A 72,089-nucleotide genomic window follows, 5' to 3' on the forward strand; every position below is an offset into this window, starting at 1 on the left:
CTCATAAAAGTAAGCCTTCATGTTTATGTCTTCTATTTAAAAAATTGACAAAAGCCAGAGTTGCATTTCTTTTGCTGTTCTGTATACAGTCAAACCCCGTTTACTCAGACCCCCACATATCCAGAAACCAGGCCTTCCGGACGGTTTTTATGTGAAATGAAACTTATTTTCATTAATTGTACTCGCTTAACTGGACCCCGACTGTATGTCAGTTACTGTTTCTAATAATGACGACATATGTATACGTAAACCAAACCCCCACACACCCACACCTGGTCCTACCTCTCAACCAATCTGAAATATGAACAGCAGCACTAGAAATAGAACATTTGCAAATCATTTTTACAAATATTTTTTAAAGACCATAATGGACATATGACTGTCTTTTGTGCTGGATTTAGCAAAAGAGAAGCATGGAATCCCTATAAAGAGAATGTGATCTGTCTTAATTGGAATCGGATTCAATATCTGACTAAACTTACAATGGATGTAGCATTTTTGACTCATCGGGAATCTCACCTTTAGTTTTAGCCTGATGTGCCATCACTTCCACCACCTGGTGTGTAAGCTGTATCAGTAGACACATCAACCACCTGGTGTTCATGCTGCATCATTAGCCTGATGTGCCAACACTTCCACCACCTGGTGTCTAATCTGTATCAGTGGCCACATGTACCATCACTTCCACCACCTGGCATTTATGCTGCATCATTAGCCTGATGTGCCAACACTTCCACCACCTGGTGTCTAATCTGTATCAGTGGCCACATGTACCATCACTTCAACCACCTGGTGTTTATGCTGCATCATTAGCCTGATGTGCCAACACTTCCACCACCTGGTGTCTAATCTGTATCAGTGGCCACATGTACCATCACTTCCACCACCTGGCATTTATGCTGCATCATTAGCCTGATGTGCCAACACTTCCACCACCTGGTGTCTAATCTGTATCAGTGGCCACATGTACCATCACTTCCACCACCTGGCATTTATGCTGCATCATTAGCCTGATGTGCCAACACTTCCACCACCTGGTGTCTAATCTGTATCAGTGGCCACATGTACCATCACTTCCACCACCTGGCATTTATGCTGCATCATTAGCCTGATGTGCCAACACTTCCACCACCTGGTGTCTAATCTGTATCAGTGGCCACATGTACCATCACTTCCACCACCTGGCATTTATGCTGCATCATTAGCCTGATGTGCCAACACTTCCACCACCTGGTGTCTAATCTGTATCAGTGGCCACATGTACCATCACTTCAACCACCTGGTGTTTATGCTGCATCATTAGCCTGATGTGCCAACACTTCCACCACCTGGTGTCTAATCTGTATCAGTGGCCACATGTACCATCACTTCCACCACCTGGCATTTATGCTGCATCATTAGCCTGATGTGCCAACACTTCCACCACCTGGTGTCTAATCTGTATCAGTGGCCACATGTACCATCACTTCAACCACCTGGTGTTTATGCTGCATCATTAGCCTGATGTGCCAACACTTCCACCACCTGGTGTCTAATCTGTATAAGTAACCACACGTACCATCACTTCAGCCACCTGGTGTTTATGCTGCATCATTAGCCTGATGTGCCAACGCTTCCACCACCTGGTGTCTAAGCTGTATCATCAGCCCATGTTGCAGCAGCTGATATTCTATTAAGGTAGAACAACAACTTATAAACTGTAAATTCTGGATACACATAACACTCTCATGAAGTGAAATAAGGTCATCTCAACCTGCTGCTACTCTTGGAATGCTGTCAGGTTTTTAACTTTCCGTGACATGGAGTATTATTTGCTTGAGCAGGCAGGTGCTTGAGTCTGTCATGGTTTCACTGGCTGCCATGGAGGCAGTTACCTGGCACTGGTACCTGTACTCTGCACGTGTTTCCAAAGCTAAGGCTGTGTGTGGTACTGATCCATGCAGTGGAAGCAAGATCTGCATTTGATATGCTGTAACCAAAGGCAAGGAAGTGGACAGCCATCTTTCTATTTCGGGTTTGAAATCAAAGTTAAGCAGTGAATGGAATATGTTAACAGCATGGTGGATGCACTAGTTGATAAAATATGTTTTGCTGTAAAGTATGAAATAATATTCTTCCTTTGACATTTGAAGCCAGTCATTTTGGATTTACTAAATCCATTTACACATGAATGATTTGAAAAATGTCATAAACACATTATTAAATATATGCCAGAAAGCATATCAATGCTGTCCAAACCAATTTCATAGGCTATACTAATGAGTCTTCTAATAAATGATGTGAGTTTTGGGGTTTTTTTGTTTTGTGAGAAAGTAATGTGAAAAGTGACATTTGAATTTACAGGCTACGTATCATGAAGCCACTCCTGTTTTGTTGGTTGTTACTTTTTTTGGGTGGGGGTGGGGGGACCCTTGCCAGTAAGTCGGAAAGGTTTTGATAAAATACATTGTACATTGATTTGTATTGGGAGATAGTAAAATTATCCTTGACTGGTGTCTAGTAATGTTTTGTTATTTATGTCTAATCTGACTATTAATGATTCATTTTTAGAAAAAACTTTTCTGTCATGTAAAGGGCCTTTGGATTATTTTCATTGTCTTAAAAGATCATTACTACAAAGATCAATATGCAAAAGGCCTGTTATTCTGATTTTTCCCCTTCTTCTCAATGTTACATTGCTTAGATCTGCAAATCTGTAAGAAACTGTAAGAGGCCTTCATCAATAATTACACTGACATTTTTATTAAAATGACAGCGAAAGTTTGGGTAGTGAGTAATTAAGAATGAAAGGAAGACAAAATCAGATCATTGTATACTTCTTCCATCAACCTCATGTGCTCTCTTTTATCAAGATTTCATGTCAAGTATGTATCATTCTACTGACAAAGTTTCCCCTTGATGTAACAGGATGAAGTCTACTGAAACAAAACCTTTTTTATCATCAATTATGTTCTTCACTTTTGCGTCCCATTTGTAGGAAATAATTAATTTCAAACAAGCAATTAGAATTGGGAGACACGCTATTCGAAATTGCAAACTATGAGGTATCTTTCGTATAGACAAACACTTAGTCCCTGAATATATAAAATTTTGATAGTAACAAATAATCCCATTTGAACTGAAAAGGAGCTCCTTTTAGTGCTTTAACATTGCAGGGAAGGCTAGGCAGTAGGTGAAATGTTGTTAGGGACTATTTTTTCAAAAGAAAAATGTGTCGAATCGTTCAAGTAAAATGGTCATTCCTACTGAACTTCTGAGCTGTGCTGTTTGAATAAACAGCTGAAATGTACCAATCTATAATGTCTCAGTTCATGATGAGAAGCAATGATCAATTTTAAGAAATGAAATAAATCAATTTATTGATAAATTTTGAGTTTTCAAAAGCATTTCTTTGAAAGAATTGAAATTCATATTTTCAGTGAAAATGTTATCTTCAGTGTAGAATCAAGGACACTAAATTTGCCTTTGTTTGATCTTGATTTGACTAAACTTTTAGTGGAAGAGGTCTGGAATACAGTACAGTACAGTACAAGAATGTCTAGGAAGTGGGTGGGTCTAGACACATAACATGAGGCTGCTTAACCAACACCGCCTGTGTCCTGTCAACAAACAGCCAGCCAGCTGTTTCCCCAACAGTGGATTCCACTTCCATAACATGGCCCACCATCTTTGTATCTGACGTCCCTTGATGAGTGACTGAGTCCCAGCATGGTGTCCAATATCACTTGTACACATCACTAAGATAAAATAATGTCTAGACTAGACCTGTGTTTTGACCTTCACCTTCAGCAACATACAATATAATAGTGAGACCTAAGCGATCATGAGTTTGCCCAAACTGGCTGTTGACCTGACATGAACCACTTTCAAGTTACCAGGTATGATGTGAACTAGCTTTGCTCCAAGTCTCCAACTATGTACTGAATGTTAAATCCATGGAAGGTCACTTTTTGCCTATGAGCAAGGACATGTAGAGGATACCAGTTTATTATAGTGACAACAGTGAGTGAGTGAGTTTAGTTTTATGCTGATTTTAGCAATATTCCAGCGATATCATAGCGGGGGACACCAAAAATGGGCTTCAGACACTGTATCCATGTGGAGATTTAAACCTGGGTTTTCAGCATGACATGGGAATGCTTTAGCTGTTAGGCTACCCCACAACCCTTTATAGTGACAAAATATTCCAGTTATGTCTGGTGTCTATTATTGTGAGTTTGATGTAGAGGAGCATCATCACCAGGACTGGTGCAAGCCTGAAAGGTTATCACTTCGACATGGTGATGACAGATTTAGGCAAGCCAGGATCTGAACACATGACCATTGGATTCTGGCTCTTCTAAGCGAAATAACTCTGCACAGCATTTTGCTGTTTGTTAGATGCCATACGTGCACCATTGCTGTTGGATCACAAACTCTTTGAAATATTTGTAGAGTAAACGAAAATGTTTTAGAAATACAGTTTGCATGATTTCCTTTTCCTTTTTCACTTATATATACATAACTAAAAATATGATTATTTATAACATTCCAAAACTATTTCTGATAATTATTCCAATACTTGTCTTTCAAGTATAGTTTACTGATTAACTTTGGATGATTGTAGTTATCTAATGTTATCATTTCATGATTAGTTCTGCAACAGAAACTGCAGAATAGAAATGAATTGGCTCTGAATACATGTGATTATCTATCAAAGTGTGACTTTTTACAGGGACTGCACATGTTGAAAATGACCGATTACTGAATGATATTACTGATAGGCACAGCTTTATTTCTTGCTTTACAGATGGGACATACAGATGCAAAATTGAACCAAAATATATGGTAAAAGATTACTCAAAATCTGTTGGTATTGTCTGCTGGTACTTCAGGATTACAAAATAATCTGAATATTCTTTTATTTTTATTTTGTTTATTAACATCCAGAAAATCTTGAAAACAACAAAGAGAAAGCTGCACTATACCTGACACCCAACACATCACCAGGGTGTCCATGACACCTGCGACCACAATCTCCAAAGCTGCACTATACCTGACACCCAACACATCACCAGGGTGTCCATGATAATTGAACAAATGAGCAATATCATGGCTGGGGACACTAGCCATGTGGGTAATCAAACTCGACTCTTTGGCATGATAAGCAAACACCTTATCCACAAGCTATACCATAACACCTGAGACTGGAATCCCTACATACCTGACACCCGAACTCTAAAATTTCAGTAACCACATTTCTTGCTTTCAGAACAGATGCATATCAGCTAGTCTCTGTCTCATTCATTTATTTCAGCATGTGCATAACGTTTGTTTAATCTAACATGATATTTCCTTGACAGATTGATCAGTGAAGTCTTGAGTCTGTGGACTGATGATTGAGCCTCCATGCTGTGAGAGAGCAACCTTTGAGGTAGGTCGGTATCTTCGTCCCAATCCATGCTTTCAGTGATACAATAAAATCATTGTTATACCTGTCACCACTGACAGATGATGTTTGTGTGCCACTATTTGTCTGTACGTCATTAATGACAAGTTTAAGAAGTGTTAATCAAACAGATCTTATCTGAGAAGGACTCTCCATCACGCACACTCAATATATACAGTTGTCCATGTGATTGCTGTGGGTCTTCTACCAAAATGTACATGGCACGGGTTTAGATAAAGAGTGACAGTAAAGCGCTGAATGTAGATGATCAAAATCATCATTGTCATCATCATCGTTGTTGTCATCATCATCATCACTTTCAAGATAAATAATAATAGGTAGTGGTGGTGATGATGACGACAATGACGATGGCGATGATGATGAAGCTGGGTATTAATGCCTGGTGTCAGTCACATCCCAGCACTGGCAACATCTATTTCAATAACAGTAGTCTTATTAGAAGAACTTCTGTGTGTTATTACGATATGCACTATATAAATTTACTGTATCTACATATCTATCTATCTCATCTCACAAAGCAAGGTAGAATATTTTCTTCATTCAGAGAAATGAACATGATATTCGGCTAGACAGTATGAATATTTTCTCTGTAGTCCAAGATAGTCCATAAACTATCTTGTTTCATGTGGGAGCTATACAGACATATTTGCAACAAATTCTCATCATTGTTACAACTTTAAGCTTCATAAATCTTATGTACAAGGATGCATGCACAAGACAGTATAGTTATATGTGGGATTAAATGACAGTTTAGGGTCAATTTTCACTGTACGTCTCCCGAGTCTGTCTTCGACTTTCATTATCTTGTTCTGCATCTACCTCCATGCTGCTGCAACATCATCGACGGTGTTATAGCTGGGAAAGATACACACTAATCTGATTCTGAGGCAAGGGCATTTAGAGTATGAATTGTATGGTACAACCTTTGTGAGTAGTGCACAGACAGGTATAGATCAGCGGTCTGATGGATGTCTGGATGTCTACTGCTTTTTTAAGATTGTTTTGTGAAGGAGGTTTCAGACATTGTATGAATCATGTGAAATCAATGGTTTTATCTTCATAAAAGTTCTTCCCTGATAAGTGAAAGTCAGTAAATGTTTTACATATCTTTATATGGGCATTTACAGCAACAATGTCACTGTTACTATTTTCACTAAAGTACTGGCAAATCACATGAGAAAACATAATAGTTGTTTTATTAGTAAATTAAACATGGTGCCCCCAGTATAATGACAGATAAATATTCATGTAGTGAAATCCTTTATGCCAAAACATACACTTTTATGGACTGTTTATTTGCTCGAGCTTGAACTTGAGCTATTGTTCTGAATATGTTATATCCTGAAACCTTTATCCCTGATGCATCAATGTCTATGAATGTTCATCTTTGCCCTATGATATAGTTAATCTACTCATGTTTTATCACATTGGGGGTGACAGTGTATGATATATTATTTGTATCCAGTGAACATTTTTCATGAGAAAAGCATCAATTCACATGTGAAAATGTGTGAGGGTTTAATGGCTATTTTGTGACTACATTAATTATTACGCACCCAGCACAATGAGATATAAACATTTATATATATTTCTTGCGATCATTTATCGCAGAACTTTTTTTATGGAACAAGTTTCTGCCTGATAAGACTTAGCTTTGTACACAACATAGCTAAGCCCTGACACCTCCCTCCTGGTGAAGGCGGTGAGATTTTAGTTACAGGCATCTGGTTCACCAAACATTAGTACAACCATGTTGGAAGAAAGGATGTGTGAAGCTTATTTGCCTTTCAATACATGTTCTTGCTTTCTTTGATTTTGATTGTGATTGGTCAGTCAGTGGGGTTCATCACTTCACCATCTTTTACAACAATGGAACATGACATCATCAGTTGCATATGAAATGATAAACTGAAACTATATTATCATTTGAACAATGCATTTTGAAGGGTGATATCTAAGTTTGTGTATTTTCTTGGTGTATATATTGACTTGTAAGGCTGTATTTATAGTTTAGTGAATAGAGGGTCTGCTCGGAAAGTTGGATTTCTGTGGTTGAATTCTGTCTTTGTCAAACTTAAAGATGGTATGTGTTGTTTCCTTGTCTCCAGTGAGGCATTAGGGGGCAAAAACAGGGACTGTCTGGGACCAGGATGTTGAGACTAAGGGGCATACATGTTTCTCTGCAGCATGGTATAATAGACTAGTTCTATGAAATGACCATTAGTCATTAGCAAGCAGACTCATACGCATGCATACCAATAAGTGCAATAAACATAGTATAACATGGTCGCTAATATAATATCCTCTCATATATCCTGTATACCTGTTAGTACTCACCTGAGACCCGTGAAGGTCCCGGGGTAGAATAGGCCTTCAGCAACCCATGCTTGCCATAAAAGGCGACTCAGCTTGTCGTAAGAGGCGACTAACGGGATCGGGTGGTCAGGCTCGCTGACTTGGTTGACGCATGTCATCAGTTCCCAGTTGCGCAGATCGATGCTCATGTTGTTGATCACTGGATTGTCTGGTCCAGACTCGATTATTTACAGACCGCCGCCATATAGCTGGAATATTGCTGAGTGCGGCGTAAAACTAAACTCACTCACTCACTCACTAGTACTGACAAAGTGGCTAGGAAAAGCCCAGACACGTTGTGTATACAATAAGGAAGAAGCTGACAGCCAACATATTTTGTCTTATACCAGGAACTCATACTCATGCTCAGGAACCATACTCAGCATAAAAAATACCATCCACATCAAGTCACTTGGAACCATCATGTGAATTGGTATCTTTAGTACTATTTTCCTCAATTCTGTGCTTTTATATTTAATATTTAAACTGAAACTTTCTGTCATATATTTTGAGTCAACTTGAACAGGGGTTCCTTTCATGAAGCACACTTTACTAAGGTTAACCTTAACTCCCATTCTTTAACATTGCACCAAGGCTACCTAAGGGACTTATGATCACTCTACTGAATTGTGAAAGGAAGGTCTGGTTTTTGTGTTATATTTTGCAGTTCAACTGCAGTACCACAGCAAAGGACGTGAAAAATGGGTTTTAAATTCTTGCCGTTTTATGGAACACAACAGTAATCAGTTTGATGAGTGAACACGTGCACCACTGGGCTATCTTAGCACCCATCTAATTACATGAAGCATTATTCTATAAAACAAGAGTGTTCTTCTCATCTTCTTGAATTATTTGAACATATTGACATTAGTTGTGAGGCAAATAGGATTAATGGCAAACAAGGTTGCAATATTTACATATATTTGACATGAGAGTTGATCCCTTCATCACCTAATCAAATGTAAGGGCTGTATTTCCATCTTATCATTGCACAAGTTTGATTCAGGAATCAATGTTTGGAGATGGCATCAGTTTGGCATTGAATGACTGGATTTGATGTCTACAAGCCTCCGCATCGACGGAAGTCATCCTCTGTCAACAAGGGTTCCACAATGTGATTACTGAAGCTGATTGTCTGGATATGATAGCTTACACTGTTAATGGTAAATCCTTCAAGGAGAAAAGCAGGATATGTACCACTCTGTTTTTGTTTAGGATAATCTGATCTGTCCAAAACATTTAAATTTGCACTTGACATATGAGAATAACTTTTTTTTGGAAAAATAATTTTTTCAGATATCCCCATCAAAAGCGGCATCATGTAGCTCAGCAGGCATAGATCCCAACATTAGAATCATGCATCTCACTTCAGATTTTCTTTCTTCATTCCCAGAGTTTGTATTTCATCCTGCTTGAACAACACAAATAAATCTACTAAGTCTACATTTGTTGTTATAAAGAACTGGCTCAGAATGACTGCTCCCAAACACTTGTGGTCTAATGAACGTCTAATGGATTCTCGCTTGTACTCAGCTCAATTTCAGGCTGCTGGACTGGCAGAAATCAGTTATAAAACATCACAACCAACATAAACAAAATTGTGCTGTGGGTCTGCTATCTAAATGTAGATGACACGGGTTTAGATAAAGAGTGACAGTAAAGCGCTGAATGTAGATGATCAAAATCATCATTGTCATCATCATCGTTGTTGTCATCATCATCATCATCACTTTCAAGATAAATAATAATAGGTAGTGGTGGTGATGGTGACGACGATGACGATGGCGATGATGATGAAGCTGGGTATTGATACCTGGTGTCAGTCACATCTCAGCACTGGCAACATCCATTTCAATAACAGTAGTCTTATTAGAAGAACTTCTGTGTGTTATTACGATATGCACTATATAAATTTACTGTATCTACATATCTATCTATCTGATCTCACAAAGCAAAGTAGAATATTTTCTTCATTCAGAGAAATGAACATGATATTCGGCTAGACAGTATGAATATTTTCTGTGTAGTCCAAGATAGTCCATAAACTATCTTGTTTCATGTGGGAGCTATACAGACATATTTGCAACAAATTCTCATCATTGTTACAACTTTAAGCTTCATAAATCTTATGTACAAGGATGCATGCACAAGACAGTATAGTTATATGTGGGATTAAATGACAGTTTAGGGTCAATTTTCACTGTACGTCTCCCGAGTCTGTCTTCGACTTTCATTATCTTGTTCTGCATCTACCTCCAAGCTGCTGCAACATCATCGACGGTGTTATAGCTGGGAAAGATACACACTACTCTGATTCTGAGGCAAGGGCATTTAGAGTATGAATTGTATGGTACAACCTTTGTGAGTAGTGCACAGACATGTGTAGATCAGCGGTCTGATGGATGTCTGGATGTCTACTGCTTTTTTAAGATTGTTTTGTAAAGGAGGTTTCAGACATTGTATGAATCATGTGAAATCAATGGTTTTATCTTCATAAAAGTTCTTCCCTGATAAGTGAAAGTCAGTAAATGTTTTACATATCTTTATATGGGCATTTACAGCAACAATGTCACTGTTACTATTTTCACTAAAGTACTGGCAAATCACATGAGAAAACATAATAGTTGTTTTATTAGTAAATTAAACATGGTGCCCCCAGTATAATGACAGATAAATATTCATGTAGTGAAATCCTTTATGCCAAAACATACACTTTTATGGACTGTTTATTTGCTCGAGCTTGAACTTGAGCTATTGTTCTGAATATGTTATATCCTGAAACCTTTATCCCTGATGCATCAATGTCAATGAATGTTCATCTTTGCCCTATGATATAGTTAATCTACTCGTGTTTTATCACATTGGGGGTGACAGTGTATGATATATTATTTGTATCCAGTGAACATTTTTCATGAGAAAAGCATCAATTCACATGTGAAAATGTGTGAGGGTTTAATGGCTATTTTGTGACTACATTAATTATTATGCACCCAGCACAATGAGAGATAAACATTAATATATATTTCTTGTGATCATTTATCGCAGAACTTTTTTTATGGAACAAGTTTCTGCCTGATAAGACTTAGCTTTGTACACAACATAGCTAAGCCCTGACACCTCCCTCCTGGTGAAGGCGGTGAGATTTTAGTTACAGGCATCTGGTTCACCAAACATTAGTACAACCATGTTGGAAGAAAGGATGTGTGAAGCTTATTTGCCTTTCAATACATGTTCTTGCTTTCTTTGATTTTGATTGTGATTGGTCAGTCAGTGGGGTTCATCACTTCACCATCTTTTACAACAATGGAACATGACATCATCAGTTGCATATGAAATGATAAACTGAAACTATATTATCATTTGAACAATGCATTTTGAAGGGTGATATCTAAGTTTGTGTATTTTCTTGGTGTATATATTGACTTGTAAGGCTGTATTTATAGTTTAGTGAATAGAGGGTCTGCTCGGAAAGTTGGATTTCTGTGGTTGAATTCTGTCTTTGTCAAACTTAAAGATGGTATGTGTTGTTTCCTTGTCTCCAGTGAGGCATTAGGGGGCAAAAACAGGGACTGTCTGGGACCAGGATGTTGAGACTAAGGGGCATACATGTTTCTCTGCAGCATGGTATAATAGACTAGTTCTATGAAATGACCATTAGTCATTAGCAAGCAGACTCATACGCATGCATACCAATAAGTGCAATAAACATAGTATAACATGGTCGCTAATATAATATCCTCTCATATATCCTGTATACCTGTTAGTACTCACCTGAGACCCGTGAAGGTCCCGGGGTAGAATAGGCCTTCAGCAACCCATGCTTGCCATAAAAGGCGACTCAGCTTGTCGTAAGAGGCGACTAACGGGATCGGGTGGTCAGGCTCGCTGACTTGGTTGACGCATGTCATCAGTTCCCAGTTGCGCAGATCGATGCTCATGTTGTTGATCACTGGATTGTCTGGTCCAGACTCGATTATTTACAGACCGCCGCCATATAGCTGGAATATTGCTGAGTGCGGCGTAAAACTAAACTCACTCACTCACTCACTAGTACTGACAAAGTGGCTAGGAAAAGCCCAGACACGTTGTGTATACAATAAGGAAGAAGCTGACAGCCAACATATTTTGTCTTATACCAGGAACTCATACTCATGCTCAGGAACCATACTCAGCATAAAAAATACCATCCACATCAAGTCACTTGGAACCATCATGTGAATTGGTATCTTTAGTACTATTTTCCTCAATTCTGTGCTTTTATATTTAATATTTAAACTGAAACTTTCTGTCATATATTTTGAGTCAACTTGAACAGGGGTTCCTTTCATGAAGCACACTTTACTAAGGTTAACCTTAACTCCCATTCTTTAACATTGCACCAAGGCTACCTAAGGGACTTATGATCACTCTACTGAATTGTGAAAGGAAGGTCTGGTTTTTGTGTTATATTTTGCAGTTCAACTGCAGTACCACAGCAAAGGACGTGAAAAATGGGTTTTAAATTCTTGCCGTTTTATGGAACACAACAGTAATCAGTTTGATGAGTGAACACGTGCACCACTGGGCTATCTTAGCACCCATCTAATTACATGAAGCATTATTCTATAAAACAAGAGTGTTCTTCTCATCTTCTTGAATTATTTGAACATATTGACATTAGTTGTGAGGCAAATAGGATTAATGGCAAACAAGGTTGCAATATTTACATATATTTGACATGAGAGTTGATCCCTTCATCACCTAATCAAATGTAAGGGCTGTATTTCCATCTTATCATTGCACAAGTTTGATTCAGGAATCAATGTTTGGAGATGGCATCAGTTTGGCATTGAATGACTGGATTTGATGTCTACAAGCCTCCGCATCGACGGAAGTCATCCTCTGTCAACAAGGGTTCCACAATGTGATTACTGAAGCTGATTGTCTGGATATGATAGCTTACACTGTTAATGGTAAATCCTTCAAGGAGAAAAGCAGGATATGTACCACTCTGTTTTTGTTTAGGATAATCTGATCTGTCCAAAACATTTAAATTTGCACTTGACATATGAGAATAACTTTTTTTTGGAAAAATAATTTTTTCAGATATCCCCATCAAAAGCGGCATCATGTAGCTCAGCAGGCATAGATCCCAACATTAGAATCATGCATCTCACTTCAGATTTTCTTTCTTCATTCCCAGAGTTTGTATTTCATCCTGCTTGAACAACACAAATAAATCTACTAAGTCTACATTTGTTGTTATAAAGAACTGGCTCAGAATGACTGCTCCCAAACACTTGTGGTCTAATGAACGTCTAATGGATTCTCGCTTGTACTCAGCTCAATTTCAGGCTGCTGGACTGGCAGAAATCAGTTATAAAACATCACAACCAACATAAACAAAATTGTGCTGTGGGTCTGCTATCTAAATGTAGATGACACGGGTTTAGATAAAGAGTGACAGTAAAGCGCTGAATGTAGATGATCAAAATCATCATTGTCATCATCATCGTTGTTGTCATCATCATCATCATCACTTTCAAGATAAATAATAATAGGTAGTGGTGGTGATGGTGACGACGATGACGATGGCGATGATGATGAAGCTGGGTATTGATACCTGGTGTCAGTCACATCTCAGCACTGGCAACATCCATTTCAATAACAGTAGTCTTATTAGAAGAACTTCTGTGTGTTATTACGATATGCACTATATAAATTTACTGTATCTACATATCTATCTATCTGATCTCACAAAGCAAAGTAGAATATTTTCTTCATTCAGAGAAATGAACATGATATTCGGCTAGACAGTATGAATATTTTCTGTGTAGTCCAAGATAGTCCATAAACTATCTTGTTTCATGTGGGAGCTATACAGACATATTTGCAACAAATTCTCATCATTGTTACAACTTTAAGCTTCATAAATCTTATGTACAAGGATGCATGCACAAGACAGTATAGTTATATGTGGGATTAAATGACAGTTTAGGGTCAATTTTCACTGTACGTCTCCCGAGTCTGTCTTCGACTTTCATTATCTTGTTCTGCATCTACCTCCAAGCTGCTGCAACATCATCGACGGTGTTATAGCTGGGAAAGATACACACTACTCTGATTCTGAGGCAAGGGCATTTAGAGTATGAATTGCATGGTACAACCTTTGTGAGTAGTGCACAGACATGTGTAGATCAGCGGTCTGATGGATGTCTGGATGTCTACTGCTTTTTTAAGATTGTTTTGTAAAGGAGGTTTCAGACATTGTATGAATCATGTGAAATCAATGGTTTTATCTTCATAAAAGTTCTTCCCTGATAAGTGAAAGTCAGTAAATGTTTTACATATCTTTATATGGGCATTTACAGCAACAATGTCACTGTTACTATTTTCACTAAAGTACTGGCAAATCACATGAGAAAACATAATAGTTGTTTTATTAGTAAATTAAACATGGTGCCCCCAGTATAATGACAGATAAATATTCATGTAGTGAAATCCTTTATGCCAAAACATACACTTTTATGGACTGTTTATTTGCTCGAGCTTGAACTTGAGCTATTGTTCTGAATATGTTATATCCTGAAACCTTTATCCCTGATGCATCAATGTCAATGAATGTTCATCTTTGCCCTATGATATAGTTAATCTACTCGTGTTTTATCACATTGGGGGTGACAGTGTATGATATATTATTTGTATCCAGTGAACATTTTTCATGAGAAAAGCATCAATTCACATGTGAAAATGTGTGAGGGTTTAATGGTTATTTTGTGACTACATTAATTATTATGCACCCAGCACAATGAGAGATAAACATTAATATATATTTCTTGTGATCATTTATCGCAGAACTTTTTTTATGGAACAAGTTTCTGCCTGATAAGACTTAGCTTTGTACACAACATAGCTAAGCCCTGACACCTCCCTCCTGGTGAAGGCGGTGAGATTTTAGTTACAGGCATCTGGTTCACCAAACATTAGTACAACCATGTTGGAAGAAAGAATGTGTGAAGCTTATTTGCCTTTCAATACATGTTCTTGCTTTCTTTGATTTTGATTGTGATTGGTCAGTCAGTGGGGTTCATCACTTCACCATCTTTTACAACAATGGAACATGACATCATCAGTTGCATATGAAATGATAAACTGATACTATGTTATCATTTGAACAATGCATTTTGAAGGGTGATATCTAAGTTTGTGTATTTTCTTGGTGTATATATTGACTTGTAAGGCTGTATTTATAGTTTAGTGAATAGAGGGTCTGCTCGGAAAGTTGGAATTCTGTGGTTGAATTCTGTCTTTGTCAAACTTAAAGATGGTATGTGTTGTTTCCTTGTCTCCAGTGAGACATTAGGGGGCAAAAACAGGGACTGTCTGAGACCAGGATGTTGAGACTAAGGGGCATACATGTTTCTCTGCAGCATGGTATAATAGACTAGTTCTATGAAATGACCATTAGTCATTAGCAAGCAGACTCATACGCATGCATACCAATAAGTGCAATAAACATAGTATGACATGGTCGCTAATATAATATCCTCTCATATATCCTGTATACCTGTTAGTACTCACCTGAGACCCGTGAAGGTCCCGGGGTAGAATAGGCCTTCAGCAACCCATGCTTGCCATAAAAGGCGACTCAGCTTGTCGTAAGAGGCGACTAACGGGATCGGGTGGTCAGGCTCGCTGACTTGGTTGACGCATGTCATCAGTTCCCAGTTGCGCAGATCGATGCTCATGTTGTTGATCACTGGATTGTCTGGTCCAGACTCGATTATTTACAGACCGCCGCCATATAGCTGGAATATTGCTGAGTGCGGCGTAAAACTAAACTCACTCACTCACTCACTAGTACTGACAAAGTGGCTAGGAAAAGCCCAGACACGTTGTGTATACAATAAGGAAGAAGCTGACAGCCAACATATTTTGTCTTATACCAGGAACTCATACTCATGCTCAGGAACCATACTCAGCATAAAAAATACCATCCACATCAAAAGTCACTTGGAACCATCATGTGAATTGGTATCTTTAGTACTATTTTCCTCAATTCTGTGCTTTTATATTTAATATTTAAACTGAAACTTTCTGTCATATATTTTGAGTCAAATTGAACAGGGGTTCCTTTCATGAAGCACACTTTACTAAGGTTAACCTTAACTCCCATTCTTTAACATTGCACCAAGGCTACCTAAGGGACTTATGATCACTCTACTGAATTGTGAAAGGAAGGTCTGGCTTTTGTGTTATATTTTGCAGTTCGACTGCAGTACCACAGCAAAGGACGTGAAAAATGGGTTTTAAATTCTTGCCATTTTATGGAACACAACAGTAATCAGTTTGATGAGTGAACACGTGCACCACTGGGCTATCTTAGCACCCATCTAATTACGTGAAGCATTATTCTATAAAACAAGAGTGTTCTTCTCATCTTCCTGAATTATTTGAACATATTGACATTAGTTGTGAGGCAAATAGGATTAATGGCAAACAAGGTTGCAATATTTACATATATTTGACATGAGAGTTGATCCCTTCATCACCTAATCAAATGTAAGGGCTGTATTTCCATCTTATCATTGCACAAGTTTGATTCAGGAATCAATGTTTGGAGATGGTATCAGTTTGGCATTGAATGACTGGATTTGATGTCTACAAGCCTCCGCATGGACAGAAGTCATCCTCTGTCAACAAGGGTTCCACAATGTGATTACTGAAGCTGATTGTCTGGATATGATAGCTTACACTGTTAATGGTAAATCCTTCAAGGAGAAAAGCAGGATATGTACCACTCTGTTTTTGTTTGGGATAATCTGATCTGTCCAAAACATTTAAATTTGCACTTGACATATGAGAATAACTTTTTTTTGGAAAAATAATTTTTTCAGATATCCCCATCAAAAGCGGCATCATGTAGCTCAGCAGGCATAGATCCCAACATTAGAATCATGCATCTCACTTCAGATTTTCTTTCTTCATTCCCAGAGTTTGTATTTCATCCTGCTTGAACAACACAAATAAATCTACTAAGTCTACATTTGTTGTTATAAAGAACTGGCTCAGAATGACTGCTCCCAAACACTTGTGGTCTAATGAACTTCTAATGGATTCTCACTTGTACTCAGCTCAATTTCAGGCTGCTGGACTGGCAGAAATCAGTTATAAAACATCACAACCAACATAAACAAAATTGTGCTGTGGGTCTGCTATCTAAATGTAGATGGCACGGGTTTAGATAAAGAGTGACAGTAAAGCGCTGAATGTAGATGATCAAAATCATCATTGTCATCATCATCGTTGTTGTCATCATCATCATCACTTTCAAGATAAATAATAATAGGTAGTGGTGGTGATGATGACGACAATGACGACGATGACGGTGATGATGATGATGATGATGATGAAGCTGGGTATTGATACCTGGTGTCAGTCACATCCCGGCATTGGCAACATCTATTTCAATAACAGTAGTCTTATTAGAAGAACTTCTGTGTGTTATTACGATATGCACTATATAAATTTACTGTATCTATAGAGTTCTTGTTCTATTTCTCAAAAATCCAATTGAAATAAATGTCAATTCCTCTAATTTATTCTTCAAAATTGCTGAAGTCTGAAGATTGACATTTTGTTTGACCTCCACATCCATCCAATCTAGTGTGAGACACTCTCACTGCCCAACTCTCTCAACCATGTGCCTCTCAGTCACCGATGTGCTTCCCAGATACCCATCAAAAGTTACCCGACTTATCTTAGCCAAGGTAACTGAATCACCTCATAAGTCCCTCTCTCTATCACTTCATAAATCAATCAGTCAATCTCTCTTTCTCTGTGTGTGATATTGTCACATGGCTATAACCAAACATTCTCATTCTTACTTTATAACTCCTATGCACATTTTTATACATACATTAACTCACACTTTCATTATTTGATACTAACACTCAAAAACCTACACACTTAGCATACAAACTTAGTACACGTATCATTTGCACTCAATACACTCACTCATGCTACCTAAATGCAACCACTCTAGACATTCATACCAACTTATACACAAACAAAATTAACCTGTTACCTGCACACTACATCCCAGCCCCTAATTGTATCAATGACAATAGAGACAATTACAAATCAAATCTAATCAATACAATATTTAATATTTCAACTTCAGAATAGTTTGGTTATTTTTTCTCTTTTTTTTTTCTTAACCAGTTCACTGAGTGTAACAGTCTTGAAATTATCCAGAAATCAGTTATCACATTCAAGGATCAAGCAAAGTTTATCAATAGGTCGCACCAACTCTGTGAATTCTGTCTTTACTTTTACCACTCTGGTCATTCCTTTCCAGTCTGGAAACAGTTCTATGATCCTTGCTAAGGACCATGAGTTCCGAGGTGAATTGTCTACTACCAGTACGATATCTCCAATCTGGACATTCTTCCGAGGTGACAGCCAGCGTTGTCGCTCCTGCAGCTGGGGGAGATACTCACGGATCCACCTCTTCCAAAACACATCCGTCAAATACTGCACCTAGCGCCATCGTCTCTTCATGTAGCAGTCTGTTTTGTTGAACATACCTGGCGGTGTCTTCTCTCCACCCTTGTTGAGGAGGAGGTGGTTTGGTGTAAGGGGAGCCAAGTCATGAGGGTCATTTGGTGAAGTTGTAATGATAGACTCTACTTCACAGAATAGAGTGACTAGACACTCATCGTCTAGTCTGATTACCTGTTGATGTAGTAAAGAGTACAACACTTTCCTTACAGTTCTGATGACTCTCTCCCACACTCCTCCATGGTGCGAGCCTGCTGGGGGGTTGAAGTTCCATGATACATTTTTCTGCATTAGATGTTTGTTGATCTGAGCATGATTCCAGTTCTCCATCTCTTCACATAGTTCTCTCTCACAGGCTACCAGATTTGTTCCGTTGTCTGATCTTATTGACTTTACAGGACCTCTCCTCGCAATGAACCTTTTCACTGCATTTATACAAGAGTCGGTGTCCAGTGAACATGCAACTTCCAGATGCACTGCTCTTATCGCCAAGCATGTGAATACAACTCCATATCTCTTTACTGTACCTCTGCCCCTCTTTACAATTATTGGTCCAAAGTAGTCCATTCCTACACTGGTGAAGGGGGGCTCACCTGGAGTAACTCGGTCAAGTGGAAGATCTGACATCTTCTGCTCTATGACTCTTGCCTGATATTTTCGGCAGATGACACATTTGGCCACTAGGCTCTTGATCAGTGTACTTGCATGTAGAATCCAGTATTTCTGACAAAGAATTGCAAGCATGACATTTTTTCCAAGATGGCCAACCTGGTTATGGATGTCTCGTATTATAAGTGTTGTCACGTGAGATTCCTTTGGCAGAATGATTGGGTGTTTCGCGTCAAGAGAGATTTCAGCCTGAGAGAGGCGGCCACCAACTCTCAGTATTCCTTCTACCACAACAGGATCCAACTTTCTGAGTCTCGTGGAAACATTTTTCCTGGACTCAGTACGTTTCATTTCTTCCGGAAAGTGTTGGCGCTGGACATGTTTGATTATGGCAACTTCTGCTCTGTCTAGTATTTCTGATGATAGAAACTTGTTCACAGGTTCAGCTGTTTCTTCCTTCATGACGAAGTGTCGAAAACCATTAAGATCCATCCTACAGCTCTTTTGAGTTTCCACCAGTCAGAGAAGTAAAGCAGTAATTTGTTGATTATCTACCTGCTGAAGTGAAGTTCTGCTGACAACTTTCTTCACTTCTGGGTCCGCTTCAGGTATATGGTAGTTGAGGTTTGCTTCTCTCTGCCATTCTGCTTCATGACACCACAGGAAATCTGGTCCTTGTAACCAGAAACTGCTTGAAGGAATTTATGAATTCTAGCACCTCTTGATGCTATGTCTGCTGGGTTCATGGATGTTTCAATGTATTTCCACTGTTTCAGATCTGAGGCTTCTCTTATTACTTCAATGCGATTGGCAACAAAGGTGTGAAATCTTGTCTTTTCGTTAGCTATGTACCTTATAACTGGCATACTGTCAGTCCAGTAGAATACTGCACATATGGAGTAGTCAAGTTCTTTCACAATCATCCTGCTGAACCTGACACTCAGGGTTGCTGCTGTTAGTTCCATTCTTGGTACTGTCACTTTCTTCAGTGGTGCTACTCGAGATTTGGCAAACACCAAAGAACAGTGAATCTCATTTCTGTTGTTGGTTAGTCTGAGATAGGCTACAACACCATATCCAATGTCACTTGCATCTGAGAACATGTGCAGCTCACATGTACGCACAGGACCAAAGTCTCTCGGTTTGTATGATCTCATGACATGAAGTTCCTCAATGTGAAGTAGATCTTCCTTCCACTGTGTCCATTTTCGTAATACATCTCCCTCAATCTTGTCATCCCAACCTACATTCTGACAACAAAGGGTCTGTAGCAGTGACTTTGCTGTAAGTAAGAAAGGTGACAACAAGCCAATCGGGTCATAAACTGAGCTCATGGTTGCTAGGATTCCCCTCTTGGTGTCCATGTGATGTCTAAGATTAACCTTAAAGCCCAGAATATCCTTTTCTACTTCCCAGAACACTCCAAGCGCCCTCTCAGGTGGAAGTTCTGAATTTTCCAAATCCAAGTGTTTGACACCTTTTGCCCTCTCTTCAGGTAGAATGGAGTCTAATACAGTGTGGCTATTGCTTATCCACTTGGTCAAACGAAAGCCTCCTGTCTGACAGAGACTTGTAATTTGGTGTATGAGAGTTACGGCCCTTTCTTCACTGGCAGCCGACTTCAGACAGTCATCTACATAGAAATTCTTCTTTATCATTTCTACTACTTCTTCATCATAGAACTCTTGGTTAACATCTGCTGTCTTTCGTAATGCTGCGTTGGAACAGCTTGGTGACGATACTGCTCCAAACAGGTGAACTTTCATTCGATATGTTGTCGGCTCTTGTTGTAGGTCACCATCTTCCCACCAGAGGAATCGTAGATAGTCTCTGTCTTCTTCGGGCACCTGAACCTGATAAAACATGGATTCAATACCACCCATGAAGGCAATATTTTCTTGTCTGAACCTAAGGAGAACTCCTATGAGATTGCTGGTCAAGTCTGGTCCTGACAGGAGTTGACTATTTAAAGAGATTCCATGGTAGGTGGCTGAGCAATCGAACACCACACGTATCTTGTCGGGCTTTCTAGAATGATAAATACCATGATGGGGTATGTACCATTCATTTCCTATTTCTCTCTTGATCCTATCTTCAGGGACTTTCTCTGCATAACCCATTTTCAGGATGTTGTTCATAAAGTCGTTATAGTCTTCATGAAATTTCTGATTTCTTTTCAGTTTCTCTTTCAGGCTTTGAAGTCTGAGAAAGGCTTGAGTTTGCTTCTTTGGTAAACAAACATTTTCTTTTCTGAAGGGTAGTTTTATAGAGAAATGTCCGTTTCTGTATTCTGTATTGAATTCTCTACTTTCTCTTTGAAGAGTTTATCTTCTTGTGAATGTTCTTTCTTGTCGTCAATCATTTTCTCTGGGAAATCAAAGTTGATTGCCTGTTTAACAACTTTCTCCAAGTTCCTCAAACTTTCTATTCCTTCCAAGGCAACTACTTCTGTTCTAAATACAGGGAATCGTGTGTCTTTGCTCGCGGCCGTGGGGCGTACAACATTCCAAACTACCCATCTAAGCAGTGTTCTTGTAGCATGTGGACTCCCACGTGGACCTGTCTTCACCGTCAAAGGGGTATATGCATCTGGCACATTGTTACCAATGAGGAGACCAATTTCTGAAATGATCTGTGGCAAGTTGACATCATTCAGATGTTCCCATTGGTTGATATCCTATTGATTCGGAATATGATCCTTCGAGACTGGCATTTGATCTTTTGAGTAAACCCTTGGAAGTTCAATGAATGTGCTTCCGGTGTAACCACCGACTTCAAGTCCACATACAACATTAGTTAGCATTGAATGAGGCTTCCCCATAGTTTCTAGGGTAATCTTCATCTGCTTTCCTCTGCAGCCAAGTTGGTTCATTAATTGCTCTGAGCTAAATGAAACACTACTTCCAGGATCAAGGAAGGCATATGTCTCTACCATCTTACAGCTATTCCTCATTCTGACCCTCACCGGAATAATGGCCATTGTACATTCACCTTCACCAGCCCCCATAGGACCACTAGCACAGGCGCTTGTTGGTTTGGACTCAACATTCTTGATCACAGCTTATGATTTGTGACCATCAATGTGTAACAAGGTGTGGTGATTACCGTCACACTTTGAACACTTCACCTTCCATTCACACTGTTTGCCTATGTGTCCACATCTAAAGCACCTGAAACATAGGCCTTTAGTCATCACAAGATGTAGTCGTCTGTCATGAGGAAGAATCCCCCATTCTCTCCAGGAACTGAGCTCATGGTTCTTGGCCTTAGATCATCAGATTTTCTGAATACTGTACTGTGGTCTTGTGATCTTGTTCTTTGTGTGGACTCAGTAAGATTTGTGGCAAAAGTGCGAGTTTTGTTTGATGAATGTTTCCTGGACGAGATCTTGACATTGAAGGTGATGATTTCTGTTCATAGCTGAGAGCTTTCTTGCCATAGATCAGATCAACTGCTTTCTTTGCTTCTCGTCGCACAAAGTCCACCAAGTCGTAGAATTGAATGGATTGGTGTTTTTCCCTCAATGTTTGAACAAGGTTTCTCCACTTGTCATGATAATGGTACGGTAGCTTCATAACTAGTCTCTTCATGTTTTCTGGATATTCCAAAATTTTGAGAGAGTTGATGCTGCCCACTGCATGTTCACATTCAGTGAGGAATATCGAAAACTCATCCAGTCATTTTGCATTGTCCATCTTAATAAGTGGCCACTCTAACGCTCTCTTGATATAGGCTGAAGCAATCAAGTCTGTGTCCCCATATCTCTCTTCAAATTCTCTAAGTATTGCATTGTAAGCCATGTTGCCATCCATGTAGCTGTAGCCACGTACAATCTGGTTTGCTTCTCCAGTGGTAAACTGGTCTAGATAGTTTACAATCTCATCCATATCCTCAGTGTTTAAAATCACTTTATTCCTAAACTGTCTCATGAATCTCTTGTAATCAAGAGCATCTCCACTAAATTTCATCATTTCTGTAGCTGGCATACTGAGATGGCGAACGACAGAAGTGTAGTCAATCACTTGGTGATCAGTCTGATGTTTTCTTATGGGTGCAAATGGAACTTGCGGTTTGGGTTTAAAGGTCTTTTATAAGTAGCATGTTGATCAGCCATAGGCTCTGCCTTAAGTTTAACTGTCTCCTGTTGCAAAGATAGGTCTTGCCTTTTAACACTGGTCTCAGAGTAGTTCTCTTTATGTTCTGGGGAACCTTCACACAAACTTTTTTCAAAATGTTCTATGACCTTACTTTTCACCTCTGTGGTTGCTAACTGAGTTTCAAGCTCAAGTTCCTTCTTTTGCATTTGCAGTTTCAATTTTTCCAATTCAATCTGCTCCTGTTTCTTCAGAGACCTGGATTTTGCAAGTAGTTCAGCCCTTTTCTGTCCTTTTTCTAACCTGGCTAAGGAGAGGGAACATACCCGACTATAACGTGACCCTGCCTGTGATATTACTGATTTGCCTGTGTTGGAGATGCTGTCCTTCGATGTCAGAACATTCTCTTCAAACCAACTTTCTATCTTTGCTTTGAATTCTCGAATAACTGGAGTTTCCTTATTTTTAACAAAGTCCATATAGTCTTTGATTTCATCTTGATTCAAAAGTGCTGAATATTCATCTCGCAGTGCAAAATGGTTTTCCAACAGGGCTAGGTAGTCTGAATGCTCTTTTCTCAAGGTAGAGATGTCAGGTTCTTGTGATGTGATTTCAAGAAATGCATTTTGTCTGTCTTTCAACTTCTTGAACGACCGGCGTAACCCCTTCTGTTTTATTTCTTTTACATAAGCCTGTCCTTTATCTGTCATTATACGCTCTCTAGTAGACAAACTGCTGAAGACTGAATCTTTGTCTGTCTCTTTCTCCATCTTTCTATCTATCAACTTTCAATTCCAAGGTCAAAAATGTCAATTATATAGAGTTCTTGTTCTATTTCTCAAAAATCCAATTGAAATAAATGTCAATTCCTCTAATTTATTCTTCAAAAATGCTGAAGTCTGAAGATTGAAATTTTGTTTGACCTCCACATCCATCCAGTCTAGTGTGAGACACTCTCACTGCCCACCTCTCTCAACCATGTGCCTCTCAGTCACCCATGTGCTTCCCAGATACCCATCAAAAGTTACCCGACTTATCTTAGCCAAGGTAACTGAATCACCTCATAAATCCCTCTCTTAACTTCATAAATCAATCAGTCAATCTCTCTTTCTCTCTGTGTGATATTGTCACATGGCTATAACCAAACATTCTCATTCTTACTTTATAACTCCTATGCACATTTTTATACATACATTAACTCACACTTTCATTATTTGATACTAACACTCAAAACCTATACACTTAGCATACAAACTTAGTACACGTATCATTTGCACTCAATACACTCACTCATGCTACCTAAATGCAACCACTCTAGACATTCATACCAACTTATACACAAACAAAATTAACCTGTTACCTGCACACTACAGTATCTACATATCTATCTATCTCATCTCACAAAGCAAAGTAGAATATTTTCTTCATTCAGAGAAATGAACATGATATTCGGCTAGACAGTATGAATATTTTCTGTGTAGTCCAAGATAGTCCATAAACTATCCTGTTTCATGTGGGAGCTATACAGACATATTTGCAACAAATTCTCATCATCGTTACAACTTTAAGCTTCATAAATATTATGTACAAGGATGCATACACAAGACAGTATAGTTATATGTGGGATTAAATGACAGTTTAGGGTCAATTTTCACTGTACGTCTCCCGAGTCTGTCTTCGACTTTCATTATCTTGTTCTGCATCTACCTCCATGCTGCTGCAACATCATCGACGGTGTTATAGCTGGGAAAGATACACACTAATCTGATTCTGAGGCAAGGGCATTTAGAGTATGAATTGTATGGTACAACCTTTGTGAGTAGAGCACAGACAGGTATAGATCAGCGGTCTGATGGATGTCTGGATGTCTACTGCTTTTTTAACATTGTTTTGTAAAGGAGGTTTCAGACATTGTATGAATCATGTGAAATCAATGGTTTTATCTTCCAAAACTCCTTCCCTGATAAGTGAAAGTCAGTAAATGTTTTACATATCTTTATATGGGCATTTACAGCAACAATGTCACAGTTACTATTTTCACTAAAGTACTGGCAAATCACATGAGAAAACATAATAGTTGTTTTATTAGTAAATTAAACATGGTGCCCCCAGTATAATGACAGATAAATATTCATGAAGTGAAATCCTTTATGCCAAAACATACACTTTTATGGACTAAGTTTATTTGCTTGAGCTTGAACTTGAGCTATTGTTCTGAATATGTTATATCCTGAAACCTTTATCCCTGATGCATCAATGTCTATGAATGTTCATCTTTGCCCTATGATATAGTTAATCTACTCATGTTTTATCACATTGGGGTGACAGTGTATGATATATTATTTGTATCCAGTGAACATTTTTCATGAGAAAAACAGCAATTCACATGTGAAAATGTGTGAGGGTTTAATGGTTATTTTGTGACTACATTAATTATTATGCACCCAGCACAATGAGAGATAAACATTTATATATATTTCTTGTGATCATTTATCACAGAACTTTTTTTATGGATTAAGTTTCTGCCTGATAAGACTTAGCTTTGTACACAACATAGCTAAGCCCTGACACCTCCCTCCTGGTGGAGGCGGTGAGATTTTAGTTACAGGCATCTGGTTCACCAAACATTAGTACAACCATGTTGGAAGAAAGGATGTGTGAAGCTTATTTGCCTTTCAATACATGTTCTTGCTTTCTTTGATTTTGATTGTGATTGGTCAGTCAGTGGGGTTCATCACTTCACCATCTTTCACAACAATGGAACATGACATCATCAATTGCATATGACATGATAAACTGATACTATGTTATCATTTGAACATTGCATTTTGAAGGGTGATATCTAAGTTTGTGTATTTTCTTGGTGTATATATTGTCTTGTAAGGCTGTATTTATAGTGTAGTGAATAGAGGGTCTGCTCGGAAAGTTGGAATTCTATGGTTGAATTCTGTCTTTGTCAAACTTAAAGATGGTATGTGTTGTTTCCTTGTCTCCAGTGAGGCATTAGGGGGCAAAAACAGGGACTGTCTGGGACCAGGATGTTGAGACTAAGGGGCATACATGTTTCTCTGCAGCATGGTATAATAGACTAGTTCTATGAAATGACCATTAGTCATTAGCAAGCAGACTCATACGCATGCATACCAATAAGTGCAATAAACATAGTATGACATGGTCGCTAATATAATATCCTCTCATATGTCCTGTATACCTGTTAGTACTCACCTGAGACCCGTGAAGGTCCCGGGGTAGAATAGGCCTTCAGCAACCCATGCTTGCCATAAAAGGCGACTCAGCTTGTCGTAAGAGGCAACTAACGGGATCGGGTGGTCAGGCTCGCTGACTTGGTTGACGCATGTCATCAGTTCCCAATTGCGCAGATCGATGCTCATGTTGTTGATCACTGGATTGTCTGGTTCAGACTCGATTATTTACAGACTGCCGCCATATAGCTGGAATATTGCTGAGTGCGGCGTAAAACTAAACTCACTCACTCACTCACTCACTAGTACTGAAAAAGTGGCTAGGAAAAGCCCAGACACGTTGTGTATACAATAAGGAAGAAGCTGACAGCCAACATATTTTGTCCTATACCAGGAACTCATACTCATGCTCAGGAACCATACTCAGCATAAAAAATACCATCCACATCAAAAGTCACTTGGAACCATCATGTGAATTGGTATCTTAAGTACTATTTTCCTCAATTCTGTGCTTTTATATTTAATATTTAAACTGAAACTTTCTGTCATATTTTGAGTCAACTTGAACAGGGGTTCCTTTCATGAAGCAAACTTTACTAAGGTTAACCTTAACTCCCATTCTTTAACATTGCACCAAGGTTACCTAAGGGACTTATGATCACTCTACTGAATTGTGAAAGGAAGGTCTGGTTTTTGTGTTATATTTTGCAGTTCGACTGCAGTACCACAGCAAAGGACGTGAAAAATGGGTTTTGAATTCTTGCCATTTCATGGAACACAACAGTAATCAGTTTGATGAGTGAACATGTGCACCACTGGGCTATCTTAGCACCCATCTAATTACGTGAAGCATTATTCTATAAAACAAGAGTGTTCTTCTCATCTTCTTGAATTATTTGAACATATTGACATTAGTTGTGAGGCAAATAGGATCAATGGCAAACAAGGTTGCAATATTTACATATATTTGACATGAGAGTTGATCCCTTCATCACCTAATCAAATGTAAGGGCTGTATTTCCATCTTATCATTGCACAAGTTTGATTCAGGAATCAATGTTTGGAGATGGCATCAGTTTGGCATTGAATGACTGGATTTGATGTCTACAAGCCTCCGCATCGACGGAAGTCATCCTCTGTCAACAAGGGTTCCACAATGTGATTACTGAAGCTGATTGTCTGGATATGATAGCTTACACTGTTAATGGTAAATCCTTCATCAGAAAAGCAGGATATGTACCACTCTGTTTCTGTTTGGGATAATCTGATCTGTCCAAAACATTTAAATTTGCACGTGACAAATGAGAATAACTTTTTTTTGGAAAAATAATTTTTTCAGATATCCCCATCAAAAGTGGCATCATGTAGCTCAGCAGGCAAAGATCCCAACATTAGAATCATCTCATCTCATCTCACTTCAGATTTTCTTTCTTCATTCCCAGAGTTTGTATTTCATCCTGCTTGAACAACACAAATAAATCTACTAAGTCTACATTTGTTGTTATAAAGAACTGGCTCAGAATGACTGCTCCCAAACACTTGTGGTCTAATGAACGTCTAATGGATTCTCGCTTGTACTCAGCTCAATTTCAGGCGGCTGGACTAGCAGAAATCAGTTATAAAACATCACAACCAACGTAAACAAAATTGTGCTGTGGGTCTGCTATCTAAATGTAGATGGCACGGGTTTAGATAAAGAGTGACAGTAAAGCGCTGAATGTAGATGATTAAAATCATCATTGTCATCATCATCGTTGTTGTCATCATCATCATCATCACTTTCAAGATAAATAATAATAGGTAGTGGTGGTGATGATGACGACGATGACGGTGATGATGATGATGATGATGAAGCTGGGTATTGATACCTGGTGTCAGTCACATCCCGGCATTGGCAACATCTATTTCAATAACAGTAGTCTTATTAGAAGAACTTCTGTGTGTTATTACGATATGCACTATATAAATTTACTGTATCTATAGAGTTCTTGTTCTATTTCTCAAAAATCCAATTGAAATAAATGTCAATTCCTCTAATTTATTCTTCAAAAATGCTGAAGTCTGAAGATTGACATTTTGTTTGACCTCCACATCCATCCAATCTAGTGTGAGACACTCTCACTGCCCAACTCTCTCAACCATGTGCCTCTCAGTCACCGATGTGCTTCCCAGATACCCATCAAAAGTTACCCGACTTATCTTAGCCAAGGTAACTGAATCACCTCATAAATCCCTCTCTCTATCACTTCATAAATCAATCAGTCAATCTCTCTTTCTCTGTGTGTGATATTGTCACATGGCTATAACCAAACATTCTCATTCTTACTTTATAACTCCTATGCACATTTTTATACATACATTAACTCACACTTTCATTATTTGATACTAACACTCAAAAACCTACACACTTAGCATACAAACTTAGTACACGTATCATTTGCACTCAATACACTCACTCATGCTACCTAAATGCAACCACTCTAGACATTCATACCAACTTATACACAAACAAAATTAACCTGTTACCTGCACACTACATCCCAGCCCCTAATTGTATCAATGACAATAGAGACAATTACAAATCAAATCTAATCAATACAATATTTAATATTTCAACTTCAGAATAGTTTGGTTATTTTTTCTCTTTTTTTTTTCTTAACCAGTTCACTGAGTGTAACAGTCTTGAAATTATCCAGAAATCAGTTATCACATTCAAGGATCAAGCAAAGTTTATCAATAGGTCGCACCAACTCTGTGAATTCTGTCTTTACTTTTACCACTCTGGTCATTCCTTTCCAGTCTGGAAACAGTTCTATGATCCTTGCTAAGGACCATGAGTTCCGAGGTGAATTGTCTACTACCAGTACGATATCTCCAATCTGGACATTCTTCCGAGGTGACAGCCAGCGTTGTCGCTCCTGCAGCTGGGGGAGATACTCACGGATCCACCTCTTCCAAAACACATCCGTCAAATACTGCACCTAGCGCCATCGTCTCTTCATGTAGCAGTCTGTTTTGTTGAACATACCTGGCGGTGTCTTCTCTCCACCCTTGTTGAGGAGGAGGTGGTTTGGTGTAAGGGGAGCCAAGTCATGAGGGTCATTTGGTGAAGTTGTAATGATAGACTCTACTTCACAGAATAGAGTGACTAGACACTCATCGTCTAGTCTGATTACCTGTTGATGTAGTAAAGAGTACAACACTTTCCTTACAGTTCTGATGACTCTCTCCCACACTCCTCCATGGTGCGAGCCTGCTGGGGGGTTGAAGTTCCATGATACATTTTTCTGCATTAGATGTTTGTTGATCTGAGCATGATTCCAGTTCTCCATCTCTTCACATAGTTCTCTCTCACAGGCTACCAGATTTGTTCCGTTGTCTGATCTTATTGACTGTAATTTACAGGACCTCTCCTTGCAATGAACCTTTTCACTGCATTTATACAAGAGTCGGTGTCCAGTGAACATGCAACTTCCAGATGCACTGCTCTTATCGCCAAGCATGTGAATACAACTCCATATCTCTTTACTGTACCTCTGCCCCTCTTTACAATTATTGGTCCAAAGTAGTCCATTCCTACACTGGTGAAGGGGGGCTCACCTGGAGTAACTCGGTCAAGTGGAAGATCTGACATCTTCTGCTCTATGACTCTTGCCTGATATTTTCGGCAGATGACACATTTGGCCACTAGGCTCTTGATCAGTGTACTTGCATGTAGAATCCAGTATTTCTGACAAAGAATTGCAAGCATGAGATTTTTTCCAAGATGGCCAACCTGGTTATGGATGTCTCGTATTATAAGTGTTGTCACGTGAGATTCCTTTGGCAGAATGATTGGGTGTTTCGCGTCAAGAGAGATTTCAGCCTGAGAGAGGCGGCCACCAACTCTCAGTATTCCTTCTACCACAACAGGATCCAACTTTCTGAGTCTCGTGGAAACATTTTTCCTGGACTCAGTACGTTTCATTTCTTCCGGAAAGTGTTGGCGCTGGACATGTTTGATTATGGCAACTTCTGCTCTGTCTAGTATTTCTGATGATAGAAACTTGTTCACAGGTTCAGCTGTTTCTTCCTTCATGACGAAGTGTCGAAAACCATTAAGATCCATCCTACAGCTCTTTTGAGTTTCCACCAGTCAGAGAAGTAAAGCAGTAATTTGTTGATTATCTACCTGCTGAAGTGAAGTTCTGCTGACAACTTTCTTCACTTCTGGGTCCGCTTCAGGTATATGGTAGTTGAGGTTTGCTTCTCTCTGCCATTCTGCTTCATGACACCACAGGAAATCTGGTCCTTGTAACCAGAAACTGCTTGAAGGAATTTATGAATTCTAGCACCTCTTGATGCTATGTCTGCTGGGTTCATGGATGTTTCAATGTATTTCCACTGTTTCAGATCTGAGGCTTCTCTTATTACTTCAATGCGATTGGCAACAAAGGTGTGAAATCTTGTCTTTTCGTTAGCTATGTACCTTATAACTGGCATACTGTCAGTCCAGTAGAATACTGCACATATGGAGTAGTCAAGTTCTTTCACAATCATCCTGCTGAACCTGACACTCAGGGTTGCTGCTGTTAGTTCCATTCTTGGTACTGTCACTTTCTTCAGTGGTGCTACTCGAGATTTGGCAAACACCAAAGAACAGTGAATCTCATTTCTGTTGTTGGTTAGTCTGAGATAGGCTACAACACCATATCCAATGTCACTTGCATCTGAGAACATGTGCAGCTCACATGTACGCACAGGACCAAAGTCTCTCGGTTTGTATGATCTCATGACATGAAGTTCCTCAATGTGAAGTAGATCTTCCTTCCACTGTGTCCATTTTCGTAATACATCTCCCTCAATCTTGTCATCCCAACCTACATTCTGACGACAAAGGGTCTGTAGCAGTGACTTTGCTGTAAGTAAGAAAGGTGACAACAAGCCAATCGGGTCATAAACTGAGCTCATGGTTGCTAGGATTCCCCTCTTGGTGTCCATGTGATGTCTAAGATTAACCTTAAAGCCCAGAATATCCTTTTCTACTTCCCAGAACACTCCAAGCGCCCTCTCAGGTGGAAGTTCTGAATTTTCCAAATCCAAGTGTTTGACACCTTTTGCCCTCTCTTCAGGTAGAATGGAGTCTAATACAGTGTGGCTATTGCTTATCCACTTGGTCAAACGAAAACCTCCTGTCTGACAGAGACTTGTAATTTGGTGTATGAGAGTTACGGCCCTTTCTTCACTGGCAGCCGACTTCAGACAGTCATCTACATAGAAATTCTTCTTTATCATTTCTACTACTTCTTCATCATAGAACTCTTGGTTAACATCTGCTGTCTTTCGTAATGCTGCGTTGGAACAGCTTGGTGACGATACTGCTCCAAACAGGTGAACTTTCATTCGATATGTTGACGGCTCTTGTTGTAGGTCACCATCTTCCCACCAGAGGAATCGTAGATAGTCTCTGTCTTCTTCGGGCACCTGAACCTGATAAAACATGGATTCAATACCACCCATGAAGGCAATATTTTCTTGTCTGAACCTAAGGAGAACTCCTATGAGATTGCTGGTCAAGTCTGGTCCTGACAGGAGTTGACTATTTAAAGAGATTCCATGGTAGGTGGCTGAGCAATCGAACACCACACGTATCTTGTCGGGCTTTCTAGAATGATAAATACCATGATGGGGTATGTACCATTCATTTCCTATTTCTCTCTTGATCCTATCTTCAGGGACTTTCTCTGCATAACCCATTTTCAGGATGTTGTTCATAAAGTCGTTATAGTCTTCATGAAATTTCTGATTTCTATTCAGTTTCTCTTTCAGGCTTTGAAGTCTGAGAAAGGCTTGAGTTTGCTTCTTTGGTAAACAAACATTTTCTTTTCTGAAGGGTAGTTTTATAGAGAAATGTCCGTTTCTGTATTCTGTATTGAATTCTCTACTTTCTCTTTGAAGAGTTTATCTTCTTGTGAATGTTCTTTCTTGTCGTCAATCATTTTCTCTGGGAAATCAAAGTTGATTGCCTGTTTAACAACTTTCTCCAAGTTCCTCAAACTTTCTATTCCTTCCAAGGCAACTACTTCTGTTCTAAATACAGGGAATCGTGTGTCTTTGCTCGCGGCCGTGGGGCGTACAACATTCCAAACTACCCATCTAAGCAGTGTTCTTGTAGCATGTGGACTCCCACGTGGACCTGTCTTCACCGTCAAAGGGGTATATGCATCTGGCACATTGTTACCAATGAGGAGACCAATTTCTGAAATGATCTGTGGCAAGTTGACATCATTCAGATGTTCCCATTGGTTGATATCGTATTGATTCGGAATATGATCCTTCGAGACTGGCATTTGATGTTTTGAGTAAACCCTTGGAAGTTCAATGAATGTGCTTCCGGTGTAACCACCGACTTCAAGTCCACATACAACATTAGTTATCATTGAATGAGGCTTCCCCATAGTTTCTAGGGTAATCTTCATCTGCTTTCCTCTGCAGCCAAGTTGGTTCATTAATTGCTCTGAGCTAAATGAAACACTACTTCCAGGATCAAGGAAGGCATATGTCTCTACCATCTTACAGCTATTCCTCATTCTGACCCTCACCGGAATAATGGCCATTGTACATTCACCTTCACCAGCCCCCATAGGACCACTAGCACAGGCGCTTGTTGGTTTGGACTCAACATTCTTGATCACAGCTTATGATTTGTGACCATCAATGTGTAACAAGGTGTGGTGATTACCGTCACACTTTGAACACTTCACCTTCCATTCACACTGTTTGCCTATGTGTCCACATCTAAAGCACCTGAAACATAGGCCTTTAGTCATCACAAGATGTAGTCGTCTGTCATGAGGAAGAATCCCCCATTCTCTCCAGGAACTGAGCTCATGGTTCTTGGCCTTAGATCATCAGATTTTCTGAATACTGTACTGTGGTCTTGTGACCTTGTTCTTTGTGTGGACTCAGTAAGATTTGTGGCAAAAGTGCGAGTTTTGTTTGATGAATGTTTCCTGGACGAGATCTTGACATTGAAGGTGATGATTTCTGTTCATAGCTGAGAGCTTTCTTGCCATAGATCAGATCAACTGCTTTCTTTGCTTCTCGTCGCACAAAGTCCACCAAGTCGTAGAATTGAATGGATTGGTGTTTTTCCCTCAATGTTTGAACAGGGTTTCTCCACTTGTCATGATAATGGTACGGTAGCTTCATAACTAGTCTCTTCATGTTTTCTGGATATTCCAAAATTTTGAGAGAGTTGATGCTGCCCACTGCATGTTCACATTCAGTGAGGAATATCGAAAACTCATCCAGTCATTTTGCATTGTCCATCTTAATAAGTGGCCACTCTAACGCTCTCTTGATATAGGCTGAAGCAATCAAGTCTGTGTCCCCATATCTCTCTTCAAATTCTCTAAGTATTGCATTGTAAGCCATGTTGCCATCCATGTAGCTGTAGCCACGTACAATCTGGTTTGCTTTTCCAGTGGTAAACTGGTCTAGATAGTTTACAATCTCATCCATATCCTCAGTGTTTAAAATCACTTTATTCCTAAACTGTCTCATGAATCTCTTGTAATCAAGAGCATCTCCACTAAATTTCATCATTTCTGTAGCTGGCATACTGAGATGGCGAACGACAGAAGTGTAGTCAATCACTTGGTGATCAGTCTGATGTTTTCTTATGGGTGCAAATGGAACTTGCGGTTTGGGTTTAAAGGTCTTTTAGAAGTAGCATGTTGATCAGCCATAGGCTCTGCCTTAAGTTTAACTGTCTCCTGTTGCAAAGATAGGTCTTGCCTTTTAACACTGGTCTCAGAGTAGTTCTCTTTATGTTCTGGGGAACCTTCACACAAACTTTTTTCAAAATGTTCTATGACCTTACTTTTCACCTCTGTGGTTGCTAACTGAGTTTCAAGCTCAAGTTCCTTCTTTTGCATTTGCAGTTTCAATTTTTCCAATTCAATCTGCTCCTTTTTCTTCAGAGACCTGGATTTTGCAAGTAGTTCAGCCCTTTTCTGTCCTTTTTCTAACCTGGCTAAGGAGAGGGAACTTACCCGACTATAACGTGACCCTGCCTGTGATATTACTGATTTGCCTGTGTTGGAGATGCTGTCCTTCGATGTCAGAACATTCTCTTCAAACCAACTTTCTATCTTTGCTTTGAATTCTCGAATAACTGGAGTTTCCTCATTTTTAACAAAGTCCATATAGTCTTTGATTTCATCTTGATTCAAAAGTGCTGAATATTCATCTCGCAGTGCAAAATGGTTTTCCAACAGGGCTAGGTAGTCTGAATGCTCTTTTCTCAAGGTAGAGATGTCAGGTTCTTGTGATGTGATTTCAAGAAATGCATTTTGTCTGTCTTTCAACTTCTTGAACGACCGGCGTAACCCCTTCTGTTTTATTTCTTTTACATAAGCCTGTCCTTTATCTGTCATTATACGCTCTCTAGTAGACAAACTGCTGAAGACTGAATCTTTGTCTGTCTCTTTCTCCATCTTTCCATCTATCAACTTTCAATTCCAAGGTCAAAAATGTCAATTAACTAGAGTTCTTGTTCTATTTCTCAAAAATCCAATTGAAATAAATGTCAATTCCTCTAATTTATTCTTCTAAAATGCTGAAGTCTGAAGATTGACATTTTGTTTGACCTCCACATCCATCCAATCTAGTGTGAGACACTCTCACTGCCCAACTCTCTCAACCATGTGCCTCTCAGTCACCGATGTGCTTCCCAGATACCCATCAAAAGTTACCCGACTTATCTTAGCCAAGGTAACTGAATCACCTCATAAATCCCTCTCTCTATCACTTCATAAATCAATCAGTCAATCTCTCTTTCTCTCTGTGTGATATTGTCACATGGCTATAACCAAACATTCTCATTCTTACTTTATAACTCCTATGCACATTTTTATACATACATTAACTCACACTTTCATTATTTGATACTAACACTCAAAACCTATACACTTAGCATACAAACTTAGTACACGTATCATTTGCACTCAATACACTCACTCATGCTACCTAAATGCAACCACTCTAGACATTCATACCAACTTATACACAAACAAAATTAACCTGTTACCTGCACACTACAGTATCTACATATCTATCTCATCTCACAAAGCAAAGTAGAATATTTTCTTCATTCAGAGAAATGAACATGATATTCAGCTAGACAGTATGAATATTTTCTGTGTAGTCCAAGATAGTCCTTAAACTATCCTGTTTCATGTGGGAGCTATACAGACATATTTGCAACAAATTCTCATCATCGTTACAACTTTAAGCTTCATAAATATTATGTACAAGGATGCATACACAAGACAGTATAGTTATATGTGGGATTAAATGACAGTTTAGGGTCAATTTTCACTGTACGTCTCCCGAGTCTGTCTTCGACTTTCATTATCTTGTTCTGCATCTACCTCCATGCTGCTGCAACATCATCGACGGTGTTATAGCTGGGAAAGATACACACTAATCTGATTCTGAGGCAAGGGCATTTAGAGTATGAGTTGTATGGTACAACCTTTGTGAGTAGAGCACAGACAGGTATAGATCAGCGGTCTGATGGATGTCTGGATGTCTACTGCTTTTTTAAGATTGTTTTGTAAAGGAGGTTTCAGACATTGTATGAATCATGTGAAATCAATAGTTTTATCTTCAAAAACTCCTTCCCTCATAAGTGAAAGTCAGTAAATGTTTTACATATCTTTATATGGGCATTTACAGCAACAATGTCACAGTTACTATTTTCACTAAAGTACTGGCAAATCACATGAGAAAACATAATAGTTGTTTTATTAGTAAATTAAACATGGTGCCCCCAGTATAATGACAGATAACTATTCATGAAGTGAAATCCTTTATGCCAAAACATACACTTTTATGGACTAAGTTTATTTGCTCGAGCTTGAACTTGAGCTATTGTTCTGAATATGTTATATCCTGAAACCTTTATCCCTGATGCATCAATGTCTATGAATGTTCATCTTTGCCCTATGATATAGTTAATCTACTCATGTTTTATCACATTGGGGTGACAGTGTATGATATATTATTTGTATCCAGTGAACATTTTTCATGAGAAAAACAGCAATTCACATGTGAAAATGTGTGAGGGTTTAATGGTTATTTTGTGACTACATTAATTATTATGCACCCAGCACAATGAGAGATAAACATTTATATATATTTCTTGTGATCATTTATCACAGAACTTTTTTTATGGAACAAGTTTCTGCCTGATAAGACTTAGCTTTGTACACAACATAGCTAAGCCCTGACACCTCCCTCCTGGTGAAGGCGGTGAGATTTTAGTTACAGGCATCTGGTTCACCAAACATTAGTACAACCATGTTGGAAGAAAGGATGTGTGAAGCTTATTTGCCTTTCAATACATGTTCTTGCTTTCTTTGATTTTGATTGTGATTGGTCAGTCAGTGGGGTTCATCACTTCACCATCTTTCACAACAATGGAACATGACATCATCAATTGCATATGACATGATAAACTGATACTATGTTATCATTTGAACATTGCATTTTGAAGGGTGATATCTAAGTTTGTGTATTTTCTTGGTGTATATATTGACTTGTAAGGCTGTATTTATAGTGTAGTGAATAGAGGGTCTGCTCGAAAAGTGGGAATTCTGTGGTTGAATTCTGTCTTTGTCAAACTTAAAGATGGTATGTGTTGTTTCCTTGTCTCCAGTGAGGCATTAGGGGGCAAAAAGAGGGAGTGCCTGGGACCAGGATGTTGAGACTAAGGGGCATACATGTTTCTCTGCAGCATGGTATAGTAGACTAGTTCTATGAAATGACCATTTGTCATTGGCAAGCAGACTCATACGCATGCATACCAATAAGTGCAATAAACATAGTATAACATGGTCGCTAATATAATATCCTCTCTATATATCCTGTATAGCTGTTAGTACTCACCTGAGACCCGTGAAGGTCCCGGGGTAGAATAGGCCTTCAGCAACCCATGCTTGCCATAAAAGGCGACTCAGCTTGTCGTAAGAGGCGACTAACGGGATCGGGTGGTCAGGCTCGCTGACTTGGTTGACGCATGTCATCAGTTCCCAATTGCGCAGATCGATGCTCATGTTGTTGATCACTGGATTGTCTGGTCCAGACTCGATTATTTACAGACCGCCGCCATATAGCTGGAATATTGCTGAGTGCGGCGTAAAACTAAACTCACTCACTCACTCACTAGTACTGACAAAGTGGCTAGGAAAAGCCCAGACACGTTGTGTATACAATAAGGAAGAAGCTGACAGCCAACATATTTTGTCTTATACCAGGAACTCATACTCATGCTCAGGAGCCATACTCAGCATAAAAAATACCATCCACATCAAAAGTCACTTGGAACCATCATGTGAATTGGTATCTTTAGTACTATTTTCCTCAATTCTGTGCTTTTATATTTAATATGTAAACTGAAACTTTCTGTCATATTTTGAGTCAACTTGAACAGGGGTTCCTTTCATGAAGCAAACTTTACTAAGGTTAACCTTAACTCCCATTCTTTAACATTGCACCAAGGTTACCTAAGGGAGTTATGATCACTCTACTGAATTGTGAAAGGAAGGTCTGGTTTTTGTGTTATATTTTGCAGTTCGACTGCAGTACCACAGCAAAGGACGTGAAAAATGGGTTTTAAATTCTTCCCATTTTATGGAACACTACAGTAATCAGTTTGATGAGTGAACACGTGCACCACTGGGCTATCTTAGCACCCATCTAATTACATGAAGCATTAGTCTATAAAACAGGAGTGTTCTTCTCATCTTCTTGAATTATTTGAACATATTGACATTAGTTGTGAGGCAAATAGGATCAATGGCAAACAAGGTTGCAATATTTACATATATTTGACATGAGAGTTGATCCCTTCATCACCTAATCGAATGTAAGGGCTGTATTTCCATCTTATCATTGCACAAGTTTGATTCAGGAATCAATGTTTGGAGATGGCATCAGTTTGGCATTGAATGACTGGATTTGATGTCTACAAGCCTTCGCATTGACGGAAGTCATCCTCTGTCAACAAGGGTTCCACAATGTGATTACTGAAGCTGATTGTTTGGATATGATAGCTTACACTGTTAATGGTAAATCCTTCAAGGAGAAAAGCAGGATATGTACCACTCTGTTTTTGTTTGGGATAATCTGATCTGTCCAAAACATTTAAATTTGCACTTGACATATGAGAATAACTTTTTTTGGGAAAAATAATTTTTTCAGATATCCCCATCAAAAGTGGCATCATGTAGCTCAACAGGCAAAGATCCCAGCATTAGAATCATGCATCTCACTTCAGATTTTCTTTCTTCATTCCCAGAGTTTGTATTTCATCCTGCTTAAACAACACAAATAAATCTACTAAGTCTACATTTGTTGTTATAAAGAACTGGCTCAGAATGACTGCTCCCAAACACTTGTGGTCTAATGAACGTCTAATGGATTCTCACTTGTACTCAGCTCAATTTCAGGCGGCTGGACTAGCAGAAATCAGTTATAAAACATCACAACCAATGTAAACAAAATTGTGCTGTGGGTCTGCTATCTAAATGTAGATGGCACGGGTTTAGATAAAGAGTGACAGTAAAGCGCTGAATGTAGATGATCAAAATCATCATTGTCATCATCATCGTTGTTGTCATCATCATCATCATCACTTTCAAGATACATAATAATAGGTAGTGGTGGTGATGATGACGACGATGACGACGATGATGATGATGATGATGATGATGATGATGATGAAGCTGGGTATTGATGCCTGGTGTCAGTCACATCCCGGCATTGGCAACATCTATTTCCATAACAGTAGTCTTATTAGAAGAACTTCTGTGTGTTATTACGATATGGAATATATAAATTTACTGTATCTATAGAGTTCTTGTTCTATTTCTCAAAAATCCAATTGAAATAAATGTCAATTCCTCTAATTTATTCTTCAAAATTGCTGAAGTCTGAAGATTGACATTTTGTTTGACCTCCACATCCATCCAATCTAGTGTGAGACACTCTCACTGCCCAACTCTCTCAACCATGTGCCTCTCAGTCACCCATGTGCTTCCCAGATACCCATCAAAAGTTACCCGACTTATCTTAGCCAAGGTAACTGAATCACCTCATAAATCCCTCTCTCTATCACTTCATAAATCAATCAGTCAATCTCTCTTTCTCTCTGTGTGATATTGTCACATGGCTATAACCAAACATTCTCATTCTTACTTTATAACTCCTATGCACATTTTTATACATACATTAACTCACACTTTCATTATTTGATACTAACACTCAAAACCTATACACTTAGCATACAAACTTAGTACACGTATCATTTGCACTCAATACACTCACTCATGCTACCTAAATGCAACCACTCTAGACATTCATACCAACTTATACACAAACAAAATTAACCTGTTACCTGCACACTACAGTATCTACATATCTATCTCATCTCACAAAGCAAAGTAGAATATTTTCTTCATTCAGAGAAATGAACATGATATTCAGCTAGACAGTATGAATATTTTCTGTGTAGTCCAAGATAGTCCTTAAACTATCCTGTTTCATGTGGGAGCTATACAGACATATTTGCAACAAATTCTCATCATCGTTACAACTTTAAGCTTCATAAATATTATGTACAAGGATGCATACACAAGACAGTATAGTTATATGTGGGATTAAATGACAGTTTAGGGTCAATTTTCACTGTACGTCTCCCGAGTCTGTCTTCGACTTTCATTATCTTGTTCTGCATCTACCTCCATGCTGCTGCAACATCATCGACGGTGTTATAGCTGGGAAAGATACACACTAATCTGATTCTGAGGCAAGGGCATTTAGAGTATGAGTTGTATGGTACAACCTTTGTGAGTAGAGCACAGACAGGTATAGATCAGCGGTCTGATGGATGTCTGGATGTCTACTGCTTTTTTAAGATTGTTTTGTAAAGGAGGTTTCAGACATTGTATGAATCATGTGAAATCAATAGTTTTATCTTCAAAAACTCCTTCCCTCATAAGTGAAAGTCAGTAAATGTTTTACATATCTTTATATGGGCATTTACAGCAACAATGTCACAGTTACTATTTTCACTAAAGTACTGGCAAATCACATGAGAAAACATAATAGTTGTTTTATTAGTAAATTAAACATGGTGCCCCCAGTATAATGACAGATAACTATTCATGAAGTGAAATCCTTTATGCCAAAACATACACTTTTATGGACTAAGTTTATTTGCTCGAGCTTGAACTTGAGCTATTGTTCTGAATATGTTATATCCTGAAACCTTTATCCCTGATGCATCAATGTCTATGAATGTTCATCTTTGCCCTATGATATAGTTAATCTACTCATGTTTTATCACATTGGGGTGACAGTGTATGATATATTATTTGTATCCAGTGAACATTTTTCATGAGAAAAACAGCAATTCACATGTGAAAATGTGTGAGGGTTTAATGGTTATTTTGTGACTACATTAATTATTATGCACCCAGCACAATGAGAGATAAACATTTATATATATTTCTTGTGATCATTTATCACAGAACTTTTTTTATGGAACAAGTTTCTGCCTGATAAGACTTAGCTTTGTACACAACATAGCTAAGCCCTGACACCTCCCTCCTGGTGAAGGCGGTGAGATTTTAGTTACAGGCATCTGGTTCACCAAACATTAGTACAACCATGTTGGAAGAAAGGATGTGTGAAGCTTATTTGCCTTTCAATACATGTTCTTGCTTTCTTTGATTTTGATTGTGATTGGTCAGTCAGTGGGGTTCATCACTTCACCATCTTTCACAACAATGGAACATGACATCATCAATTGCATATGACATGATAAACTGATACTATGTTATCATTTGAACATTGCATTTTGAAGGGTGATATCTAAGTTTGTGTATTTTCTTGGTGTATATATTGACTTGTAAGGCTGTATTTATAGTGTAGTGAATAGAGGGTCTGCTCGAAAAGTGGGAATTCTGTGGTTGAATTCTGTCTTTGTCAAACTTAAAGATGGTATGTGTTGTTTCCTTGTCTCCAGTGAGGCATTAGGGGGCAAAAAGAGGGAGTGCCTGGGACCAGGATGTTGAGACTAAGGGGCATACATGTTTCTCTGCAGCATGGTATAGTAGACTAGTTCTATGAAATGACCATTTGTCATTGGCAAGCAGACTCATACGCATGCATACCAATAAGTGCAATAAACATAGTATAACATGGTCGCTAATATAATATCCTCTCTATATATCCTGTATAGCTGTTAGTACTCACCTGAGACCCGTGAAGGTCCCGGGGTAGAATAGGCCTTCAGCAACCCATGCTTGCCATAAAAGGCGACTCAGCTTGTCGTAAGAGGCGACTAACGGGATCGGGTGGTCAGGCTCGCTGACTTGGTTGACGCATGTCATCAGTTCCCAATTGCGCAGATCGATGCTCATGTTGTTGATCACTGGATTGTCTGGTCCAGACTCGATTATTTACAGACCGCCGCCATATAGCTGGAATATTGCTGAGTGCGGCGTAAAACTAAACTCACTCACTCACTCACTAGTACTGACAAAGTGGCTAGGAAAAGCCCAGACACGTTGTGTATACAATAAGGAAGAAGCTGACAGCCAACATATTTTGTCTTATACCAGGAACTCATACTCATGCTCAGGAGCCATACTCAGCATAAAAAATACCATCCACATCAAAAGTCACTTGGAACCATCATGTGAATTGGTATCTTTAGTACTATTTTCCTCAATTCTGTGCTTTTATATTTAATATGTAAACTGAAACTTTCTGTCATATTTTGAGTCAACTTGAACAGGGGTTCCTTTCATGAAGCAAACTTTACTAAGGTTAACCTTAACTCCCATTCTTTAACATTGCACCAAGGTTACCTAAGGGAGTTATGATCACTCTACTGAATTGTGAAAGGAAGGTCTGGTTTTTGTGTTATATTTTGCAGTTCGACTGCAGTACCACAGCAAAGGACGTGAAAAATGGGTTTTAAATTCTTCCCATTTTATGGAACACTACAGTAATCAGTTTGATGAGTGAACACGTGCACCACTGGGCTATCTTAGCACCCATCTAATTACATGAAGCATTAGTCTATAAAACAGGAGTGTTCTTCTCATCTTCTTGAATTATTTGAACATATTGACATTAGTTGTGAGGCAAATAGGATCAATGGCAAACAAGGTTGCAATATTTACATATATTTGACATGAGAGTTGATCCCTTCATCACCTAATCGAATGTAAGGGCTGTATTTCCATCTTATCATTGCACAAGTTTGATTCAGGAATCAATGTTTGGAGATGGCATCAGTTTGGCATTGAATGACTGGATTTGATGTCTACAAGCCTTCGCATTGACGGAAGTCATCCTCTGTCAACAAGGGTTCCACAATGTGATTACTGAAGCTGATTGTTTGGATATGATAGCTTACACTGTTAATGGTAAATCCTTCAAGGAGAAAAGCAGGATATGTACCACTCTGTTTTTGTTTGGGATAATCTGATCTGTCCAAAACATTTAAATTTGCACTTGACATATGAGAATAACTTTTTTTGGGAAAAATAATTTTTTCAGATATCCCCATCAAAAGTGGCATCATGTAGCTCAACAGGCAAAGATCCCAGCATTAGAATCATGCATCTCACTTCAGATTTTCTTTCTTCATTCCCAGAGTTTGTATTTCATCCTGCTTAAACAACACAAATAAATCTACTAAGTCTACATTTGTTGTTATAAAGAACTGGCTCAGAATGACTGCTCCCAAACACTTGTGGTCTAATGAACGTCTAATGGATTCTCACTTGTACTCAGCTCAATTTCAGGCGGCTGGACTAGCAGAAATCAGTTATAAAACATCACAACCAATGTAAACAAAATTGTGCTGTGGGTCTGCTATCTAAATGTAGATGGCACGGGTTTAGATAAAGAGTGACAGTAAAGCGCTGAATGTAGATGATCAAAATCATCATTGTCATCATCATCGTTGTTGTCATCATCATCATCATCACTTTCAAGATACATAATAATAGGTAGTGGTGGTGATGATGACGACGATGACGACGATGATGATGATGATGATGATGATGATGATGATGAAGCTGGGTATTGATGCCTGGTGTCAGTCACATCCCGGCATTGGCAACATCTATTTCCATAACAGTAGTCTTATTAGAAGAACTTCTGTGTGTTATTACGATATGGAATATATAAATTTACTGTATCTATAGAGTTCTTGTTCTATTTCTCAAAAATCCAATTGAAATAAATGTCAATTCCTCTAATTTATTCTTCAAAATTGCTGAAGTCTGAAGATTGACATTTTGTTTGACCTCCACATCCATCCAATCTAGTGTGAGACACTCTCACTGCCCAACTCTCTCAACCATGTGCCTCTCAGTCACCCATGTGCTTCCCAGATACCCATCAAAAGTTACCCGACTTATCTTAGCCAAGGTAACTGAATCACCTCATAAGTCCCTCTCTCTATCACTTCATAAATCAATCAATCTCTCTTTCTCTCTGTGTGATATTGTCACATGGCTATAACCAAACATTCTCATTCTTACTTTATAACTCCTATGCACATTTTTATACGTACATTAACTCACACTTTCATAATTTGATACTAACACTCAAAAACCTACACACTTAGCATACAAACTTAGTACACATATCATTTGCACTCAATACACTCACTCATGCTACCTAAATGCAACCACTCTAGACATTCATACCAACTTATACACAAACAAAATTAACCTGTTACCTGCACACTACAGTATCTACATATCTATCTATCTCATCTCACAAAGCAAAGTAGAATATTTTCTTCATTCAGAGAAATGAACATGATATTCGGCTAGACAGTATGAATATTTTCTGTGTAGTCCAAGATAGTCCATAAACTATCCTGTTTCATGTGGGAGCTATACAGACATATTTGCAACAAATTCTCATCATTGTTACAACTTTAAGCTTCATAAATCTTATGTACAAGGATGCATACACAAGACAGTATAGTTATATGTGGGATTAAATGACAGTTTAGGGTCAATTTTCACTGTACGTCTCCCGAGTCTGTCTTCGGCTTTCATTATCTTGTTCTGCATCTACCTCCATGATGCTGCAACATCATCGACAGTGTTATAGCTGGGAAAGATACACACTAATCTGATTCTGAGGCAAGGGCATTTAGAGTATGAGTTGTATGGTACAACCTTTGTGAGTAGAGCACAGACAGGTATAGATCAGCGGTCTGATGGATGTCTGGATGTCTACTGCTTTTTTAAGATTGTTTTGTAAAGGAGGTTTCAGACATTGTATGAATCATGTGAAATCAATGGTTTTATCTTCATAAAAGTTCTTCCCTGATAAGTGAAAGTCAGTAAATGTTTTACATATCTTTATATGGGCATTTACAGCAACAATGTCACTGTTACTATTTTCACTAAAGTACTGGCAAATCACATGAGAAAACATAATAGTTGTTTTATTAGTAAATTAAACATGGTGCCCCCAGTATAATGACAGATAACTATTCATGAAGTGAAATCCTTTATGCCAAAACATACACTTTTATGGACTAAGTTTATTTGCTCGAGCTTGAACTTGAGCTATTGTTCTGAATATGTTATATCCTGAAACTTTTATCCCTGATGCATCAATGTCTATGAATGTTCATCTTTGCCCTATGATGTAGTAAATCTACTTGTGTTTTATCACATTGGGGGTGACAGTGTATGATATATCATTTGTATCCAGTGAACATTTTTCATGAGAAAAGCAGCAATTCACATGTGAAAATGTGTGAGGGTTTAACGGTTATTTTGTGACTACATTAATTATTATGCACCCAGCACAATGAGAGATAAACATTTATATATATTTCTTGTGATCATTTATCGCAGAACTTTTTTTATGGATTAAGTTTCTGCCTGATAAGACTTAGCTTTGTACACAACATAGCTAAGCCCTGACACCTCCCTCCTGGTGAAGGCGGTGAGATTTTAGTTACAGGCATCTGGTTCACCAAACATTAGTACAACCATGTTGGAAGAAAGGATGTGTGAAGCTTATTTGCCTTTCAATACATGTTCTTGCTTTCTTTGATTTTGATTGTGATTGGTCAGTCAGTGGGGTTCATCACTTCACCATCTTTCACAACAATGGAACATGACATCATCAATTGCATATGACATGATAAACTGATACTATGTTATCATTTGAACAATGCATTTTGAAGGGTGATATCTAAGTTTGTGTATTTTCTTGGTGTATATATTGACTTGTAAGGCTGTATTTATAGTGTAGTGAATAGAGGGTCTGCTCGGAAAGTGGGAATTCTGTGGTTGAATTCTGTCTTTGTCAAACTTAAAGATGGTATGTGTCATTTCCTTGTCTCCAGTGAGGCATTAGGGGGCAAAAACAGGGACTGTCTGGGACCAGGATGTTGAGACTAAGGGGCATACATGTTTCTCTGCAGCATGGTATAATAGACTAGTTCTATGAAATGACCATTAGTCATTAGCAAGCAGACTCATACGCATGCATACCAATAAGTGCAATAAACATAGTATGACATGGTCGCTAATATAATATCCTCTCATATATCCTGTATACCTGTTAGTACTCACCTGAGACCCGTGAAGGTCCCGGGGTAGAATAGGCCTTCAGCAACCCATGCTTGCCATAAAAGGCGACTCAGCTTGTCGTAAGAGGCGACTAACGGGATCGGGTGGTCAGGCTCGCTGACTTGGTTGACGCATGTCATCGGTTTCCAATTGCGCAGATCGATGCTCATGTTGTTGATCACTGGATTGTCTGGTCCAGACTCGATTATTTACAGACCGCCGCCATATAGCTGGAATATTGCTGAGTGCGGCGTAAAACTAAACTCACTCACTCACTCACTAGTACTGTCAAAGTGGCTTGGAAAAGCCCAGACACGTTGTGTATACAATAAGGAAGAAGCTGACAGCCAACATATTTTGTCTTATACCAGGAACTCATACTCATGCTCAGGAACCATACTCAGCATAAAAAATACCATCCACATCAAAAGTCACTTGGAACCATCATGTGAATTGGTATCTTTAGTACTATTTTCCTCAATTCTGTGCTTTTATATTTAATATTTAAACTGAAGCTTTCCGTCATATTTTGAGTTAACTTGAACAGGGGTTCCTTTCATGAAGCTAACTTTACTAAGGTTAACCTTAACTCCCATTCTTTAACATTGCACCAAGGTTACCTAAGGGACTTATGATCACTCTACTGAATTGTGAAAGGAAGGTCTGGTTTTTGTGTTATATTTTGCAGTTCGACTGCAGTACCACAGCAAAGGACGTGAAAAATGGGTTTTAAATTCTTCCCATTTTATGGAACACTACAGTAATCAGTTTGATGAGTGAACAAGTGCACCACTGGGCTATCTTAGCACCCATCTAATTGCGTGAAGCATTATTATATAAAACAAGAGTGTTCTTCTCATCTTCTTGAATTATTTGAACATATTGACATTAGTTGTGAGGCAAATAGGATCAATGGCAAACAAGGTTGCAATATTTACATATATTTGACATGAGAGTTGATCCCTTCATCACCTAATCGAATGTAAGGGCTGTATTTCCATCTTATCATTGCACAAGTTTGATTCAGGAATCAATGTTTGGAGATGGCATCAGTTTGGCATTGAATGACTGGATTTGATGTCTACAAGCCTTCGCATTGGCGGAAGTCATCCTCTGTCAACAAGGGTTCCACAATGTGATTACTGAAGCTGATTGTCTGGATGTGATAGCTTACACTGTTAATGGTAAATCCTTCAAGGAGAAAAGCAGGATATGTACCACTCTGTTTTTGTTTGGGATAATCTGATCTGTCCAAAATATTTAAATTTGCACTTGACATATGAGAATAACTTTTTTTGGAAAAATAATGTTTTCAGATATCCCCATCAAAAGTGGCATCATGTAGCTCAACAGGCAAAGATCCCAGCATTAGAATCATGCATCTCACTTCAGATTTTCTTTCTTCATTCCCAGAGTTTGTATTTCATCCTGCTTGAACAACACAAATAAATCTACTAAGTCTACATTTGTTGTTATAAAGAACTGGCTCAGAATGACTGCTCCCAAACACTTGTGGTCTAATGAACGTCTAATGGATTCTCGCTTGTACTCAGCTCAATTTCAGGCGGCTGGACTAGCAGAAATCAGTTATAAAACATCACAACCAATGTAAACAAAATTGTGCTGTGGGTCTGCTATCTAAATGTAGATGGCACGGGTTTAGATAAAGAGTGACAGTAAAGCGCTGAATGTAGATGATCAAAATCATCATTGTCATCATCATCGTTGTTGTCATCATCATCATCATCACTTTCAAGATAAATAATAATAGGTAGTGGTGGTGATGATGATGACGATGGCGATGATGATGATGATGATGATGATGATGAAGCTGGGTATTGATACCTGGTGTCAGTCACATCCCGGTCTAATGAACGTCTAATGGATTCTCGCTTGTACTCAGTTATAAAACATCACAACCAATGTAAACAAAATTGTCCAGTGAACTGTCAATATGTTCAGGGGTTTATCTTGCCCTACAAAAACAAAGGGTCCAGCAGGTGCTGAAATACTAATTTCAAAGGTCCATACTAGAAATCTAAGGGCTTGGTAATGTCATCATATAGTGCTGTGATCTGTATTTTAAGCCCGACCAATTTCAATACTTGTTGCACAGATTTTTGTCCTTAGAAAACTTAAATGGATGAGGGAAGAAAAAGAAAAATAACCAGTCAAAGAAAAGCCTTTTTAACTCTTTCGGTTTGTCTGTATCAACTAAAAATATGTTGAGTGAGCAAAGGTTTCATATTGGTTTCAAAGGTATTTCACTTATATCACATTAACATACAGATTTCCTTTTCTCAGTGGGGAAAATTATTTGTTACTTTTTTTCTTATACTTGATAAAATACAACCAGGGGATCTGAAAAAAAAAATTCAATTGGTCTAGCCTTAAGATAATTATGTTATCAACAGGATTATATATTTGTTCCTGAGAATTTTGTTTAATGAATACACTGGTTGATCCCTCAGGACACAATCACAGTTTTATCTGGGTCCATTATTTATGTCTGTAAGTACTGAATGCATATTTCTACATTGATTAAAACCCTGGGACGACAATACAATAAATAATCACCACTGTAGAAAAAGCTACAAATTATAAAAAAAACTTGTTTGAGCATGAAAGCAGTAACTTTTAAAGGGGAAAAAATGAGAGGGAACAGATGTGAAAGCATAAGAAGTGATGCCCTACTTGTGAGGACAATTCATTACCATCTTGAGCAACATACTCGTAGGGTATAAATTCAGGCACATGTCCAATCTCTTCTTGCCATGTCCCTCTGTCGTCATAGCTAACACTTCACAACTTGATGGTTGGAAAAAAGGCAATTGGACGTAGAAGTGCCGCCATCCCTGGAGACATGATCTTTAAAATTAGCTGCGTGCTGGAAATGTTTGAAAACCATGCATGCCATGATCAATTGTTAAGGACACAGTCGGTTCTGTTACAAGCACTAGCACACGTTATCTTCCTCGTAAACGGATATGACCATGGCTAGTCATGTTTACCTACATATTCTTGGTTATCCTCAGTATTGTAGGTACAGATTTGAACAGTTCACTTGCATAGGAGAAAATTAACATTTTGGAATCTGTTCATGTCCTCTGTTTGATGTTGAAACATTGGAACATTTCTTATCAGTAACTTTTATATGCTGAAGAATATATTTCTTAAGAAATATGATATTATCATTTTTCTATGTTTGTTTTATTTTCAATTTTTTTTTTTCAGTTTGTTGAATATTTTTATCACTTAAATTCCTATCAAACAGAATTTCATAAGTAAAAAAATCTTTTTTAGTTGCATATGTTATATTTGGGATTACACTTTCTTAGCAATGGGATGGGACTTAAAAAAGTGCTAGAATTTGTTCAACATACGTTATAGTTTCTGTCACTATGAAATATATACTGGAGGTTTGTTGTGATGATAATTTTTGTAACCTTAATCAAATGAAATTTAATAAATTCATTCATGTATTCTTGAGCATTGACTTTAGGACATAAAGGCAACTCATCTGCACACATTCTGTTTTGTTTCTTTGTCACATAACATGCATTCTTGAACCAATCTTAGCATTGTGGAAAATCACGTCTGTCCACAATTGTCAGAACAAAGTGGACAAAATATTGACACATCAACATAGGATTGATTTCCCAGAAGGGTACGATGTGTGAAGCCCATTTCTGGTGTCTCCTGCTGTGATCCTGCAGAAAACTGAAAAAATGTTGTCAACGGACTCCAAATATACTGGACAAAGTAAGTTAGGGATATTTCTATTTTTATGACTGATATTTTTTTAGTGTGTCAGTGAACCAATACATCATTATCCATAATTTCATAATTTAATTTACACATATCCCTAACTATTTTTGTCCTGTATATATTACAACACAAGATGTGTAGAGAACACTTTTCAACAAGCTGACATTTTCCAACTACGCTCACTGAATTCTTCAGACATTTTAATGTGCATGTTTGTCATGTCTTGGTGGAAAGGATATGCGGGAAAATGATCACAAGTCATAAAAATCCATCAAAACTAACTATATGTAGCATAAAAATTATCAAATGTAAATATCCAGAAATGATTAAGTTTAGTTTTATTACACTTATAGCAATATTTCAATATCACTTCATGCATTGTACCCATATGCGTAATTGAACCCGGACATTCATCATGACGAGTGGCTGCTTCAACCACTCAACTACCCACTGCCCCTCCAAGAAACAGCTGAGCACTATGACCAAGAACGAGAAAGGACAATGACCTATAATATCACTGTCAAAATCAAAATAAGGTATGGTTGTTATTTTTCTTGCATGTTTCCCCTCAATACTGGAGAACAGCAATCTTGCCTATTTGACCAGTACAGATAAGAGCTTGTCAGTGATTGGTTGATCAAGTGAGAGAAGACCTCTGTTGATGTCAGATATGAGTTGATTGGTTAAGAGGCCCATTTGTCAATAGGTTTTTGATGGCCAAGGAATTGGTCAATTATTGCAAACTTGTTTGATCTGAATTGTTTCCAATGATGTCGTATCTTTTTCCACTTACTTGTGAGACAGTCCTTTATGCTATCTGATCTCACAGTCAATTGACTGAAGGAAGGTAATGTACTATTCTAGGACAATACAGTCATTAATTACTAGCGATTATTAGTCTACTTTGACTGTTTACTAATGTGTCTTAGATCAATTTGCTGACTTTGTAAGTAGTTTTGACTGTGATAGTCGTCCATTATAGGCAGCTTTTGGTCAGTGGGGTTGTTATTTGTTTTGTCACATGTCTTGGGGCAATTTTGTCCAAAAAATACAAACACCTAGAGGTAGCATAGAGGTTAAAGAGTCTGCTTATAATGCTGAACACCTGGGTTCAGTGTGTGAAGCCAATTTGTGGTGTTCCCCTTCAAGATATCCCGAGAATATTGCCCAAAAGCGTCTTGTAACTAGACCCACTTACTCACTACAATGATAGCATCCAGTATCTATTCTCCCACCTGAGGAAGGCAGGGTGTCCTGGTGGCCAAGTAGTTAAAGCGGTCGTTGATCACGCTGAAGACCCATGTTCACTTCCCTACATGGGTGGCACGTGTGAAACCCATTTCTGGTGCCCCTGTTGTGAGATTGCTGGAATTTTGCTAAAAGCAGCGTAAAACTACACTCATTCACTGTTCCACAGTAGCCTTGGTCCTTCTTTGCAAACAAGTAGGAAACAATGAAATTTTCAGCATTGTATTTTCATATGTAAGCTGAAATTTCTCTTTCCTCTAAATGATGTATGACATGTTGCTATATTTCTAAAAATTGATAATGATACATTCCACTTAGAATGAAACATCTGCTTGAAACCAAAGTGATTCCTATTTCCATTAGAAACCTGATGAATTGAATGATCGACTGACATTGATTGTTTTACGACAGTAGATGCCCTCAGCTAATATTTATCATCTTCCAAGTTTCTTTTGATGACAGTCACATAACTTTGTGGCCATCAGCTTCTAAAACCAGATACTATTTTCCCTGCAGCCTGTGACAAGCTGTGGATTGTCATCAAATTCCGTTGGACTTTCTTGTAAAAGGTGGGTCATTTCCTGTCCTGAAGCACATCATACGTTTCTTGATTGAAATTTGTCTCAGGCAAGCATCCATTTCAGAGATGATTTGTTAGAAAGTGTGCACATGGATTTTTGTAAATGAAATTAAAATACCATACAGATACTAAAGGGCCTCAGTGTCTTAGTGCTTGTTTGTGTATCGTTCTGAAAGCATTCTGCTCTTTGTATTGAAACTGATAATACTTTACAGGTCTGTGGAAAAAGTCTGCCAATATTTTGCCTTTTGTTTACGCAACAAATATTTGGTAACTTTCTCTAATATTAATGATAATGATGTGTCCATGTATACAGCGCCAAAGTACAGACTAGGTATGGTCATAACACTCACAGTGATCATAGTGAATTTAACAGCGCATTATTATCTGATTATTATTACCCTGGTTAACCCAAGCTGTCTCTTAGGCACTGGAAGGTTATAGTCACATGACTTTATCCTGAAAGTGCATGTGTGCACATACAGTAGAACACGGATATAACGAATTCCAAGGGACCAAGGGAATTAGTTCGCTATATCCGCTGTTCGTTATTCACGTTTGACCGCCATATTGGCTTATAGAGATGAAGAGACACGTGTATATATACATGAGCTACATATTTTTATTCTTAATAATGGAACTGAGTGTTGATTTCGGAATGTCAAAGTCGAGAGCGATGTTTGTCTGCGATCTTACTCCTGATTCTACAGCCTGGATTATCTGAAGCTTTGTGTCAAAGGTGATAGCTTTACGTTTGCCTTCCATAGCGACGACAGCGAACTGAAGATCTGTGTATCAGTCAAGCTTTTAAACACGATGTGTTTCTTTTGTTAATTAATTAATGACTATCAAACAATGCTGGGAAAGGTTTTACCCAGAGGACACCCAACAGATCCATGTTACTTTGACTGTTGATTCATCATCATCATCACAGAACATAGAAGCCTGTCTTCAGGCTGCCTCACAGATTAGCAAACAGACTTACTGTCTAAAATGGACTTAACACATTGAACCTTTGGCTTGATTGGCTAATGCTTTAAGCAGTGTGCTACCCAATCACTTCCAAACCAACTTGAACAAGTAACAAACATGTTAGAACAATTACTGAATTTATACAATCTGAAGACAATCAGAAGACTGAGTTTCAATTACTCACATGGGGACCATGTGTGAAGCATGTTTCCCTTGCTGTGATATTGCTGGAAGCTTGCTAAAGGTAGCATAAAGCTAAACTCACTCACTAACAATATCATTGGGTATGGGCACAGGATTTCCAGTTGTGTTATTTTCTCCTTTCACCCAAGTATCATTTGATAATGTCTGATTAAACCATCTAATCTTGGTCACATCAATTTAAATACTGGTTATGTTTGAGCGACTTGCACATGCAACTGTGATGGTCCGTCTATCAAGTTTCTTCCAGTTAACATGTCATCAAAGGTTCCTGTGAACAGTGAAACATTTTTCTCCCCGAGACAAACTTTGTGACGTATTAGTAGTGTACATCAGCTGCAAATCAACTTGCAATTTATTCATGTGAATACTGTGCTCTACACCTCATTCACATCACGTCGATACTGCAAGTCTCACTTGTAACTATCTCTTGTAACTTACCCAGCCTGTGTCTGTTGCCCTTCTTGTGGTGTAATTATACTCCTCAAAGAACATGTTAGTGACAGTTATGTCTGGACTAAGTGGATGCAATTGATCAAGATGTTTTGATATGACCATGTTAAATACAGTATTAAAGTTCTGACACTTTCCTTAATTTTGATTAGTCAGAGCATAACTGATATATCATACCCTACTGTCCAAAGTATAGTATTCCCAGAAAGTATTGAGAATCATGTTGCGTCATGTAACTCATTACATTACGTTTATTAACTTCTGGCGTTTTACTTACATAAACATGTTCAAACATCATCCTTTTACAGTCTACAGTTTAAACACTTTTCCTTTTGTGCATCTTTCATCAACGGCGAGGGAATTCCACGTTTTTTCACCCAATTAAGTCTCTGTAATTCCTGCCTAACTGTTTCATTGCATACCTGAGGACATCCTCTGCTAATCATTTCATTTCTGATGTTCTCAACACTTTTCAATTTGCCCCTACTCACAATCTGCCCAAGTCTTCGGCGATCCACAACACTGAATTTCCTAGGCCGACCTGCCCCTGCTTTGTGCTCTATCCCGGTTCCTGTTTGAATATTCTTCAAAGTTCTGTATACTGTAGACTAACACTTTAGCATAGTGCTTAGTGCGGCATCATCCCGCTAGTCCGCTCCCGCTAGACCGCGATTGATTATGTGTGCCGGTAGTCCGCGATGTGGCTGTTCCAGTCTCATTACTCCCTCCCTACTCTAATCTCATTAGTCTGCAATGCTTTGATAGACGGTAAGTAGAGTGTGTTTTCTTAGGTAAGATCAGTCTCAGCAATGGAATTTACGGCGGGTGGTATGTTATTTTTATAATTTCCAGTAAATATGAGTATGTTTTGTTACGTACAGATCAGTCTCAGCAATGTTATAATAGGACTTGAGTACATGCTATGGGAGCGTAGCCTGGCTTCGTACTTTGGTGTTTTTTTTGTTCCTTTTAATTTAGTTTTCCTTATCCGAGGTGTTGTCTGCATTAATCAGTTGTAGCGGTAACAGAGGGAGTAAATTATTAGAACAGCACAGCAGCTTAGCGGGCTAGCGGTACTGAATTACGTCATTTACCCGTCGCAGACTAGCGGGTAGCGGCCTAGCGGGGTGGAGTCCTTAGTGCATAGTGAAAGCCCTTTTTCCAATCTTAGCATCATTAGAAAAAAAACAAAGATTTTCTCAATAATTTCTGGGAACACTGTAATTGATATTATATTTCCATAAAAATGGATTTGGTGAAGTACATGGTATTTCAAAAAGTGTACATAATTATGATTATCGGGATAAAGCTCCTTACAATTACAATTGTAGATTAAAATCAGATGGTCTCGTGTGACTCTGGTACTCTTAGACCTTTGTATGTTAAGTATAAATATCGACATAATGTTGAAATTTATTGCTTTAAAAATCAGTAATATGAATTACCTTCTCGCAAAGACTTATATACATGTTTATACAACTTGATGAGGAAATGGCGTTATCTCACACTGCTCCAAACACCTTTGCCATTTAATCTTTTGTAATTGATAGGACTTTAACATTAACGTTCCAGTGGTTACTTGAGAAATTAGATTATATTAAACAAAGCTTTTATGAAAGGACCTAGAGTTAAAAGATTTTTCATCATGTTTTATTCAATTTCAGACTTATTTACAAAAGCCTGAAATATCTCTAGTTGTCATGTAAAGGTCACATGCAACCAAAAAATCAAACATAATTAAAACACAGTTATCACTTGTTCATGGTATATAGACAAAATTGGTGATTGTGAAAAAAATAAAGAAACAGAATTATAAACATATAATCGCAAATCAGAAGTGCAATATCTTGTGCTTAGATTTACTGGTTCATTTGCCGATATGCTTAGCCGGCTCTTTGTTTATGGTTTGTAAGCCCGATAGGTATTAATTTCAAATTGTAAATGGTCAGTAATTGAAGTTGTGCATTGCATATTGTCATCAGCAGACAGGCAGGCAGACATATAGGTGTCAATAAAGCAGATATTGAGTTTTCTCTGTGACAGAGTCTGCTTGTGCTAAGCAGTCTCTGTCACAGAGAAAGCTCAGTGTCTGATTTATTCACACCTATATGTCTGTCTGCCTCTCTGCTAAAGACAACATGCAATACACAGCTTCAATCATTGACCACGTGCAATTTGAACTTCACACCTATCAGACTATACGACATAAAGAAAATAAGTTGATTTATGACTCTTGCACCTGAGTCCCGTGTCTGCCACATTATGTAATTCGCCACGTGTGATACACATGACATGTTTTTATGTCTGTGGGTTGCAAAGAAACTACATTCATTTTTTTCGGATGACTGGATCTGACGGAAACTGATGCAAACTCTTTGTCAGTTTCAAGTCCTGCTTTGTACTTGGACGAATGACAGATTCCAGCCACGCAGTAGTTTACCGTCTCTACTGACATGATTTTTTTTAATGGATCCAGCGCAAATTCAGAGAACATGTATTTTCCAAACCCAACATCTCTATATACATTCTTCATGGATAACGACTTCTTTTAGTGTATATGATTTTGTTTGACAACAGTATATGAATCCATACTGAAATGATGCATCAAGTACACAAAAAGAAGCTTTTATCCATAAAGAATCTTATTTTCTTGTGACTGGCTATACTTCTAAAATGCCCATCAAACAGGACCTGTGAAGGTCCCGGGGTAGAATAGGCCTTCAGCAACCCATGCTTGCCATAAAAGGCGACTCAGCTTGTCGTAAGAGGCGACTAACGGGATCGGGTGGTCAGGCTCGCTGACTTGGTTGACACATGTCATCGGTTCCCAATTGTGCAGATCGATGCTCATGTTGTTGATCACTGGATTGTCTGGTCCAGACTCGATTATTTACAGACCGCCGCCATATAGCTGGAATATTGCTGAGTGCGGCGTAAAACTAAACTCACTCACTCACTCACCCATCAAACAGATTGTCTTTCTGTACACACAATGAATCCTCAGTATATCAGCAAATATAACAGCCAATCAGAAGCCGTCGTTACACTTGAGTGCATATCCACCCGCTATGACTGGGTTCGGTCCGACTTCATTTCGGGGGAAGTAAGCCCAAGTACAAAATATTGCACTTTTGAATCGCGATTGTACGCTTATAATTGTGTTTATTTGTTTTTTTAAAAGCAGCAATGTATATTATATGTCATGAATAAGTGATAAATGTGTTTTAATTATGTTTGATTTTTGGGTTGCATGTGACCTTTAAGCTGAAGAATCATAAAAAAAATCTACTTTAAAAACATGTCTTTCAGGGTTAAAAGGTCAATTTCATTATTATAAGGAACATAATTCAGAGTACAGTGGAAGCTGTCTAAACCAGCGCTCATTGGGACTGAAGAAATAATCCAGTATAGACAATGTGCCAGATTGTACAGCTGATGATAAATGTACAAGGCACAGACAGGATTGAGATTTTAAGCCAGTGTTGACAACTTGCTGGATTGGACAGATGCCGGTTTTCACAGCTTCCAATGTATATTCTTACTTCTTCACCTGATATACTCCAAACATTGTTGACATCCATAAATTCCTACCTTTCAAATGACCAGTAATTTAAGATTTATGGCAATGATTAAATTTTGTTGTTAATAAAATGGAGACTGATTTCTTATTTTTCGGAACATATAGAGGAGAGGCCTCATAGGTGTGTTGCATGTTTGTAGTCCATTTTAGTTTTGGCAATAAAAGATGTTTAAATCTATGACAGTATTCAACGAGCAGACAGAATATGTTTGATGAATGGTGTGTTTACGAGGACAGGTTTAAAATACTACCTAACCCACTAACAAAGAAACATAAATCACACATGACACTGAAAGTCTGGAATGAAAACAGCATCAGCATTAAAAAGGGAAATACATAAAAGTGTCGGCAAGATCGTAATCACGGGAATTGCTTCCCCATCTAACTTTCACTTTAATGTGACAAAACTTCCTTATCCAATTACAACATTTACAACTGTTTTTGAAAAAATGTTATCAAAATTTGACCACATTAGATAAAATTTTCTGAATAAAATAAAATGAAGTTTCTGGATAACAGGGGCTGTTTATTCTCTGGCGTTGACATTTAAAGCAAAACAAAGATGTCTCCTACTTTAAACAGTGCTGTTTATTTACGGGAGACACTAAAGAGAAAAGGTAACATGCGACAAAGAAATTGTGTTATGTGCATCCCAAGGGAAAAGATTATGGTGATCCTGGGGTTTTGGTGAGGGACTTTCAACATTGTGTGAATCAGATTCCCACTAACTTCAGTATTGATTAGCTGTTTAAAAATAAGATCCACTGACATTTTAAGAGAGAAAACTAACACAAATACAAAATGGCAACCAAATAGGTTAATGTGAAGATAGTGTAGTGTTCAGATTATGTTATGTAATCAGTGTGAACAATGCATGACGTCATGTCGTAGTTTTCTTGACAATGAGTAAGTATGTCTTAAGTACTAACAGGGGGAAAATGTGCATGTACAAATTTGAAAGTTATTGTGTATAATAATTTTACATTTTGGTACAATAAACTGTGGTTATAATAGACAAACTCTTAATTAACTGATATAACAGACTTCCTTTTTTTGTCCTGGTCACTTGTTGCATATTAAATACATATGATGAAATTTGTGGTCTGTTGAAGTTTGTTAGAGCTGAAGTTTACTACACATATTTCTAAATATTATTTGGGGCATCTCCATCTTTCAAACTGAGTTCAACGTGGACACACTGCAGTGTCACTGTGTTTCACTGTCAACATCTTGGGGTTGGGTGAACTGAGTCTGGGGACAAATGGCTTGTGAACTAACAACATCTCTTAATTAACCGTTGTACTTGATTGGAGATGGTTACACGTAATTAGTTTTATCTGATATGGTTTTTATGAAATTGTCTAGGTGCTCCACCAGGATGATAGTCATGTTGGGATTTTCCTATTTTGACATATAGGTTTTGATTGATTTTCAATTCCAAATGTAACTTTGTTCAAATCTATTTCACAGAAGAAAGTGTGAATGAGAACAAGATCAGTGTCTGTCCCCTGGGGTATGTAAATGATGCAGTGTTATGAGGTGGGACGTGGATTATTTCATTAAAGACCCACTGAACCAGAGCGAATAAGGTTTCACCACAATGGTCTAATTATGAAACCAAGGCTGCACATTGGTATGATGGACATAGGGACTGAGCTACAGTCATCTTCTGCCTAAACATTTGGATATTAAGAAGGATGGATGCCATTCACAAAATATCCCTGATGTTTCTTGTTTGACTGTAATATTGTATCCCAGCAGTGCAGGATTTTTTTTTTTCAGATTTTCTAATGGCTGGATGGAATAGTGACTGATCCAATTTTTGCCTGTTTCTGTTTTTCACCTAGATATTTAATCATGTCATGTAAAAATATGTCTACAGGCATGTATCAGGCAATTTGTTTTGGTTAAGTCAGACAGACTGTAAAGCTTTATATTTAGACAGTATTGAGGGCCCCTGGTCTGTACCAATGACAATAAATACACACACATTTAATTTATTTGAATGCATAAACTAATACCAATCATTATTATTATTTGTAGAATCTGAAAATTTTCCAAGGCAAAAACATGCTAATACCTATTTACTTAAAATTGCAGACTGCTGCCTTAAACAGCTAACTAGCAAACCTTACAGCAGCAAACATCAGCTTCCTTCTATTCTTCACTCCAGTTGTAGTAATTAGTTAGTTATGTACATGTAGTTATATTTGTTGACAGAAATGACTGCTCATACCTTTGTCCAGCATGAACAAATACAATTCAAATAATGCGTGTATGAAAATTGTCATCGGCACCACCTTCAAAGCCATAAGCATGTGCCTCCTTCCTCGGTCACAACAAATACAGGAAAGAAGTCTTGCAATAGTGTCTTCCAGCTAAGCCAGCAGCAGTTAGAAATACATTCCTCCTGTCCTGTGAGGGACATTTATCACTTATAAAGACCTTCTCAATAACCACACTGTTCTATCTTTACAAGCTGCATGTCAAGTCTAATCGTTCTCCTTAAAAACACCCTGCTTCCCTTGGGCCAGGACATGTTTCTGGAGTGATGTTGTTGCACATAAAGATGAAAGGTGATTTAGAATGTATAACACTGCACTTTGGCTTGGATTGTAACAAGATGGTGGGTGAAAGAAGCCATTGTACCACACGCTGGAGGCTTTAAATTCTATAGGCCATGAATGAAATCGCAGACCTATTTTGTTTCAATCAGACCAATAAAATCAAAACAGACTTCACTGTACACAGTTTCACAGTATTTCACAAAATCAATGAGTGAAGCTTATGGCATAATGAAGTTTTTATTTGTTAAAGACTGGTGTTGACATTCCTATGCACAAAGCACTGAAAACACCAGGAAGTCAAACTGTAAGTTATCGTTACATGAACAACGATGATTCCCACACATTAATAAAGAAACAAAACAAATGGGAAAGATTCTAGTTGCAAAAAAGAAGACAGATAAATTGCTGAAGGCCACAAAAGCCTGCACATATTTGAAACTGCTGGCCTCATAAAATAACGACTGGGCCTTGGGGCTGGCGATTATGATTAAAAAACGCTGGATTGGTTACATACTGGAATTCAAGGGATTGGTTGCCACGGAGTCAGTATACTATGTCTCAGTTTGGTACTCCAATTAAACCTGTGGCATTGTATCCCAGGATATATCTCTATGAAACATGTATTTGATTGGACTAAAGCAAGCTGATGTGTTCATTAAAAAACACATGCTTGAAAGTTGGTATAGAAGTACCAAAATCTTGAATTTTGTTTTACAAAACCATTTCAACTGATATTGGGAAAGAAATACACAGAGTGCTCATAAACATTTTTAAAGTTTGACTTTGGAAGCTGAACTGTGCCAATGAAGCGATAAAAACCAATATGGTTTTATCCATGCCGACCCGTGAAGGTCCCGGGGTAGAATAGGCCTTCAGCAACCCATGCTTGCCTTAAAGGGCGACTATGCTTGTCGTAAGAGGCGACTAATGATTTTAATTGCACCAATATGTTTTTATCCATGCCATGTGATTTTAATTGCGCCAATATGGTTTTATCAGTGCCATATGATTTTAATTGCACCAATATGATTTTATCCATGCCAACCCGTGAAGGTCCCGGGGTAGAATAGGCCTTCAGCAACCCATGCTTGCCTTAAAGGGCGACTATGCTTGTCGTAAGAGGCGACTAATGATTTTAATGGCACCAATATGGTTTTATCTATGCCATGTGATTTTAATGGCACCAATCTGGTTTTATCTATGCCATGTGATTTTAATGGCACCAATTTGGTTTTATTCATGCCAGTGTCGGTTGAAATGAAATGTTTTTAACGTCAAATTCAAGCCTCTGGTACTTTTGTGTTTATTAATCTGCTTACTTTAGTCGAGTCAAATAGAGACACACCCTGGGATACCATGGTGATTCAATGTTTCAGCATGACTACCAAACTCAGACACAGTATACTGACTCCGTGACAACCAATACCCAAATGCTAAGCACGAGACAGGGAAACATGAAGCAACACCTTTTAACATATTGTTTTAGGTACAACACAGAGATACCATGGTATTAGACATCTAAAACTTATATATCTTCACTCACTCCAGCGTGTGGTACAATGGTTTCTCTGACACCATACTGTTGTTCATGGGTTTCACCAAAGTGGTAATTGTCTAAGACCTGCAAAGACTCAGGTTTTCCTACCTCAGAAGAATGACACATCACGATATAACTGGAATGTCCAAAGTTAAAGTTTGCAACAACACTCGAGGAACATGTACTGGCCCACAAGAAGCAAAGTGTTTTTGAGGATAACAATTAGACGTGCACTGAATCATTTGCATACCCCAGGGGACAGACTCTGATCTTGTTGTCATTCATTCATTCTTCTGTGAAATAGATTTGAACAAATCAATCAAAACCTATATGTCGAAATCCATTTTTATGGAAATATAATATCAATTACTTTGGACAGCTCTGACTAATCAAAATTAAGGAAAGTGTCAGAACTTTAATACTGTATTTAACATGGTCATATCAAAACATCTTGATCACTTGCATCCACTTAGTCCAGACATAACTGTCACTAACATGTTCTTTGAGGAGTATAATTACACCACAAGAAGGGCAACAGACACAGGCTGGGTAAGTTACAAGAGATAGTTACAAGTGAGACTTGCAGTATCGACGTGATGTGAATGAGGTGTAGAGCACAGTATTCACATGAATAAATTGCAAGTTGATTTGCAGCTGATGTACACCACTGATACGTCACGAAGTTTGTCTCGGGAAGAAAAATGTTTCACTGTCAAATTCACAGGAACCTTTGATGACATGTTAACTGGAAGAAACTTGATGGACGGACCATCACAGTTGCATGTGCAAGTCGCTCAAACATAACCAGTATTGAAATTGATGTGACCAAGATTAGGTTTAATCAGATATTAGAAAATGATACTTGGGTGAAAGGAGAAAATAACACAACTGGAAATCCTGTGCCCATACCCAATGTTATTGTTAGTGAGGGAGTTTAGTTTTATGTTGCCTTTAGCAAGCTTCCAGCAATATCACGGCAAGGGAAACATGCTTCACATATGGTCCCCATGTGGGTAGTTGAAACTCAGTCTTCTGATTGTCTTCAGATTGTATAAATTCAGTGATTGTTCTAACATGTTTGTTACTTGTTTGAGTTGGTTTGGAAGTGATTGGGTAGCACACTGCTTAAAGCATTAGCCATTCAAGCCAAAGGTTCAATTTGTTAAAGGTCACATGCAACCAAAAAATCAAACATAATTAAAACACATTTATCACTTATTCGTGACATATAATATACATTGCTGTTTTTAAAAAAACAAACAAAACACAATTATAAGCGTACAATCGCGATTCAAAAGTGCAATATTTTGTTCTTGAGCTTACTTCCCCCGAAATGAAGCCCTTGCGAGACCGAACCCAGTCATAGCAGGTGGATATGTACTCAAGTGTAACGACGGCTTCCGATTGGCTGTTTCATTTGCTGATATGCTGAGGGTTCATTGTGTGTACAGAAAGATAATCTGTTTGATGCGTATTTTAGAAATATAGCCAGTCACAAGAAAGTAAGATTCTTTATGGATAACAACTTCTTTTGGTGTACTTGATGCATCATTTCAGTATGGATTCATATAGTGTTGTCAAACAAAATCATATACACTAAAAGAAGTCGTTATCCATGAAGAATGTATATAGAGATGTTGGGTTTGGAAAATACATGTTCTCTGAATTTGCGCTGGATCCATTAAAAAAAATCATGTCAGTAGAGATGGTAAATTTACATAATGTGGCAGACACGGGACTCGGGTGCAAGAGTCATAAATCAACTTATTTTCTTTATGTCTTATAGTCTGATAGGTGTTAAGTTCAAATTGCAGTGGTCAATGATTGAAGTTGTGTATTGCATGTTGTCTTTAGCAGACAGGCAGCCATACATATAGGTGTGAATAAACCAGACACTGAGCTTTCTCTGTGACAGAGACTGCTTACCACAATCAACAAGTTGTTTTACGTAACGAGTAGATTATTTACTTATTTGTGTACACAACCAAGATTAGACTACTGCTCACGACCTCAGACGCTGGGCATGCATACTGTTTCAAGCTCTGTGAACCTATTCACTGCGCATGCGTTATGGACGCAGCGCAGCACAGCTGTTGAAACCAGTTTTTAGTGAAACGTTTGAACTCTGTTTTTCAACTTTATAGGTTGAATTGGCATTTTTTATGATTTGTTTCAGGAAGTGCATACCGAAAGGCACCAGAATCTGCAAAGTTGTGTTTTACGTTGCATGTGACCTTTAACCCTCTAGGAACCAACACTGCTTCTAGTTATCCAAAAATTTTGAAACACTTTACAAACACTGGTACAGTTTTGGTCAAAGGAAGACAAGGATGTGTCGACGATTGTTTACGATATTTTGTTTGTATCACCTGTGATACAGTGGGAATTCGCGTTTTGAGCAAATGGTGTATCACCTGTGAAACACAGTGGAACTTAGCCTTAAATGCCACAGACCTATTTAATAACAAGAAAAACACAGGTAAAAGATTGATTTTGTTTATAATGTTATCATTTGTTGTGGAATGAACACAAACATTTTCACTCTTTAAACACTGAGAAGTTTGAAAAAGAAAACAATTTTTGGGATGAAATTTGAACTGTAAATCACTTCACGTGACACACTATAGACCCGGAAACACAAACAAGTTCTTGGGATGAATTAAAAGAGTCTTAGAACATTGAAACAGGGTGTTTGGGTCAATTAGAGGCAGTCAAATTACTTGCACAGGTGGACCTGTGCAAAACAGTTCCTCTCTTTGACGAAGCATACTTACTCCTTGTATTCATAACACATAACATCTGCTCATCCTCACTGTCCCAGAGTAAAGGATTCCTCTCTTGTTAAGCTGGTCTACCAAATTGAGAGAAGTGAACAGGTCTGCAAAGACCTTGTAGTTAAGATCTTCAGGAACAGCGGAGTCGTACGCATCACCACTTCACAAGTCATGCCAATCGGGTAAACATTCTTCCTCATTCACTGAGGCTCCTTGGTAAACCTCAAACTCATACTACATTCAGGAAGCCCCAACTCAGCCCCACATGTACTGTTTACAGAAGACTTCGCTTTAAAAGGGATCATAACTTCATCCACAGCACAATGATCCTCTTGTGGAATCTCTTTACGTCTCTCTTTTAAGCACTTCAGCTTCACAGCTTGTCACACTCATATTCACCTGTGACGCTATTGTTATCTGTCTTATGAAGGGAGGAAAGAAGCTTCTGAAACCTGTTTCTTGACATGAGATCTGCTACCAGTGGATATCTGGTTTCCAAAGCCCAATATGCCTGCATTGAATGGGGAACAACTGAACTCATACGCAGATATATTCTAATCAGCATGGAAATTTCTCTTGATGTTGTATTTACAGAGATGCCCTCTTCATGTTACAAGTAAAGATTGGTTTGAAGAATGAGGCTGTCAATCACTGTATCAGTGATCAGTAAAATATTCAATGGGTTCCTTGACACGTCCCTCTCTTGGATGTTCTTCAACACTTCCTTTAAAGGTAGAGTCTAGAGGAAAGAATTCTCTATATTCCCCCAAACGGGGTATCTAACATCTGAGAAATTAGCTCATTTTCCTCTGTTGCCTACCCGTGAAGGTCCCGGGGTAGAATAGGCCTTCAGCAACCTATGCTTGCCATAAAAGGTGACTATGCTTGTCGTAAGAGGCGACTAACCATTTTAATTGCACCAATATGGTTTTATCCATGCCATGTGATTTTAATTGCACCAATATGGTTTTATCAGTGCCATATGATTTTAATTGCACCAATATGGTTTTATCCATGCCGACCACATGTCATCGGTTCCCCATTGTGCAGATCGATGCTCATGTTGCTGATCACTGGATTGTCTGGTCCAGACTCGATTATTTACAGACCGTCGCCATATAGCTGGAATATTGCTAAGTGCGACATAAAACCTAAACTCACTCACTCCTCTGTTGCCTTTTGTTCCTGTGCTGCTTTGAATTGCTCTTGAAGATTAGCAAATGGGATGTCATCATCAGCGTCAGAGTCAGCTGTCCTCCTTATCTTAGCTGACGGAAGGTCTTCATTGCCAGATGAATCACCAATAGCCAACGACAGTGTAGTATGAAGCTTCCGGTTCTTCATAACCTCTCTGTTCTTCTTCGGGGTGACATCAACCTCATCTTCAGACTCACTTTCAGATGTTGGAACATACTAATCAGAGGATGTTTCATAGTTGCTGTTACTTAGTTCTCCTTTGAGAATATTCTCCATTCACTGTAGAAAATACTAATTTATTTCCCTTGCACAAATTGTTCTGTATCAAGTCATTAAATAACAATTTATCAGTGTCAGTTGGTATTGGAAGATCACATAAGCAAATAAATCTTGGATTCATCAAATATCCAGAATGTATCATGAGTGATACACAAAAAACATAGCCTGTCCCATTGTATCACCGGTGATGCATATAAAATGTTATTGACTTATATGACACAACATGCAGTTATTCCATCAAAATAATTACGTCTGCTCATTTAGAAAACTAATGAAGAATGAAAATAATACTTCACACACAAATTAAAGCTACCTTTTACTGGATGGAGAAGGATAGACTTCACACCTTTTTTGGCACCATGGGCACATGTCAAGATGACCAAACTGGAAAGTACCAACTTTTATAAAAAAAATTAGGACAGGACAACAAAACAAAATATGATATGAAAAAATATCTATTTGTGAAACTACGGAAATATTTGTTGACATCTCATATGCTTATTTGGCTAGTTCATGTGAACTTAGGTTCAGTGTATCTCTGGTGATACTTTGGTTAATAGAGGGTTAAGTCCATTTTAGACAGTAAGTCTGCTAATCTGTGAGGCAGCCTGAAGACAGGCTTCTATGTTCTGTGATGATGATGATGAATCAACAGTCAAAGTAACATGGATCTGTTGGGTGTCTTCTGGATAAAACCTTTCCCAATATGTGCACACATGCACTTTCAGGCCATCGTTAGACACAAGGTTAACAAGACATCCTGACAAAGTCTCTTTTTCCGGACCCAGGTGATATTGAATAGAATGAATGAAGCTCAGGTAAGTCATGAGTGAGTGAGTTGTTCTGGCTCGTCTTTAGATTTCATTTACTCTAATTATTTCTTGAAGGTGTAACATTTATTTATTATTTAGGATAACAGTATTTCTGGACTAAACATCAGTCTATTCCTGAAATGGAGCTGTCAGCAAATAGTCTTTATCATTATCTTATGTTCATGAAGGAACATCTCTTTCATACATGTGGTGGTGGTGTGTTGTCCTGTGCATAAAGCTCAGTTCAGAAATCAAGTGAAGCCCCAAATATTATTTAGAAATATGTGTAGTAAACTTCAGCTCTAACAAACTTCAACAGACACAAATTTAGTCATATGTATTTAATATGCAACAAATGACCAGGACAAAAAAGAAAGTCTGTTATATCAGTTAATTAAGAGTTTGTCTGTTATGACCACAGTTTATTGTACCAAAATGTAAAATTATTATACACAATAACTTTCAAATTTGTACATGCACATTTTCCCCCTATTAGTACTTAAGACATACTTACTCATTGTCAAGAAAACTACGACATGACGTCATCCGTTGTTCACACTGATTACATAACATCATCTGAACACTACGCTATCTTCACGTTAACCTATTTGGTTGCCATTTTGTATTTGTGTTAGTTTTCTCTCTTAAAATGTCAGTGGATCTTATTTTTAAACAGCTAATCAATACTGAAGTTAGTGGGAATCTGATTCACACAATGTTGAAAGTCCCTCACCAAAACCCCAGGATCACCATAATCTTTTCCCTTGGGATGCACATAACACAATTTCTTTTCCCTTTAGTGTCTCCCGTAAATAAACAGCACTGTTTAACGTAGGAAACATCTTTGACAAAAATAGATCAGTTATGCATCAAAGCATTTTGCTTTAAATGTCAATGCCAGACAACAAACAGCCCCTGTTATCCAGAAATAGGTCCCACTGGCCATAAAAGGTGAAATCGTGAAGAAAATAATAAGAGTGGATCACTGAAAATATGTGATGACGAACATCTTCATGAAATAGTGGGCATGTTCTATCCTGCTGATGTAGATGCTACAGACGCAGGGTAGTTGCAACAGAATTCATGTGTAACAAAGATATGAAATGAAGTATTACATCCAACCATCAAAGAAAATAACATGAAACAATATATTCTTTACTGAATGGTTTACTCTGCCAATGTCTCTGAAGAATGGATGAATAAGATATTGATGAATCGATTCCTATAAAACCATCCTTTATACAATCTCCCACTGTACATATATTTAGGCTACAAAGTGGAAATATACTGTTGGGAAGACAACTTATCTTTATAATCAATTTCTGCTTGTGAACATGTGATTGCCAATTATTTAACGCAGTGTATATGATGAAGTGTCAGATATAGTCTGATTTGGATTGAAAAAAATATCAGATTTAGAAAAAAACAGTTCAACTACTGCATCAGTCACCTACATCTACATTGCCAACGAATAGACAACAATACTGCACCACTGTGATTTTATCCATGCCGTATGATTTTAATCTCGGTAATATTGTAAGTTATATGCTTCTTTTCAGTGTTAATATGGTCTGATATATGCCTCTTTACAGCAGTGTCAACCAAGGAGGGAGGCGGAGGATGACACTGCTACATGAGGCATAGATCAGACTGTATTACCCGGGAGAGAAGCATACAAAGTATTTATCTTACTGCCTTGATGGATGTACAAAATATCATTTTATTTTATTTTGAAGATTGCTACCGACTGTATGACACAAAAATGGCGTCTGCCTGTTGACTGGAATTTTAAAATCAGTGAAACAAGCAGACTAGCTTAAAACTACAATAAAAATGATTAATAATGTTTAAGTTAAGTGTGCAAACTATCCACTGTATGAAATAGTGAAAATATGCATTGAAAGTTGATAAAATAAATATGTACATATTGAACTAAAAACAGCTAAGTGAACCTTTATTGAACTGTGCGTACTGAATTTTAGTTTTAGGGTGCCCTCAGCAATATTCCATATATATTCCTTATATATTATTTGAGTTTAGACCAGAGAATATCCAGTGATAACAGCATGGGCCTCAACTTCCACAATGGGGGTACAATATCATGTGTCAAGCAAGTCAGCGACCCTGACTACCCAATCCAGTTAGTCACCTCTTGTGACAAGAAATAGGTTACTTGGGTTTTATGCCGGTGTTGACAACTTGCTGGATTAGACAGATGCCGTTTATGACAGCTTACACTGAATGGGGTAGAATGGGCTCATTTGGGGGGAAAAATAGGTATGATAGCTTTGTATGGGAGATGATAAACACATGGTTATCATTAAGTTGTAAAGATATAGTGGTCTGTGCTTTAGGTAGAGATTTCCTGTGATTATGGAAAGGGTTAAGAATGCATTTTATTCTGAAGATTAGGCTGATAATGGTTGTTGAATATGTTGCAGGATTTGCTACAGCATTTTTGCTTGAACTTCTTTCCATATCTTTTCTTTCTTATGGAAGGTCATCCTGCGACGATGTCGTATTGGCCACACAAGATATACACATGAATATTTGTTTAAAGGTGAAGATCCTCCATTTTGTATCCCTTGTGATGAAAGAATCACAGTCAAGCATATCCTGCTTGACTGTGTGGAATATTCCATCACAAGGGATCAGTATTTTAAATCAAGAACTATGAAGGATCTTTTTAGTAATGTCAGTGTTCATTTAATCATTGCGTTTTTAAAAGAATTAGACTTGTTACATGACTTGTAAATAGATTAATATTTTATGAATGGAAGTTAAATTAGCAACTAAGATTGTTAGTGGCTGTATCCTCAAAGGGGGTTGAAGTACCGTAAAATTATTGTCCTCCTGAGAGGGTACGTAAGTCCCAAAACGATTTAAGTCAGATTTGATCTTCCACTTATTTAATCGTAGCATATGTGTAATTTTAATCTGTGGCTAATCTTGCATACAGTCGCCAACAGCTGAGGGGATGATGTAAATCCAGCCAGGGATCATGCAGGTAGCAGAGGTACTGTAAGTCCCCATGGTCCCTGGTATGGTGATCTACCCTCTGCTGTTGGCGATCTATGGCCTGTTTTTATATTGTACTGTCCAAATATTGATACTATCATTTTTTAAGTTTCCACGCTAGTTTTAATACCAACTGTGATAGTCTAGTGGTTTTACTGTCCTTCGTCGACAGGGTCTTCATAATATACATTTATATTATTTTTGTCACGTATGTTCTCGTCACGATATGGCTGCAATATTGCCGATGTGACGTTAAATATTAACTCACTCACTCACTCTTTCTTATGGAATTGCCATTAAACTGAACTCTGAGATTTAGGGTTTAGAGTTGGTTGGATTTAAAGGTTCCGGTTGGATAGAGGGAGCATAAATATGTGTTGGACAGATGACAGGAAATTAGTCAAAGGACCAATGATGAGGACTTTCATTAGGGGATGTATCAATGATTAGGACTTACATTAGTGGGTGACCAATGATTTGGAGGTTACATTAAAGGGTGGATTGATGATCAGGTGCCTGCTTAAGGTAGTGGACATGTGACTGAGTGGTTACATAGGTAAGGTTTAAAAATGATTGTACATGTATGTAACTGGAAACACCATGTTTGAAGCATGAACAATCCTCATTTGTGGAGAAATCAGCCTTCGTGTGATGGTGCATGCAGAACTGCATCAAAAGCATTGCTGATCAACATCTCATCTCCACAGCCCTAAACTTTAATAGCATGGTGCTAACAGCATTTTGACATATAGGTTTTGATTGATTTTCAATTCCAAATGTAACTTTGTTCAAATTTATTTCACAGAAGAAAGAGTGAATGAGAACAAGATCAGTGTCTGTCCCCTGGGGTATGTAAATGATGCAGTGTCATCAGGGGGCACCTGCAGTGTTATGAGGTGGGAGATGGATTGTTTCATTAAAGACTCACTGATCCAGAGCGAATAATGTTTCACCACAATGGTCTAATTATGAAACCAAGGCTGCACGTTGGTCAGCACATGCTCCCTCAACCATGACAGACATAGGGACTGAGCTACAGTCATCTTCTGCATAAACATTTGTTTTTTCACCTTGATATTTAATCATGTCATGTAAAAATACGTCTACAGGCATGTATCAGGCAATTTGTTTTGGTTAAGTCAGACAGACTGTAAAGCTTTATATTTAGACAGTATTGAGGGCCCCTGGTCTGTACCAATGACAATAAATACACACACATTTAATTTATTTGAATGCATAAACTAATACCAATCGTTATTATTATTTGTAAAAATTTGAAAATTTTCCAAGGCAAAAACATGCTAATACCTATTTACTTAAAATTGCAGACTGCTGCCTTAAACAGCTAACTAGCAAACCTTACAGCAGCAAACATCAGCTTCCTTCTATTCTTCACTCCAGTTGTAGTAATTAGTTAGTTATGTACATGTAGTTATATTTGTTGACAGAAATGACTGCTCATACCTTTGTCCAGCATGAACAAATACAATTCAAATAATGCGTATATGAAAATCGTCATCGGCACCACCTTCAAAGCCATAAGCATGTGCCTCCTTCCTCACAACAAATACAGGAAAGAAGTCTTGCAATAACTGTAAGTTATCGTTACATGAACAACAATGATTCCCACACATTAATAAAGAAACAAAACAAATGGGAAAGATTCTAGTTGCAAAAAAGAAGACAGATAAATTGCTGAAGGCCACAAAAGCCTGCACATATTTGAAACTGCTGGCCTCATAAAATAACGACTGGGCCTTGGGGCTGGCGATTATTTCAAACGCTGGATTGGTTACATACTGGAATTCAAGGGATTGGTTGCCACGGAGTCAGTATACTATGTCTCAGTTTGGTACTCCAATTAAACCTGTGGCATTGTATCCCAGGATATATCTCTATGAAACATGTATTTGATTGGACTAAAGCAAGCTGATGTGTTCATTAAAAAACACATGCTTGAAAGTTGGTATAGAAGTACCAAAATCTTGAATTTTGTTTTACAAAACCATTTCAACTGATATTGGGAAAGAAATACACAGAGTGCTCATAAACATTTTTAAAGTTTGACTTTGGAAGCTGAACTGTGCCAATGAAGCGATAAAAACCAATATGGTTTTATCCATGCCGACCCGTGAAGGTCCCGGGGTAGAATAGGCCTTCAGCAACCCATGCTTGCCTTAAAGGGCGACTATGCTTGTCGTAAGAGGCGACTAATGATTTTAATTGCACCAATATGTTTTTATCCATGCCATGTGATTTTAATTGCGCCAATATGGTTTTATCAGTGCCATATGATTTTAATTGCACCAATATGATTTTATCCATGCCATGTGATTTTAATGGCACCAATCTGGTTTTATTCATGCCAGTGTCGGTTGAAATGAAATGTTTTTAACGTCAAATTCAAGACTCTGGTACTTTTGTGTTTATTAATCTGCTTACTTTAGTCGAGTCAAATAGAGACACACCCTGGGATACCATGGTGATTCAATGTTTCAACATGACTACCAAACTCAGACACAGTATACTGACTCCGTGACAACCAATACCCAAATGCTAAGCACGAGACTGGGAAACATGAAGCAACACCTTTTAACATATTGTTTTAGGTACAACACAGAGATACCATGGTATCTAAAACTTATATATCTTCACTCACTCCAGCGTGTGGTACAATGGTTTCTCTGACACCATTCTGTTGTTCATGGGTTTCACCAAAGTGATAATTGTCAGTGTTAAACAGTGAGGTTATTGAGAAGGTCTTTACGAGTTGTAAATGTCCCTCACAAGACAGGAGCTGGAAGATACTATTGCAAAACTTCTTTCCTGGATTTGTCATGACTGAGGAAGGAAGCACATGCTTGTGGCTTTGAAGGTGGTGCTGATGTATACATAACTACTACTACTACTTCTTATTTGCATGATTTGAATTGCATCATTTCATATCAGACAAAATATGATGGTGATTTCTGTCACCAAATATTAGCTATGTATATAACTGCTATATCTGCAGTGAAGCATGAAAGAAACTATACATGTAAACTGATGTTGGTCGCAGCAAATGGGAGCTGTAAGGTCCGTTTGTTAGTTGTTTAACACAGCACTCAGTAATTTTCAAACTATTTGATGAGTCCATAAATAATCAGGTTTGGACCAGACAATCCCACGACTCACA

At 38.1% G+C, this 72,089-nt stretch overlaps 3 protein-coding genes across 3 annotated transcripts; all 3 read right to left on the bottom strand.

Annotated features, from left to right (window-relative positions):
• Window positions 1-18,325: 18,325 nt before the first annotated feature.
• On the bottom strand, window positions 18,326-19,447 carry LOC137297182 (uncharacterized). Its single transcript, XM_067829195.1, has one exon. It carries the CDS (start codon window positions 19,445-19,447, stop codon window positions 18,326-18,328), a length of 1,122 nt encoding a protein of 373 aa, XP_067685296.1.
• Window positions 19,448-19,542: 95 nt separating this feature from the next.
• On the bottom strand, window positions 19,543-21,075 carry LOC137297183 (uncharacterized). The gene has a single exon (XM_067829196.1). It carries the CDS (start codon window positions 21,073-21,075, stop codon window positions 19,543-19,545), a length of 1,533 nt encoding a protein of 510 aa, XP_067685297.1.
• Window positions 21,076-30,455: 9,380 nt separating this feature from the next.
• Window positions 30,456-31,988, bottom strand: LOC137297184 (uncharacterized). The gene has a single exon (XM_067829198.1). The coding sequence runs from the start codon at window positions 31,986-31,988 to the stop codon at window positions 30,456-30,458; it is 1,533 nt and encodes a 510-aa protein (XP_067685299.1).
• Between the last annotated feature and the right edge of the window lie 40,101 nt (window positions 31,989-72,089).

This window comes from Haliotis asinina, chromosome 9 (assembly GCF_037392515.1).
Source record: "Haliotis asinina isolate JCU_RB_2024 chromosome 9, JCU_Hal_asi_v2, whole genome shotgun sequence".
NCBI lineage: Eukaryota > Metazoa > Mollusca > Gastropoda > Lepetellida > Haliotidae > Haliotis > Haliotis asinina.

Excerpts from the sequence above, each read along its gene's own strand:
- LOC137297182 (XM_067829195.1), bottom strand. The coding sequence starts at position 19,447 with ATGGATCTTAATGGTTTTCGACACTTCGTCATGAAGGAAGAAACAGCT.
- LOC137297183 (XM_067829196.1), bottom strand. The coding sequence starts at position 21,075 with ATGGGTTATGCAGAGAAAGTCCCTGAAGATAGGATCAAGAGAGAAATA.
- LOC137297184 (XM_067829198.1), bottom strand. The coding sequence starts at position 31,988 with ATGGGTTATGCAGAGAAAGTCCCTGAAGATAGGATCAAGAGAGAAATA.